The sequence below is a fragment of the Nipponia nippon genome, unplaced genomic scaffold (assembly GCF_047370975.1).
Source record: "Nipponia nippon isolate SJK-2023a ecotype South Korea unplaced genomic scaffold, ASM4737097v1 scaffold_2, whole genome shotgun sequence".
Lineage (NCBI taxonomy): Eukaryota > Metazoa > Chordata > Aves > Pelecaniformes > Threskiornithidae > Nipponia > Nipponia nippon.
Genome location: NW_028262336.1, coordinates 64,037,007 through 64,109,095, shown reverse-complemented (window position 1 = coordinate 64,109,095; position 72,089 = coordinate 64,037,007). Strand labels below are relative to the sequence as shown.

The 72,089-nt window shown below is 40.0% G+C and overlaps 1 protein-coding gene across 1 annotated transcript; it reads right to left on the bottom strand.

Moving 5' to 3' along the window:
* Positions 1 to 38,696: 38,696 nt before the first annotated feature.
* SLC5A7 (solute carrier family 5 member 7) lies at positions 38,697 to 63,107 on the bottom strand. Its single transcript, XM_009472605.2, has 8 exons — positions 62,925 to 63,107; positions 56,154 to 56,267; positions 52,985 to 53,140; positions 48,135 to 48,283; positions 43,921 to 44,064; positions 41,853 to 42,006; positions 40,424 to 40,641; positions 38,697 to 39,664 (listed from the first exon to the last, which is right to left on the bottom strand). Exons 1-8 carry the CDS (start codon positions 63,100 to 63,102, stop codon positions 39,041 to 39,043), a joined length of 1,737 nt encoding a protein of 578 aa, XP_009470880.1. The 5' UTR covers positions 63,103 to 63,107; the 3' UTR covers positions 38,697 to 39,040.
* Between the last annotated feature and the right edge of the window lie 8,982 nt (positions 63,108 to 72,089).

Below are 72,089 nucleotides of genomic sequence, written 5' to 3'. Positions count from 1 at the left end.
GTTTTGGCTGAAAGTTTATAAAATGAGGATTTTCTTTTTTAAGCAGAACAATCCTGCTTACTAAAAGAATGCAACACACATATTCAAGGACTGTCTAGTTTAACTCATTGTTTTGGAGCTGTGGTGAAAATCAGTTACTGCTTTCTAATTTTAGCTTTTCTTACTGGCAGTATAATAAACTGATCCTGTCCAAACTGATCCATCTTTCTCCTTACATCCAGTAAGGATGAGGTTAATATAGACATTTTATTTTTCTGTCATAATTCAAGCAAGTATTTCAGTTTGTAAAGGCTATTGGAACACTGCTTTGGAAAGGAGATGTAGAGGTACTATTGTTATACGCTGCCTTAGCAACCCACCATAGTATTTGCACTGTAATGATCAAGTTTACTTTTCCACAATGAGACATCATTGAAACTGAAGGTATTTCAGACCATCAGGTGTGGTTTAGAGCAGCAGACAACTTTCCTACCAGTGCTGCGAAGATCCACAGAACATTTCTTTTTCATTTACTCTGCCCTACAAGATGACTGTAGTCCAGATGCTCTGAGATTACTTGGCAAGACCACTGGGACTTGTTCACCCTGTAAACCAGAGCCCAGGCCTTCCATCCTCCAGGTTAATGTCATAATCAGTAGGTTACAAAGTAAGGTATTTACATTTCTCTTCTCAGCCTTGAAGACTCTTATCTTCTTGGCTGCTGAGCTGTAGAGGCTTCGTGGATATTTCTCTCACTCAGCGCACTGTATAGACATATGGTGAGGACGTGCTCCTCAGAAACATGTATTTTTGACATGGTTCAGGACCTAAAGCTTCCTCTTCCTCAAAGCACCTCAAGGTACTTTCCACTAGGAGAGGGCACCTCACTCGATATCACAAATGGACCATGTCTAAACTCTAAGGAAGAGGTGGAAATTTTAATTAACTATAATTTCTTGGCTTTCTGTGAAGTGCATGGGATATTTTTTGATTGCCCTTTGGAACTGTGCCTAATTCTCTCCATTAATTATGTAAGGATGCCAGGATGTCTGACCTTGTTCTTCTGAGTTGCACTGCACAAGTTAGAAGTGCTCAAACTTGTACTGTGGATCTAACCTCCAACCTGTAACACAGGGTCCATTAAAAAAGTAGAAAGCTTTTGTTCTGTTTTAAAGCAGACATCAGTGATGCTGTGTTCAAGGAAAGTCCCATGGTGAGCTTTGTGTGCTATGTCCTAACTTTGAGAAATTCTTGTTCAGATTAGCATCACATCGACCACATGCAGAGTAGCTGAAGAGTGTGGGAAATGAAATACCGACATCGGAGAGCGCGAAGTCAAGCCTGGAGACACACTGCAATCCACCTCCAAAGAAGAGGCACTCCTGGAAACTTCTCACTGCATGGTGCTACTGGGACAAGATCTTTGCTGCTTCTCAGACTTCTGTAACATCAATCCCTGCTGAGAGGAGCTTGGCACATTGAACTTCCCTGAGACCCCTTATCTGTGCTGGGAGACACCAGTGGGCCGTAGGAGCAGAAAGCTGCTGATGTGACACCATGGCTTGCTGGAGTTGGACATAGGAGGGGCCTGGATGAGAAAGGCTTTGTATCTGAGCTGAAAGTGTTGCTCCAGGATAATGGCAAGGAAATGCAGTCCACTCAACATTGTTTGCAACAGTCCTGGCCAGTGTTTCTGTCACTGAGCAATGTTTTACTAAGGAGTTCTTGTGCATTAATGGAAAGAATGTGGGTGGCTTAGTCCCATCATTCCTGTCTAAAGAACACTAGAGAGTTTGTATTTACCGATCTATGCATTTGCAGTAGGTACTGCAGATGCTGTTTAATTGCAAATGGAAGATGTAGTGGACGATACACATTGTGTGCTGTGGGAAGACTGAGTAGAAATGAATTGTCATCGGATTTCACTAAGAAGCTGTGGCCCAGACTGTGAAGGAGAACGTATGTCCTGATATTGTAAAGTTCTAGAAATCATCTGCTGAGCTGGATTAACAAATCATTACTTTCTTCCAACGCCTGCATAGAGTGATCCTTGGAATATTTATTCTTAATATATATTTATTCTAATAATTCTTAGAATACTTTTACTCTGTGGAGCATTGTTTCAAAAATTTAAAATAACTGCATAGATGCTGTTTAATGCTTTCAGTGTAGGTCATGACTGTAATAATAAGCACTTACTGTCTTGATTTCTAGAGAAAATTATATATGAATGCATTACATCCATTTCAGTTGACTATATTCAAAGAAAACTATGAACTATAAGAGGTCTGACAGATAAGTAAGAGTGAATAGAAAGTTCCCAGAAAGCAATATCTAAATCATACTTGAAATTCTAGTTAGTCTCAGATTATTCACATCCCCACTTAATACCAGCCTAAAAGTTAGTGCAATTTGCTCCTAATGGATCTGACTGGGGGTAGAGAGGGCTTATGTTCCTCATTTTTATCAGAAGAATGGCAGGGATCCAGCGCCTCTCAAAGTTAAGATTTCTGGTTTTGTCCTGAAGATTTTCCTATTCTTCTGTCTCTGTGCTGAAAATAATAAAGCACGTAAGCTGATGATATGAGCTGCTTAAGACCGCAGCATGAGTTATGCTGCTGTGAGAAGAAGCACAGACTGGCACGCGGTCTCCTCGGACTCTTTCCCCCCACAGGGCACATGAAAAGCTTACCAGTTTAAAGCAGCCAAGGTAAACAACTGCCTTTTTTTAATGGGATGGGGCTGTGTGATCTCCTTGCAAGGGGCAGGAGTGGCACTGGCAGCCTCCGTGCTGGAAAGCTGCATCCTCCTTGGATTTCAGCAGACAGCAAATGCTCTGCGGTTTAAAGCAAAGCTCACTGTTGCACAGACAGCGAGAATTCAGGCACTCTTCAGAGCGTTTCTAAAAATCATCACGGTGGGGTTTTTTTCTATAGCTTTAATATGAACACTGTCATTCACTCTCATTGGCAGCCGTCGTGCACTGATGACAGGAAGCTTGGTGCTTTATGGCCTTAACTAGCCAACAGATGCCAGCTGGTTTTGTCTCAAAATAAAAGAAAAGCAAGTGGTAGCTCTGTTTGGGCCAATTCTGGAGTCTTTATCCCGGTCTTTATCCTGGGCTATTAACTTTAGCTGTGAGATGGAATACTTTTGTACTGTCCAGGTCTGTGACTTTTGTGTGCTGAACTATACTCCAGAGTAACTTCTAATTTTTCTAATTGTATACCTGTGGTGTACAAGGTTCTGTCCAAATCCTTCTGATGGTGGGCAGAGCCAGACTGCTACCACCATGCTTTACTGTCTGAAGAGATATTTATATAAATATTTATATAATGCTGCAAGTTGCTTTCTACTGCTAGACAATTTTAAAGGACTGGAGCTACTGCATTACAAGTACCTCTTTAACGAGTCATTGTGCAATTTAAAGGCATACAGCGCAAATCTGTTGAAGACAAAACAGTAACAGTCTCAATGTATATTATCGTGCCTTTTTTAGCTCCCAGTAGTCACTGGCTGTATTAAGAAAGAGGAATCAAGAAACGTGAGCTTCTTTTGAGGTTTTCTACCTCTCCTATTCCCATCATCAGGGCACTGAATAACTCCAGTTTGCAATCATGTTGTTTAGCTTTCTTGCATTCATGGTTGTCAATGGACATGTAGCAAAAGGTAATTACCTATACATTAAACACAGATAGCTATGAACAGATGCTATCTTCCATCAGAGTCAGAGCATGCCTTTGAACTTGACTAGCACCTAATTCAAGGTTCATCAGTGTTTTATTCTGGGAAGCACCACTTCTCCTGTACAGTTCTCTCTTCATCTTTCTGGACAGTTACAGAACCAGTGGCTGGGTGGTGTGATAAGTAAACTATTTTTAGTGTTATAGTAAGAAAAAACTTGTATAGGAAGAATCCCAAAGTGCCTCCTTGGTTCCTACTTGAATTCCATCAGCATGATAAGGGACACACTCAGAGCTGTGTCTTTCAAATTCTGGGCACTTTTATTATTCTGTTCATCTGCCTAATCTGTTTATAGTATTTTAATTGCCTGTGGCATCAAACCATGCTCTTATTCATTTCTGTGCTTTTTGCAGTCAGGGGCATTATGCTAATACCTTTTAGCATAGACGAGTCCGTATGGAGTCTTTTGAGTTAAAAACATGGGTAAATCCAATCCGTCAATGGCCAGATACTAGATACCACAGATAGAACATCCATCATGCACTTAGACAAAAGTTTTGTACTATATTGTTGTAGAATACATTCTTTTTCTTGGTATCTGTCTGTAAAAAACAGTCATTTGATCACTGCAAATTTTGCTTCATCAAATACATGGGGATCTATAAATTCCTTCTATATCACACAGTATTTGGACATTGCTGCAAACATGATGATGAGCTTTACTAAAGGATCACACAGCATTCAACCAAAGACAATAAAAATTTCCTTTAGACTTAAGGTGACATGTAACAGATGCCTTGATTTATATACCACTCTGCTGGCTTATTTACAAGCTTAATTATTCTTCCTAGGTGCAGCCAATGGCTTTACCCATAATATTTCTGTGTATCTGACTGCAAAAGGCATTAATAAGCATACTTACTAAATCAGGTTCATTTAGGAACCACGCATGTCAGACGTTCTGTGGATTCACTAATTAGAAAGCTGCACGCTCCAGATAGGAACCTCCAGAACCTGTTACAAGCAGCCTGGTGTTCAGGAAGATTAATCACCAGGCTACAAAGCTTAGATGCTGAATGAGAATGTTCAGCGGAGAAATTAAATCCCTCCAGGCAAACCGTAACTTGCATACCCTGTTTCCACAGTCATCACTCACCTATTTGTTTATTTAAGATAGAAAATTACCATTCATGCCTCATCATAACTTGCTTACTGAGAGATGAAAGAGCCCCATCCAGCTCTACCCACAGGCAGAGCAGGGGAGTATGGGCACTGAGCTTGGGTCCTAACAAAATATGTTCACGAGAGAGAGTTTATTTGCTTTTTTTCCACAGTGAAGGGAATAAAAACTGTATGTGACATAAAGCACCTGCTAGGTTTGTGAATATTGTAAGAATCCTATGCTTCCCATGGCAATTTTTCTCTCATTTCTGTGTTGGTTTCCATGTATGTGTGGAGGAAAAAGTTGTGCAGTAGACAGTCATGCATAGTTAGCTAAAATAGCATGACAGCAGCTTTGCAGAGAAGGACCTGGGAATCCTAGAGGGCAGTGAAGTTGACCATGAGCCAGCAATGTGCCCTTGTGGCAAAGAAAGCCAGTGGCATCCTGTGCTGCATTAGAAAGACCATGTCCAGCAGGTCGAGGGAGGTGGTCCTTCCCCTCTACTCGGCACTGGTGAGGCCACACCTGGAGTGCTGGGTCCAGAATGATAGAAATGAATGTACTCTTAGTCCAGCAAAGAGTCACAAAGTTGATTAAAGGATTGGAGCATCATTTCTATGAGGAGAGGCTGGGAGAGCTGGGACTGTTCAGCCTGGAGAAGACAAGGCTCAGGAGGATCTTATTCATGTGCATAAATACCTGATTTGGAAGTGGGAGGAGTGGAGTAAAGAAGATGGAGCCAGGCTCATCCCTGTGCTGCCCATTGACAGGACAAAAGGCAATGGGCACAAACTGAAATACAGGAAATCCCATTTAAACTTAAGAAAATATTTTTTTTTTTACCACGGGAGAGGTCAAACACTGGCACAGGCTGCCCAGAGAGGTTGGTGGAGTCTCTGTCCTTGGAGATATCCAAAGCCCAACTGGACATGGTCCTGGGCAGCCTACTCCAGCTGGCCCTGCTTGAGCTGGGGCTTGGACTAGACACTCTCCAGAGGTGCCTTCCAGCCTCAGCAACTCTATAATCCTAAGCTTCACACAATGCAGCAGCTGGATCCTCCTGGCCAGCATGAAAGTACCTTTAATATACACCTCCTTGCAGATTGTTGTTACATGCTCTTTGGGAGGCAGAAGAGAGGGAAAAGGACCACATTAGAAGAAGCAGGCTTTTCTGGTCTTCTGGTAAAAGTGACAGAGTCAGGGTGTGAGAAAGCATCTCCTGTTGTGACTGTCAGCTTGTGTTATGCAGCAGAAAATAAGTATATTTTATAATTTTGTTGGGCAACTGTATAACTGATCTTTTGCCCTTTCCAGAAAGAAATGCATCAGTGACTAATGGCTTAGGTCACATTATATGGCAAAATTAAACACACAATCATATTAGTAGGAGCCATTTTTCTTCTTTCCTTCTAATGTGTATGACAAATGCTTCTGTGTCTAGCTGTAAATAATTATGACTAATGCACTAAATTAATGGTAGTAATTTAAGATGGATTATAGCAACATCAACAAAGCAGCAGATATGCTTGTAAAAAAAAATACAATGGGTTCATTCCTCCTCTATATTTTAAGGTTTTACGTAGGATCATATGTCTTGCAATCTCCGTAGGATTTCCTTTAACAGCCTCATATCCTTAAGCTTCTATATAAGCAAGAGTTGTGGAAAAAGGCAGAGCATCTGGACTCTGTCTGGCATAATGCAATTTTCTTTTCTTCTAAGGTCAGCCGAGTTCATTGCAGAAAGCCAGCCCAGCTATTAGCCATTGGGAAGATTATTCTGTGACTCCCATTCTTTCAGGAAAGCGTGAAACCAGATGTCAGTTTCTGGAAATGTAATGGGTTAAAATTTAGTAACAGCCTTTTCTTCCTCTCACTTTTTATAAAATAATAGAGCTTATAAGCAAAGAAAACATCTACATTCTCAGAGAGGGCAGCAGCACAGTCATATTTATCATGTCAGTTTTCTCTGAGATGTGCAGCTTCCAATAAATTTCATGTGCTGTCAGCGTGGAGGATAATGTGTCCCTGAAAGAACAGGTATTGTAGAGCTGGAAAGCTTCTCCTCCGAGAAGCATAAAAAACACGCTGAATTCGAGATAATGTAAAGCTGTGTTTTCAAATGTACAAGTTCTCTTGAGGGAATTATTAGGCAGAAAAGGAAAAATGCCTTTAGTATTATTTTTTAAGTTACAAAATCTATTGAAATACAGAATCCCTAGGCATAGAAGGTTAAGCCTGGTGGCTTGGGCAAACTCATCTTTAGAAGTAACTCTGAACAGACATTAAACAGAGAGCTAGCAAAGACGACTGCCTCAGATTTCCCTTTAAGACTTTAGATACATTTTTAACACTGAATAGCATTACCTGGAAGTGGCAGATATGTACTCTCTTTACCCCAAAAAGGAGTATGTAAAAAATGAGAATTTTCATGTTCTTTTTAGAGTAAAAGCAAAACACTTCCCAAACCAACCTGAAGGATCCCTTTTTGCAGGGGTGGGACTAGATTCAACCTGATGAAGTGGGAGCGGGCAAGAAAAGACTCTGTACATTTTATCAGGAACCTCCCCAGCTCATGTTAAAAAGTGGGGAGAACTGACATGACTTAGTCACCTCCTAATTCCTGCCCACCCCAAATTAAGATGTTGACTCATGCTCCTGCCTATAAACATGCCTTACCTTGTAACCATGTCTTACTTCTTTCTTGTAGTCCTGTTGGTATGTGTCAGACCTCTGTGCCTGTGCTTATATCACAAACAATTTGAACCAGTGACTAATTCTTTATTCATACCTTTGAAGGCCATAGGTTAGTGTTTATTAAACTGTGTGAGACATTGTCAGGCAGTGTGCAACACGACTGAAGCAATAACAGTAAAGAGCTCTACACGTTTCCATACATGGAAACTTACATGCGAGTAAGCTAGCAAATGTAGGCAATGTACGAACTTTAAAACTTAAATCTAATTTCCCTTTGGTTGTAAATAAACACTACAGAGACAGCACAGCATAAGCTGGCCTACGCAATTTTCATAAAGATCAGTTATCCTTCTAATTAAAAGAGATTGAGAAGCACTGTGCTAGGTGCTAATTTGGCAATCAGAATGAGTAAATCAGTTCTCTCAATGTAATTTATATTCTCAGTTAGTGTGATTGTCTGTGAACTGCCTATAGTGTGCTTTTAAGACATGTCGTTTGCATAGGCTCTTGCTGTAAAAAGATGCCCAGCCATTAAAGCCGTGAGTGGAAGCTGAAGCAGTGGCAACATGCTGAGTGGCAGGATGAGAAGACTGGAGCTTTGAGACATTTGGGGGTTCTAGCTTCAGAGGAAGATTTGCTGCATTTTGATTATTATGCAAAGTTTATTAAAATGGGAAATAAAGCAGTAGCCTCCTGTACTGCAAGTGAACAGTGCCTACGAAGAGGTCTGAGGAGCTTCTACTTTCAGTGTGCGGTGGTTTGGTCCAGGTATTTTTGTGTTCAGTATGAATGAGCTTGTCCTGAAGCATCATTTCCCAGGCCAACAGGTCATTATAAACCCTGCAAAGTACTTGTGACTCACTGATGGAGAACTGACAAGTTGCTACATTACACTGTTCAGTATACCTTACTAGTAGTCCTTGGACTACCAATTGCCCTCTGACCACAGTTTAGCTACCACTACTCATCACTTTCAGTTGGAGGCTTGAGAAGATTTTAGGTTAAATGGATGTTTTGGATGTTTCCACACACCCAAGGGCTAAAGAAGATGTGATATCAACAGGTATAGATATTTGCTCTGTAATTTGCAAACTTAGAGTGCATGGACTGTGTTTATGGGCTTGTAACTACCTGGTGGTAGTCATGAAACTGGTTGAGTTACTGAGGCGCTCAGTGCATTCAAACAGGGTGGGAACATGCTCTTCCTTTTATATGTTTCTTATTTTAAGAAAACAGATATTTATTTCATTCAGAGTAACCTCAGAAGCTTTTGATTCTTAGCAAAAAGCACAAGAATTAAGAAGGTAATAAAAGTGTTCCTTATAGGAAGCTTAGCAATCAAAAAATAACATTCCAGATACAGAACACTTGTTCACATCATCAGCCACGTAATTCCTTCCCAAAAGTCTGAATTGGAGTGGATATAAATAATGGGTTGCTGCAGATACCTTGATGAACAATCAATAGCAATTTTTTACAGGAAGCAAAATCTTAAGAGCACAAAAAAAAATCACCACATTCAATTCTGCTGTTGTTACCGTCATTATCATCACAAGCCCTGTTTGAGCTGAAGGAGTGGAAAGCAAAATGAAGAATAAACAGAAGACAAGAAAAGAAAGAACACTCCAGAAATCATCCCTAAGGAATGAGAAAGGAGAAATGGACGAAAACAGACAGTTCAGTTATTATTTAGAGTAATGGGTTCTGGGACTTCCACTTTAACTATGAACCAGAACTGGATAAGGACTAGGCACTGCAGTTCTCAGGGATGTAAGAAAAGCAGAAGGAAAATTAAAGCAAGTCTCAAAGTCAGGCATATGTAAGTGTCATATAATTTATGTGTATGTAGACCAAAGATGTCTGTGAAAACTGGCTTCAATGCACATGAAGCCAAATCAGGTAAACAACTGGTCGTATACACAAACCATATAACATGTGTGTACACATACACGTATATGTGTTTACATACTCATGTAAACACAAAGATTTACTTGCTTAGTCTGGACCCACATAACCCCAAATTAGGTATGAAATAATGTATGAGGGAAAGCATGCAGCTCCATCCGAAAATTAGCCCAATGTATGTTTATTAAGGAATACCTGGAAACAGGTATGATGCAAAAAATGTAGAGACCAAAGACGTGAGAAGCATCTTGCTGCTAGTGCAAATGTGACTGTACTGTGAAAATGATCAGCTGGTTTGCAAGCTTTACATGGACGTAGTGTGCAAAACATGCTCCGTAGTATTACAAAAATTAGAGTAATATTAAGATAGGGTAGTAGTATTAGGATAGAAGAAGAAAGTATTATGGATGGCTCAGGTAGGACTTGGGAAGATTGCTTAGCTGTGATCTCTCTGCCTCTGTTAGCATCTGTTAAACAGTAAAATAGTATCTCTTTTGTTTTACTTGCCTATTTAGATTATCCTTAGCTTTTTGTTACTGTGGATTTGTACAACTGGGGCTGCTGTTAGCTGTGCTGGCATCCAGTGCTCCATGCCTGGTGACAGCAGAGAGATCGCCCTGCGGCACTGCCCCGCTCTCCCCTCCCTGGTGCCGGCACCTTGCCCAGCTCTCTGCTGTTCCAGGCAGCAAATCCCCAGCCCACACGGTGGTCTCTAATTAATCCTGAAATTCACCTATCATGCAATTCCTTATCGTGTTACTTCTTAACTTCAGCTTTCATGTACAGCAGACCGCTCCCTGCGCTCAAGTTTTTAAAGTCCAGTGAGAGCCTGAAATGTCAAAAGCAGAAAGCATCCAGCTAAAGGAAAAAGTGTTTCTGCTTTTTGCCGTTCAGCCCTCAGCCCATCGGCTGACAGAAACTTGCTACCTCGTCTCACAGGACAGTGCCTTCACCATCTGGGAGGGATGGATTTTGTTCCTCATGTTCACTGGAGTCACACTGTAATACAAAACTCTGCAATGTGCCTATATTATACAAGCAAGGGACAACAGCTATAATCACAGACACGAATCCAGAATTTAAGTACAGAATAAGGCCACATAGAAGCACAGGGCTTCTGTTCAAGACCATTAACTCTAATGAAAATGCACATTTTTCATTAGGCTCTAATAGCCTGCTGCAAAGTAGGGCAACTGCTGTGCAGTGTTTGTAGAAACAAATTGCTAATCAGTCAATAAGGACCTTTACTGTGCACTCTGCTACAGCCAGCTTTTAAGCATTTTCAGCTACACTGAATTATTTTAACTCATTGAATTGTTACTTAGTGAAAAAGAAAATATGTTTTATTTATAGAGTATTCAACATGGCAATGCAGAGTGAATTTTGCATCTTGAGTCCATTTTCTTAACATTTATACAGGAGATTTATTATCACTTGGATTTGCCTCATGACTTTTTTTTTCTAGGTTTTGGAAAGTTTTTATTTTATACTGAAAGCTGGTAATGAATTGAATCAATCATTCTTTCAGAAATAGATTTTATAATTCCATTACAAGTGCCCTATGCACCCTAAATCTTAATGACAGGAGCTGTTGTTACTGGAGTACAAAAGCCAGCTGATCAGTGTTGAGTGAATTATTCACACAGAAGAAAACTGCAGGACTTGGATCATACGTATATATGTGTGTGCATACATATATGTGTGTGCATACATACATAGCTATGCATGAAAGCACAAAATGGATCTTTTTTAATTGGTAAAAAATAAACTTTAATCATTTACTTTGTACATCTGGTCAGATTCAATCATGTTAATGGTACTAGACACGGAAAACAGAACTGAATTGTACTTTTCCAATCTAGAATATGAAATAGTTGCCACATTTCTTTTAGCAAGAAAACAGAACAACTATAGAAGGCCTTGCTGGGTATGAATCGATGAAGCCCCACTGTTTTATGACAAGTGAGAATATGATACAATATAAAACTGTGATTTGTTTATGAACAGAATATGAAGAAATCCCTTATTCTATAACTAGTGATAATATTAGCATCAACAGTGCCATTTTGGATTGAAATGCAGAGAGTAATATTTTAAAGGAAATGAAGTTTCTAGTTGAGGACAAGAAGTACTGAATTTGAGGGAAAGCCAGAGAGTTAAATATTGGTAGCTTGGAAAATAATGCTGGGACCTGGAGAATTATGGTAATTGTCTACAAATATTTGAATGTTATCAGGATGAAGGATTAGATTTATTTTTAATGTTTGACCTTCAGATAAACTTATGTGAGAGACAAATTGCTAGTAGGAAATGGGGTAAATCACTAAATATGAAAAATACCCCTGTAAGATGAATGCAAGAAATCGTAGACATCTTTATTTTCAAGGAACACTCCCAGCTGGATCCCTCAGATATGTTTGATACTCAGGAAAAAGAATAGCTTCATGAATATTTGGGAGACACGTATTTGTTTACGAAATAATTTCACCATTACAACTGCATAGCAACCTGAATTTTACCATAAGCTTGAGATATATTTGATTCTCCACATTATGATGGTATTGTATGTTGATGTTGTGTGTTGGATTAGACTATTTATTACAAAGGTACATTGTACCTAGTTCTCTATAAAAAAGGGTATAAACCTTTGTATAAAACAAATGGAAACCAGACTGCAAAAGCTAAGGGTAAAATGCTTTTGTGCATTTTTTCCCTGTGAGTTGTGACTGTGTATTCTGAAGTAATTCGGGAGCTTTGTATTACAGCATGATAAATGGCATTATTATATTGGCTGGATGGATACTATCAAATCAGTGTATCTAATATCTTCTGCTCAATCTGGCAGAGCTACAGGATGCACGTAAACCCATTTCAGTAAAGGTGGCTCATATGAGAGGCTTTTGGAAAAGCATTTGACTTTTGAACGCTGACAATGAAGTTAATCCTAGTATTCTGAGAAGCACACATGCTAAGAGGAATTGTGAAATATCTCCTTGTTTTGAAGTGAATGGTACAAGCAGTCTACTTAATGCTTCAGGGGTTTAAGTCTAGGGGGTAACAAGATAAGATGAAGTGAAAGCCTGGTAGTTGGCACCTCATTATATTAAGGAGTCTGGAAAAAAATTGCTAACACATGGCCTTTATAAACTAACCCCTTTTCCTTTCCTTTCCTTCATCCTCTCATACATATTCAAGAGTGGACCCAGCAAAAGGAAATCAGTCCAAGGAGCAACAAATCAAAGATTACTTTGACTCTCACTGTGACCTATTTAATGCATTTAAGAACAGTATCTGCTTGAAGGACTCATTGGACCCTCTCACATCTGTATTCCTTTCACTCAGCCATGTGTGTCCATGACAATGGTGCTGCCCATTAGGTCTGTAAATGCATTTAGTGTGATGAACTACAGATACCACATGTGAGGGTGTAGTAGCCATAGTCCATTAAACTAAGTGCACTTGTTCCAGTATAAATATTCCCGCTGACTGACTGGTCACAGTTGACTCTTTCTATGTTCTTAAATATGTTTAGTATACCTTGAACAGTTTTATCGTAATGTTCTCTTTGTAAGGACTGATTTTTCATTTTAATGATTCCATCCTCCAGGGGTTTTACTCTGAGCTGATGATCCTGAGGAGGTTGCACTACGTCTATGTAATGAGTAATGTATTGAGTCCAACAGATTGAATCAGAGACAGAATAACATTTGGAGTTCCAGCCTTCGGGAGATGAGCTTTTGTGAGTCCAGGGTAACCCTCACCTTATTGGAACAGCCTCTCCCTCAACTGGATTTGTAAGAGACTCAAGGGACTAGATATAAGGAAGAAATTTTTTACAATGAGGGTGGTGAAACACTGGAAGAGGTTGCCCAGAGAGGTGGTAGGTGCCCCATCCCTGGAAACATTCAAGGTCAGGTTAGACGGGGCTCTAAGTAACCTGATCAATTTGAAGATGTTCCTGCTCATTGCTGGAGGGTTGGACTAGACAACCTTTAAAGGTCCCTTCCAACCCAAACCATTCTGTGATCTGACTGGTATGTCTACATCTTACGTCTCAATATTGCAGACAGACACTTGGAGCTCTCATGAGATTTTTTTTTTTTTTGCCTGCTGGACATGTGCAAGGTCTACTGTTCCACTCAACCATCTGGGCTGCTCCATCTCATTATTTCTCCTGTGGGTCCTTGTCCCCTGCCTAACCACAGTCTTGATTCTTAGGTAACAGCCCTTGCTTTAGCTCTGGGAATAACAGAGGGAGATTTAATTTAGACGTAGCATGACTGCTGAAAGCAACCTTACCCCATCAACAGGTTTCATTAGCTTGGGCAGTGGACTGTGGAGGTACATCTGGATTGCTTCTGTTACCACCCCCATTTGTTTAGGCTATCTGAAGTATCTCTACATATCATCACATTGTTCAAAATAGGCTTATTCAAAGCAACAGGTTTTAGTGAAGCTTTGTTAGAGCTCTGAATGCATGAAGATGATCTCATGTTCCCAAAAATACAGTACAAATGAAGAGCTGTTGCCAGACCTATGCCTAGACTTCCCCTGGGGAGTGATGCCAACAGTATGGAAGGTAGATGAATGGAAAAATTTTGCCCAAGAATATAATTCTGTTTGTTTATTTGAGACAGACATGAAAAAGTTTTAAGGCTCTCTTAGCTTGTGACTACCTGACAAACATAAATCCAGCCATAGAAATGCAAGTAAAGGAGAGAGAAACACTTCAGTACTTCATTTTTCTCAGGTATCTCACCTAATGGAGTTGCACCGAGAGGTGCCTGTTTTCCTCAGAGCTAATTGTGTTACTCCTTGGGAACTGAGGCAAAACATGTGCCTGTTGTAATGACACTGCTGTTCTTTGGAAACCTGTTGTGGTCAGTGTGGCATCCATCACTTTTTCTGGTTGTCTAGGGTGAATTATTGGGATGCTCCTCTCTGCTGGCACTGCTTCTGCTTCCACATGATCTCACACTCACCCTAAGACTCCCAGGGCAGCATTTAGATCATAACAGTACAGAAGTTATGCTGGTTTCTCTCAATGATAAAGCCTCTGGCTTGCCTCTTTAACTGTTTCCCCTTCACAATGGAAAATAACAGCTTTTCTAAGCTGCTCTCTTCATGCATACAGAGCCTCTCTGGAGCTCTGTACCACAGAGACCCAGATCTCCGACCACTCTCTTCCCCTCAGGTGTCTTCTGCAGGACAGGCAATGTGGACAACAGACTCGTGTCCTTTGAAGAGACCTGTATACTTCTAAAACAGCTTTGGGCCTATTTAATAGCAAAAATTATACATGACAGCTCATAGAGAAACTGTCAGCTTCTGCTGACAGGTCCTGTACTATGGTAAAATACTGTCCCTGTTGGGTTTGACATGCCTAACAGAAACCAGAGCCCCTCAGCATCACTAGGCCCAAATCACACCTGCAGATTTCCAGGAAAATACTTTCAAGTGGGCAGGGTTCCAGATATCTAGAAGGCTATTTGCCCCAGCAGATATGTGAGGTTTTATATACTTCTGTGTGAAATTCACAGATAAACTGTTAAACCAATTAGTGACACAGAACAGAATGTATTAGGCTCTTTTTTTTTTGGGTAGAAAACAGATTTTGTATTGGTAACTTTGGATTCCAGCTGCCGGGCAGCTGTATCCCGCTATTTTGGACAGCAATATGCCAGTGCTTTGCTGCTCGCGACACCGCCTGACTAGTTGGAAAGCTATGGGGTAGTTCTGGTATGGATTGAAACTCATGACTATGATGGTCAAGGAACCATGGCTGGCAGGTGGACAAGCCAAACAACTACAATGCTCATTTGTCCTTTAGTTTGCTGAGAGGGGTTTTGCTAAGACCTAAGAGACTGAGTTACTGGAGATACCTGGCACTTTCAGTTCAGTAAGAAGAAATGATTCAAAGAAGATGGAAGGCCTGGCACATCATGAGCTGGCTCCCCAAAAGCTTTGGGCAGCTGTAAAATGGCTACAGGTTCTTACAGAAACCAAATTCCCTACCCTTTAAAGGACATACTGTTTCAGAACATTCTGTTTGGGTTAAAGCCAACGAGCACATCCTGTTTCTCACCATGACTGAGTGGTGGCTATGCCCTGAAGTACATCCCAAGGTACAGGGTCTTCAGCTGTCTGGAATGGGACTCGGACAAGAGTATGCCATGGCACCTGCCTATACTGAGCAATTTGCTGTTCCCTCTGTAGAAACCAGGCATGGTGGAGGGGAAGAAGGCTGTGTGCCTGAGTCTTGCTCTTATAGATACACAGGAGTCGATAAGGGCACAGGCAGCAGAACGCAGATGCTTGGAAGCATGCCCAAGCCCATTGGGTGAGACACAGCCAACAGGACCAGAAGCTTAAATAATAAGAATAATATGATTTAATGGCTTATTAAACTATTAGTTATACATAATAAAACACAAACCAAAAGGACAAATGAAAGATACAACCTTTTATAGTGAATACTATTTACAGGGGGAGAAAAATGAGTAAGAGGAATGAACACAGTGGAATAATGCTATCCAGACGCTGTCTCCCTAGGTACAGCAGTGAGCTCAGTGCTGGATTTTTATTGAAAATACACATGCATACTTTCATCCCAAGGGAACCTCTAAACCAATGAAAATACAGGTTATTGCTCCTCTCCTCTCCCAATTTCTAGTGCTTTGAGCAATAAAGGTTGATAATAAAGCCAGTGCTGTTCCTTGGCTCTTTCAGTCTGACCTTGGCACCGAGAGCCAGTAAAATTTTAGGTGCTAGCTTTTGCATTTTTATTCCAAGTAAGCAAGTCATCAAAACTATGGTCTCCCATGCAATTTACTGCTGAAATAATGTTTTTGCTGTCAGGGAAAAAAAAAAACTTCCAGGCCATGCAGCATAGGATCAGAACTCCTTTATTTAACTCAGTCACACAAGGAAGAACTCAAGTGATTCACTGCCACAAAACACTGTAACTGTATCAGGAAGTGATCTCCTGTCTCCACACATCAAAGAGGTATATAAAGTCTTGCAGATCCAGTTTATCTCTGCTTTCCCTCTTTCATGCCCTTGTATTAGTCAAAGGTCAAAGCAGACTCTGCCTCACTCCTTTTACTCAGACACAATCACCAATTAGGACAAAGTCTTACTGCTTGCTTGATCTTCCAGCACTTGGGGATGTGAAAGGTCTCTATACTGTTAGTGACCCATTGGATTCCTTGGTCAAAGCCAGCTCTAGCAAACTCTATCACTTATGTATTAGAAGAAGTACTGCTGGGACCTCCTCTTTCTGTTGTCTTGCTCAATGGCTGCTCAGCATTCTTCTGGGATATGAAGATACCCCAAGATCCTGGCCTCTGGGCCTAAAATGGCAGGTCTCCAAAAGGAGAGCATGATGGAAGAGGGTGAATCCGTAGTTTTATTGCTGTTTCCACAGTGAACAGTAATAGTAGTTGAGGTATCACATGCTCCCTCTGGTGAGATTTCACTCTTCCTAGTTACTCCATTAGTAGAGGACAAACAAGTACATCTTAGGCCACCCAGAGTAGACCCTTCACATCAAGGATTAATTCTTACTTTAGTATAAAGTCTCGTAAAATTCAGACCTCAAGATTGGGGGACATCTCAAAAACACATAGTCTGAAATAGATAATTTGTGGAGCATTTGGTATAGAAGGAGCTTAGAAGGAAAGGATAAAGTGGACTCAGCTTTGCAAAGGTTATTTTTCTTCGAATAAACACAGTCTTTGAAGTGCAAAGCCCATATGCAAAAGCACTGTTGAAATGATCACATATGGCAAAATCAAGGAAGGCATGGACAAAGTGAGAGGGGAGACCAGCTGAAGAATGCAACAGAGTGACAAAATGGGAGGCCGAGATATTTACGACTGACCAATCATTGAGAACTGGCCATGTCCTTTCTCTGGGAGCTTGGTTTACAAATTCAGAAAAGAGAAGAAAAAACTCTGGATGATGTTACTCTGTATGGAGAGAAGATACTATGATTTATTAAAGTTTTAGGAAAAATAAACATTTGACCAAACGCTGAGACAAGACAAGCAAGAAGACAGAGGCACCAGGCTTTGTAATGAAACCTTGCCTGAAGTGAAAGTTTACTGTGTGCGACTTCCACACCACACTTTATTGCTCAGGGAGCAACAAAAACTGATAGGCAGAAAGAGAAGGGCTCATATGTGTCTGTCTTCTTATTGGTTTACAGCTACCATGGCAGGATCTCACTCACTCCCCCAGGTGATCTGAAAATTGTGGGGTTACAAGATGAAAAAATGGTCAACAATATATATTTCAATTTAATTAAAACTGAAAGATGGCATATTTGGAAAAGTTAACTTACCCTGTCGCCCAAAGAAAAGAAGCAGAAAACACAAGGAAATTATGCAGAGCAAGAGACTGGGTCCCATTTGAGTTTTGGGAGTTTGATTTATGAGGGGAGATAATCATTGCCATTTTTAACCTCCTCCAGTATAGGTGTGGGAACTGCTCTCCCAGCTGATCTGTCCTCTCTAAAAGGAAGGAGAATTTCATCTTCAGGACTCATTCCAAGCCCTCTGGAGCTTCTTGCATTGTGGACCTTTTTTTCCAACAGTGTTTCTTAACCTAAGTCAGACCCATTAGGTTCTTTTCCTCCAGATTAAAATATATGCAGATACATATATGTACATGTGTACACGTATGCACATACACACACACATGCAGAGTACTTAAAGGCAGATCTGTTTCTGACAGTGGTGAGCAGCAGACTGATGTATGTTGATATGAAAGAGGCATTGAGATCCTTCACCTGCCGTAGCCTGTCTACACCACAATTAGTGGTGTAGGGACTTTCTGAAATGGAGGCTACATTCAGATTTCTTTTTTTTTATTTTCCCCTCATGCCCTCCCTAGGAATAGTGAATTTCTACCTTACCATCAGCCTGAGCAGGGATTTTTTGAGCTGTACACACTGATGACTTAGTACGGTAAGCAACACTGTCATTCATCTGCTTCAGTATTTGCCCCAGGTCCATTTTAGAAACTAATTTGAGATATGCTGACTTGAACAGTTAATTAAATTCAGGAGGCCTTGCAATTTGCCCAGCAATATTTTAGGAAGATCTGTTAGCACTGGTTGTTGAGGGAGCAGGCATCTTTATAGAACATAAAGCAGAGATGAAGTCAAAAGCAATCCAAGGTCCCTGGTGTATTACAGCACGGTATATTGGATCAGCAAACAGATATCAATAACTCATTCTGCAAAAGATAGCTGGGATTGCAAAGGTAATGGTCACATTTTTCTGAAAATTGGGAGAGGGATGTGTACCTTTGCCTAGGAAACAGAACAGTTATCCCTGTATCAGAAATGCAAAACAGGAGGGGAGGACAACCCTAAGGTTCATTTCATAGACCCACTTTGAGAAGCTGGGATTTCTCTCCCACTATAATCCTGAGAATTTCTTTATTTCAGTCATCATTGTAATATCCTTCCACAGAAAGGCAGAAGAAGAGACAGGGAAACTAATGCTTTCTTCTCAGAGAGTTATCTGCTGCTTATGCTTCTTGCACAACTTCCTACTGAAATTACCTGACACCTGCAGAATGATAGAGACGGTCAGTAGTAGCAGAGGTCTCTTTGCACTGAGAGGACATGCTTTTGTGACAGCTGTGATGCCCTCTGTCTCTGCAACCAGGACTTCTGTCTTTAAAGAGGCACTTTTGCAAAAGCTGAGGAAGATCTTTAGGTGCACCCTTGTTGTCCAGAACTTTCAAAACTGGTGAAAGAGTTGGTTTCTGTTCTAGTGTATAGACAGTCTTCCTTATAACAATGAGCTGATGCATGAGATAATACCTTCAAATCAAGCACCTTTAGTAAAAGAAATCTAAGCTAATACTGCATTTTCCTAATACTTTTGAGGCATGAATTTCATTTGTACATGGCATACTTTAAGTCTGCACTAACACTCTTCCACTGTGATGTTAGAAGTATGATTCAAAAAAAAACCAACTTTAATAAATACTATAAAAATTGCCAGAAGTACTTTAAATCAGCTGTTCACTGTTAGCCAAATTAACTAAATCAAAATAAGTACAAAAATAAAACTAAAACTCTCTGTTTTGGTAAAAATAAAAAAAAAAAAAAACAAACCATATTTTTGCACACCTGAACAGGGAAAGTGTTTTATTGGATGGAGACAAAAGAAAATACATCACCGGTTTGCAGGATGCAGAAAGCTGAACCATCCTAGCTGAATCATTTGAGAGAATCTCACATGTTCAGCAAAATGGCTCAGCAAGATATGTTGCTAGTCCTGTCTTGAAAGTGATAGGTATATGAAGCCAAGAGTTGCTTAATCGCCTTTCCCAGAAGTCCATCACAATACATGGTTCCAAGAAGACTCCCTCTACTGCATGCTAAATCAGTCTTTATTCTGCTTATACTATTCTGCTTAATTTTTCCATTACTGGAAGGTCTTCCATGCTATGCTTCAGCCAGCATAGGTATGCTTGGCATCTGCATGGTGGGATTTTTGGCTCTGGGTACAGACAAGAGAGGACAGGGAGAACACGAGCTACCCTCTAGCTTTCTCAGACCTAACTTGTCAGAATATGAAAACATATGAAAGCACATTTTCAAATCAAATATCCAGGTTTGACACTTGGATGTTCCTGTGTCACAGCCCTGATAACATGGCAGGAATATTAATGTTTCTTTAGGCTCTGAATATATGTGCCTGATTTTAGAGACCTGGACTTGGATGCTTTCATTAAGGAAGCTATCTGTGTATTTGCACTATATGTGCTGTGAAATATGTTATTTAAGCAGTTTATATACAAAGTGCTATTATTGAGGAATGTAGTCAGGATATCCTTGTCTTTCATTGGGTTCATAACACTCAACAAAACAGACGACATGTACATACCTTTGTTAGTCCCGTTCCATCACCAGAAAAGCAAAGCAGGCATTCATATTTAGGAAAATCTTGCCCTGAATATTCACTTGAATGTCCAAGTATGAACACTGATAGCTCTATATCCATAGTACTCTTCTGTATTTCCCTTTTATCTTTATTGATATTGGGGTTAAATGGGTGGTTTGGGGATATCGAAACTGCAGAACTGATTCATTACAGTAACTTCCTACCTCAGGCAGCAGCAGCCTGAATTTAAAGCCAATCTCCCCTCCTCCAAAGCAGAATGAATACATGAAGACAGATCAATGTCCACCTCTCCCATTTGCAATAATTCATTTAGTTACGTTAATAAGAGCTATCTGTTTGATTTGTCAAATTGCATTACAGAGCCTGCTGGAGCTGACAGGAATTATCTTGTCTCCTGCCCTAGTGCCCAGCTGGCAAATCAGGGGTGTGGAGGTTAAGATCAGTTTTCCCATGGCTCATTTACTCCTGCTGTGCTGGTTTATTCCATTTAGCTCTAAGTAGGAGGAAGGGAGACAAGCTGCAGCCAATCTGCCCTGTACTAGAGTACAGACTTCGGCCCTGTAATGACTGAAGAGCTATAGGTACAAGTAGCAGAGCCACAGTGAGCTGCTCCAGGTTGTGAACTCTGGCAGAACGACTGCTTCTAAGTCGCATGCTGGACTTTTGCCTAGTTTATGTGAAATCAGCTCCCGCAGTTGTTAGTCATTGATAGCTCAGGCCTCCAGCTGGAGCATATAATTGAAATGGTCATAAAAGGAGTTTGAAAGCTAAGAGAGTAGGAAAGACTGGTGTAAAAAAATAAAAATGTGTCCACATGCAATATTGCTGGAAATCCAAGAAGTCACAATGAAATCAGCTGGAGAAACAGAGACAACAGCACTACTGTAAAACAACACTTTTGTTCTCTTGGTATTTTTTTCTCTCTGAAACGCATGTTTGTGCCTACAGTGTTCACGTGCCCATGTGGTAGATTGCCCCCTCCCATGTATTTTTTTCTTTTTTTTTTTTTTTATAATCTGACTTGGTTCTCTTTGTAGACAGAGACTAGTTTGAAATTATACCATACAACCTACAGCAATATTGTGAAAACCACAGTCTGTTTTAGCTCTCTGCAGGACACTTGACCATGCTGACTATAGCCTAGCCATCTCTACGGTGCTCCTGCATCACCTAGCATGAAGCTGGGGAGCCAGTGACCGTCTGCTTGCTCCTAGGTGCCGAAGTGCCTGTGGGATGCTGACTGTATGGTGATTTAGCAAGGAGATGAGACGCCTACTTTTTTGGCTGATATCAGCCCCCAGGTAGGGTAGGTATCACCCAGTGAGGCTTAGCAGTAGTGAGGTGCCTAACTGGGGCTTTACTATGGTAAGAGGCAAGTAGACAGCAGGAGAATGTGTATCATGAAAATAAATGGAAAAGGATTCTGGTTTCTGAATCCTGAGCTGTGGGTCTGTCCTGGCTTTACTGTGTTATCCACAGATAAGTGATACTGAAGAAGAAAAAGAGCCAGGTATACAGTTAGGCTGCAATTTTACCATGCTGCTGGCCAGAAGAGATGTCGTCAAAGATTGTGCAGTCACATTTCTTTCCTTAATGCATAACAGCTTGGGCAAGGGCGAGGCCCCTTTCTTGCCCTGGCCTAAAGGCTACACACAGCTGGGATTTTGCATTGAAGCCCCAAGGCCAACCCCTGTTTTCTTCAGGAGACAGTCTTCCCTTTCCCAAGTCCAGTTACTAGGAAAAAAAATTCCTTCCTCCACATCTCAATTCAACAATTATCCAGGCTTAATGCACCATCCTGAACATCTCATGGAGCAAGTGACTCACTGAGTCCCTGGATTGCTGAGCAGAAATTAAAAAGAAAAGAAAACAAAACCAACTCACATCATACAGGCTAAGCTGGCCCTTGGAGGAACTTCTTTCCAGGTCCTTGAAAGATGTTTAGCAGGATGCTCACAGAACAAACTTTAAAACATATCCCATTTGTGAGGATAACAGGATTTGTAAGGAGAATGTGAGGACACAGATTAAAACAGTTTTTGTCACAGACATTTAGTGAGTTGTTTAACAGAGAGACACACATGCAGACTTTTACTTTTATATGTTTAAGGGCTTATAAGTAATTCCCAGAAGCCAATAAGAAAAACATAAATCTGTGTTTGATATGTTTTCTTCCACAGGAAGACTCAGGCTCCAAAATTATAATATTGTGCATTTATAGGGTTTGAGAGGTGATAAAAGTCAGTGGTTTAGTGGATGTTGTATTTCTGTCCAGGCATGATTAAATTTTACAAACCAAACACTACCCACTTGCTTCGGTCCTGCAGAAGCACCCAAGATTTCTAAAAGCCATATTTGCAGTTAAAGACAAAATAGGGCAAACAACTGCAAAAAAAGCAGAAAATTTGTTTGTACTTTGTTTGAAGAATTTGCATTCTCCTCCTTTACAGGAATGACTAGAAAACAAAATGTTACTTTGGGTTAATATATCCTCTGTCTTGCTCAGTCTTGCTTTGGTGCACGTTGCATTGTGTGACAGCAAACATCAGATGAGCTTAGCTGGATGCTAAGCTTGAAGAGAAACGTTACTGCATGATTCCTCTACCATTCACATTGTCTGTCCCCAGGCAGGTATTCAGGTTTTATAAGTGATGAGCTCATTAAGATTTCTGCTTCTTAAAAACCCCTCAGGGAGACATTTGTCTGTTTGCCATTCTGTATTTAAAGTCTGTAACTGCAAAAATTGTTGCCATGTCCTCATGCAACTATCAGCATAGTATCAATAGCTTGGATTTATAACACACACATCTTCCCATGGATGGTTAATGTTGGTTAATGAACCAGCTTTGGAAATCAAACAAATAATTACAGACCTTTAAACAATATAAACACTTTTGGTTGCATGACAGTTTATTTGCTTTAACAAAATTGCTCTTTTAGCTGTCCATTTGTGAAATTTTCTTGCAAGCCAAGGGCATGCTGAGTCCAATGTTTGCACGTGCAGATCACCCATGAATAGTAGTTGTAAGGAGGGATGGAGAGTGGCTTAGAAAATTGGACCCATGAAAATAAAATAACCAAAATCAGAAACCATTTTGGAAAATGTCTGCAACACAAATCTTAAGCAAGAAACTTTTTAGGAGAAAACCAAAATAGCTTTTGGCTGCGATAGAAGTTCTGGACACAATTGTGCCATCATTTTAAACTGGTGGACAAGACATATAAATGCCAAATATATCTGTCTCATGGTATTGCATTTAGATAATTCAACTGCCTGATTAGTGCAGTCTCCTGTATCAGGTGGTATTTTCAGCTGGAGAATTTATGTTTTCCTAAGAAACTAAAGCTAACTTAAACTTAACTTAACTTAAAAAAAAAAAAAGCCAACTTTATACAAGAAGCATTCCATTTTTCTATTATTAATAGCACAGTATGTGTCCAGGACTTTTTTATGTTAAGGGATTTGAAAGCACAAAAAACGGATTTGAAAGAATCCCACTACAGACTTGGAAAAGAGCAGCTGTTTAAAGTGAGCAATATATCCAGGCTTGTAGAGCGCCAGAGGATACAGATACATGGACCTGTAATAAAGAACGTTGTGAAAGTAACTTTCCCCTGGATGTGAATGAAGCACTTTTAGCTAGTATTTAGTAGTCATCTCAAAGTTTTAGGCAGCTTGCCTTTGCTCCCTACAGGACTGGCCCGTAGGAAGGTACCTCTAGTGACATCCATTGATAGGGAAATGTAAGCTGCAGGATTTACCTGTGCAGAAAGCAAAGGCCTCAAGTACGTGCCACAAATAACAACTTTTTTATGCAACATGACAACCCACATCTTAGAACTGAATTCCCAATACCATGCATTCTCAATACCATGTTTTGCAGTTCTGTAGACGTGCTTCAGAGCTTCTCCTTCATCAAGCTTTCTAACAGCTCACTTTTTGCAGCTCTGCCTATGGTGAGCTGATGAAGTCATTCCGTCCCATTTTGCATGATGAGTAGGTCATTTGAAACAGAGCTCTACTGTTCATATTGCTCTCTGTCTAATTTTAGTGGCTCTTTCAGAAGCCTGTTTTCAGATCTGTGATGAATCTCTGTGCGAGCTATCTAAATGGCAGAATATGTAAAGTAGGATGGACCTATAAATTGCTTTATTTCTCCTGTGTACTGATATCTGGGCATTGCCTCAGCAACTCTCAGGGTCTTGCTAGTGCCTTAAAAAAATCAGATATTAAATATCCTTCCAACTTGAGCTAACAATCCATTTGAGGTGTCTGCTGAGAAGCTGTCATAGCTTAGTGTATCATCTTGGATCAACCAGCCTGGCAAATGGCAAAATTTTAGCAGCACTGAATGATTTTCTTTTGATAAAACAAGAAAAAGAACTCTAAAATATACTGGAAGCTGTAGGCTGGGAAAAGCTCAAGTGGCTATGGCAACTGTGCTTTTTTCTCTCATGATTTATTACTATTTTGTTATATGAATGTGATATGATCTTATATCTATTTTGTTGTCCTACATAAATACTGACATTACAGTACTTTTATAATCTAGAACCTATAAGGGTACAGGGTGGTATGATACCTGTGTCATGCCAGGCCTTAACCCTGAAAGCCTCCATCGTCTTTACCCATTCACTGCAGGGCAGCTCCAGAGCAGTAACATAGCTTCACCTTTCCTCAATGTTTTATTCAAATAGACATTCCCATCTTCGTTAAACATAAGATTACTGAATTGTTTTGATTTCCTTCTGATCTATTTCAAGTGCCACTGATTTGCTCAGAATTATTTTGGAATTGTATTGCAGAAACAAGCTTAACTTAGACCTGCCTGAGATGCTAGGGTTTGGCAGAGCTGGTTAATATTAGTATGGTCAGACAAAAGCACTGCAGAAACTAAACTAACCCTCTTCAAAACCCTTCATAGACTGTGGCAGCAATGTAATATGCCAATCATTTCAAGTAATAGTGGAAAGGGACCAATATGCATCTGGGAATTTTATTTATTAGAAGCAAGACCTTCAGCACCTAAAGTTTTTCATTTTCCCCTGCATCGACCTTGCATTGGAAATTTTGAACACAACAAGATCAGAATTGATGGTGGTGATTTATACTTCACTCTCCCTCTTGATTTCACTTTGATGTCCATACAAAATGATTGACTTGCAAAGTATTTCTTCTTCAGTTGGGTCTTGGAGAGTGAAGACAAATAATCACTCTCTGGGAGCTTTTGCTCTAAGCTTTTTCTCTAAAAGCTTTTGCTCTAAGAATATCTGTGTATCATCCTTATCATTTTGGAGGAAGAAGATATTGCAACAATTAAATAAAATGTTTTAATTGTGGATATATTTGCATACAGTATATTTACTACGGAATTCCTGGTAGTTGTTGTGAAGGCCACTCTGACATTTCACTTACACTTATTGCTCTTCAGATAATTTTAAAAATCTACAAGACACAGAACTACGGCGTGAGAAGGCTATGAATGAAATATTTTTGTTCTATTATTATAAGTCAATATATTTCACAGATTGCATGTTTCAAGTCTTTTAAAAATGACTTAAAATATATGTAAGTTCTAAGTGTTCTCATTAAGTCCTTTCTCTGTATATGTACTTACAAGCTTACATGTATGTATACAATTAGTTTACCACTCTCTCTGTGCTGTTCTTGGAATTGCTTCAGTGTTCTAGACATTATATTGCCATCCATCTGCAAAACTCAAGCCAAGGTCTACAAAGAGAAGACATTAAATCTTAGCCAGTTGCGTAACTAATCTGGGACCCATGTGAAAAATGCTGTTTTATTTAGGGTTTTTTTTGTAAAAATACTTGGCTAAGAACAGGAGACAAGTATAAACATAACTCCTGGTTTAAAGAGCTTACAGTTCAAAGCCCTTCAGAAAATTACTTATATACATATGAAAAATCCAATTAACGTTAAAGTTATGCACTATGAAATCCAAGGAATGGTTGCGTTCTAACACGGGATTACTATTAACATATGATATTGGCAGCATATGTTTGACAGGCTGTCTAGGACATGTGCTGTTACTCCAGGGTTTCTTTAATAATTGGCTTCAAAGAGGCATTTCAGTATTTGAAAGAGAGAACAGTTCTTTATTCTCAAAGTGCCAGCAGTGGAACTCAAATATCTGTCAGATCAGGTGTACACAGTAAAACCCCAAGTCTTAGATAATGATACCACAGATAAATTATAAAAGCAATAATGCAGACCTTAAAAACAGGCTGGAGAAATGAACAACTACAAAGTTCATTACCTGCTAATCCTGCAGGATTCACATTTCATTAAAGAGGGGATTATTTCAGGCATTGAAACAGGGCACTGAATGATGAAAAGCCTCTAAGATGTTTCTAATTTCCCTGTCATCAAATACAGGAATGTTGGAAAAAGGTAGGCAGCTCATGTGAAAGGAAATGCCTCTTTAAACAAAAATATTATCATAACCAATTAGCAATTGCTAATTTAGTGGTAAATACCATGCCAAATACAGTGTTTGACTGGAAGGGGGTGTCTTTGTCCAGCGACATGACAGTTTTATAAATTCTCTACTACAGGAAATTCTTCTGCACATTGAATTGTTAACACAGCAGTGCACTCACAAGGTTATATAAAACCTGCCAGACATTACTCAGAACAAACGAGAGCCAAAGAACAGCCAGCTTTCGAATTAATATTGCTAATAGTGTTGTACTGGGGAAATGACTGTTGAAGCAAAAGGTTAGGGATGTATTTATTATCTCTATTATTATTTATATTACAACAGTATGTAGATATTCTAGACAAATTTAGGCCTTCTTAGGCACATTGCAGACACATAAGAAGAGATGTTGTCTTAGAGAGCTTAAATCAAACCAAGACAGACAAGATGAGGAAAAGAAAAAGCAAAGGAAGATGTGGTGACTTACCTGTGGCCAGACAACAAGTAAGTGATAGGAGGACAGGTCAGGTCCATTCCCCTTGCATTCCTCCACCTTCACCTGCTCCTGCTCTGGCTGCTTGCCCAACTGGCCTGAACTAGAACAGTAGCATCAAACACCCATTTTGTAAAAGTGCCCAAGATGGTCTAAGATACCCAAGAAGACAATTTTGGATGGATCTGCCACCTGTCCTGTTCCCTGGTACTGCAGACAATGACATTCCTTTCCCACTGCTCCTGTTAGGTCTATAGGACAGGATACTTAAGAGGCACGTAGCCTAAGCTGACATTTATTATTTTATTTTTAAAAGCAAAAATATAAGCTGAACCTCAGAAGTTGTCTGCTTAGCTAGTTTGTATGAATATTTGCCCTTGTCCTGCCATTTTATCCCTTTTAGCTTTACATATATTCTCATCTTTGGGTGTATGTGAATAATTTTCCAGAACAGGGACTATGTTCCCCTACATATGTGTGTTGTTCTTCAGCACAGTGAAACCGCAGCCATTTGGCCTTTGCAATAATTGTAAAAATCAACCTAAAAGCATAAGGAGAAATTATATAAACGATAGAAATGAGACAAAAACACTAGAACAATAGTCTGGTGCAACTCTTCGTTATGGTAGAAAAAATAAATATATGTGATCTAAACCCTTTCATTGTCTCCTGTCCTTAGTGACAGCTTGGGTGGACAAAGATGGGATAGAGGCTGTGTGAAGATTTGAAAGAAGTCGTATGCTTCCAAGACCTGCTGCAGCCCACTATAATGCATCTTCTAGTGCAATCCAAATGACACCAGCTATGTGAGTCCTATTCTTCTCTTTCTTGTCAGAGACCCTCAGTTCCAGCTACATATATACGACCTGGTGGACCTGCACTTAGAAAAGCAATTTCCTGATGCTTTAATGACTGTCAATTACAAGGACTCTGCTACCTATCTAGAAGTTGAGTACCTATCCACACAAAATATTTATATACAGGTCACTACTGGCTACTGCATAGGTGAGATGGAGTGCAGGACAAGCATATCTAATGTATCTGTTCCCATCTTCATATGTTAGAAGTGTCTTGATTTAGAAATCAAAGTTAGCTTGTTATTAGTGGCTATCATTACTCCCTCCTTGCTCAAGGTCTCCAGATATACGTTGTTTAGTCAGGCAAGATATTTTTTGTTTGCTTTTGGTACAGGCATTTGTTACCCTACAATATTCTGCGTGACTGAAAACCATCCCAGACCATGCATTTCAAATGTGTTGGCAAATCAGATGTTCTGCACTGATAACACCCGTCACATTGGCTCATTGTGTGATTAACAAGAATCTATTACTAATGTGACTTTTATTTTTGAATATTCAATTACAGTTTGTACCTCTTTAATTGCATCCCCACTATTTGTTTTCAGGACTACTCTGGCATACAGTGACAGCAGAGACAGGACCATTAGCCTTCATTACTAAACTGAGTAATGGAAACACTGAGCATTGTCCTGATATTGCCATTCAGTGTCATATTGCCAAATGCCTATTTTCTCTGACATTTCTGCTCGTAACTGCAGATATTGTAATTGCTTTCAGACCTCTGCATTTTTTGTGTGCTTATTTTTAAATGACAACGTTGTGAAATAAATCTGTTTATTGGTCGTTTCTCTAGTTTCATTAAAAACCTTTTCAGTGTTCCTTAGGTTGTTGGAAAGCAACATAAATCTACAGGAGGTGACATGTTGAGAGGGAAATGGGTGAGCGGTGCAACTGTAAATGCTTTACTAGGTTCGGTAAAAGGGAATGACATAAGAAATCCCTCAGACAAAGCCTTTTTTCTGAACATACGGGCTACAAGACTTATCTCATTTTTGTTTTTGCCTTGCCAATGGTGCATATATTTTTCTCATAGTGTATCTGAATAGAAACTGCTTATGAATGAAAATTAGTTATAAAAAGGCAGTGCCAAGTATCCCAAGTTTTGATGCAAGCATTCATGCAAGATGAGTTAAGCATACATTGTAGTCAGTTCACTGTGCATAGGACTGAACTGTTTGTACAACAGAGATTTTCTTAAGTTTGTATTTCTGCTTTGAAGTAGCTTAAGCGGATTCAGTATTTAAGGAGCTAATGTTCAACTCCTTTTAAAAATGGGGTCCCCTTAAAATGTTAGCATTGAAATCCTGTGAGAGGTCCTGTTCAGGAATGAAGGCTCCATCTTTCCTTTTTAGAAGGGAAATAAGCTCCTTATGAAAATATATATCTTATTTATTTTCTGATTCAAATACTATATTATGCTGCTAAAAAGACATTTCCATTATGTTATGAGCAATTTTGATCAAGTGAAATCCTTGAGGACACTTTATCAGAAGTAGAAAAATAGATTTTAGACTGATGAAAAATATAAAGTTGTTTTTCAAACCTAAAACTGGGTAACTGTGCTTGCTCCTCAACATGGACTCATTACATGGATAGCTGCTGTAGTGAGCGCATAAACAAATATCAGACACTGTGCAAATATCATACTAAATTATGCAGTAGAGGAATATCAATCAGCCTTTGGCAATAACCACTACAACATCTCTGGATGACTAGAGTTTTAACTCCTTGGGTCGAAATCTTTCTTTCCTTTTCTCCTGAGATAAGTGTTTCTACAACTTCTGCCTCCGCATGTGCAGCTGATCCTGCTCGACAGCATGTTTCACGTGTGTGATACCACGAAGGATGTTCATGGTCTCATGGCTACAATCCAGAGGCTATATAAGATGACCTTCCAGACATTTGCATTTTTATTGGCAGTTGTCTTGATAATATTTGGAGTAAAAAAAATCTCCCATCTGAACTAGGATTCATAGTTATTTTTCTTTCCTGTTACCATAAGCCAGAACCTGGTGTTTTGTGTAGCTTTATACAGATGGAATAATTCATTTTAATCGCTTACCTTAAAACTTAAGGAATAGAAGTTGTCCTGTTTAGGCTGGCTGTCTTACATCTAGTTATTGAAGTTTATCACTAATCTGCAATTAGGATATGGTTTTGAGAGTATAATTAAAGTGTACATTTAACAATATCCTGCAGAACAGATAACTGATATAAAAGAACATCATCTCTTCAAATATTACTTTCCTGATGGGCAGGAAACAAGAATGGAGCAGAAGAACTTACTAGTTCATTGCTTTGCTGGAACATAATAATTTTTCACAGTCACATAGAATAATAAAGTTTACATAGCTCTCTGGTATACTAGCCCTGAAGAATTATTTTACCTCTGATATTCAGTTTACTTCTCTGTCATATTTCTGGAACCTCATCTTTATGTGTAAGAAACAAACCGTAGAGGCTAGAAATCTTTTTTATTGCTAACTACTTATATTCTTCTTACATGCTGCGCAACTAGGCTTGGACTTCCTGCGATGACAACAGTAGCTGTTGGTCATTACTGGAGTGGGAAAACCTCACGGTGGAGGAAGACAAATTAAGATACTCTGCATTTCAAAGGTGCTGGTATATAGGACAGAAAAAAACCCAAACTTTAAAATTTGTTAAAAGGATAGCTTGTGGAACTGCTCAGTATAGTATGCAATTAAACCCAGCAGAACTTCACTGCTTTTTTATGATTCTGTGGGATGATATGATCTTTTGAAGACAGCACTCTCCCATTCTTGACTGACTGTTGATATGTAGGCTATATGCAAGTTCATACCCAGACAACCCACTGCGGTGCTGAGGACAGACTTAATCACTATGCTTGACCATAGGCCAGAGCAATGCAAGCACCAAAGGAGGGAGAGACAGAGGCAAGACCCAGAGGCTGGTGGGCAGCAGGCACCATTTCATTCCTCTCACCATGGCCATGCTCCTGCCCAACCTCAAAGGAGGACAAGCCTTTTGCAGTCATGCCTCTGCAGTGGTTAATGGCATAGCTAATGTAAAGTGGACATCTCTGTCATCAAAATATCATCAGTCAAAGATAATCTGTCTTACCTAATCATGCTGAAATCACAAGAAGCCAAATAACTGGACCTGCCCCATTCCTTGAATGGCATGCCCCCAGTGACCCATCACTTCTGGGACCATCTTTCCTTTTAAGTCCTTTTGAAAATTGTGTCCAATGCTTTGATGGATGTGAACTGCTAAGTAACACAAAGTGCAGTGCAGCACGCTAATCTCTATTATTAATACGCAGATAATAATTATATTCCATTAGTGAACTGGCAGGATATATTCAATTCCTTTTGCTTGCAGTGAAATTCATTGGTAGCTTGGCAAAAAAAATGGCCTTGACCATTTCCAAATAAGTAAATGAATTTTAGTACTTCAGTCATAACCACAGAAAACTCTTACTTGGAAGAATTAACAAGTGGCTAAGAATTGATTTACTACTGCCATTTTGCATTGCAGGATGCCACTTAAACTTACTTCAAGTGTGCTTAGACTCCTAGGATGATGTATATTAGGATCAGGAGCAACATGGGATGCAGGACTACAACACACCCAGGACCTGACCATCATTGCTGTTTCATTCACAGGATCTAGTTTAGCACTACTTCTGCTTTTTGTCTACAATATTCCAACTTTTTCAGAAATTCAATCGTGATGAGGAATTTGTCTCTGATTCCCATTCCAAATCTATTCTATGGTATTGTATACCCATTTGTCTTTGAATTAATATATTTCCAGCTTAAATATCTCCTCTTACTCCTCTTTGTATATGAAGATAATCTAATCACTCTCAGCTTTCAATGCAAGGTTATTTTCTATCACCAGATACTTTATAATGCTGTATTTATGCACTAGGCTCAAAGTTGAAATAACACCCCTTCTTGTCTGTGCGTTGACTGTTTGAGTAATCTATTACCCACAGGACTAAAAGTACTTATTTTCTGCCAATATAACAGCGTTTTTTTTCCCAGTCTCTACCAAATTTCAAATGTTTGCATGATCATGCAGTTTGAAGTAGTATTTCTTTCACTAATAATATTAAAAGTGTGTCTGTCCACATTCAAATTAAATTCTTTAGTCCTGTATAATCCAGTATATAACCTCACCAAATGCTCTTTTCAAATCCTTTTCCATCTTGAGAGCTATTCTATCATCTTTCCCCTACTCTGTACAAGAGGTTTTCACATCTTGCTTCGGTAGTTCTAGTTCTTCTACCTTATTACTCAGGTTTCCTGCATTAGTCCACAAACAACTTCATTGTTTCCTTTTGACCTCACAATGTTTCCTAAATCAATTAAATACAGCCAACCTGATCAATTCTTTCATCCACAGGAGTCTTTTCTTTTTTTCCCCTGCTGTCCACTACCTTATTCTCTAGCATAGCCTTATTCCTGACTACAGCCTCATTTACACTGTTTTTCACCTATTATTTATTAACACAAATTGTGGAGGTAGCTTGTGTCTCTCCCAGTCACAACACATCCCTTGCAACCTAGGCTGATGTTTTCCTTTATCTGTTTTTGTAGTCTGAGTTGCAGAAGGTCAGTGCTCCAGTCAGTCAGGTGCAAAGCCTCCCCTGAGAACTATGCTTTTTCTGTGAACACTTCCTAAGGGTTAAATGCCCCAAAGTCCCCCTCCTAGGACTAATTCCTCAGCTATCTGTTTGGTGTGATCACATTCATGGCTTCAACCTCCTTTTCAAAGAGCAAGAGAGAGAAGTGGGCCACATCTCGCCAATGTTTAAACATCTGTATGGGCATTTCTATGGTGTGACCCACCTCATGGTAATGTGTGCATTAAGATGAGATTAGTCATGTTTGGTGTTAGCTTCTCTCCTTTGACCCCAAAGGAAGCCAAGAATGCCAGGTCAGGAGTGGAGAACTGCTTTGTTATTCTCTGTGGATGTATCCTCACCACTAAATTGAAGGTGCTCAGGCATGTTTTTGGGCACTGAACCCATCCAGCGCAAGGCTACATGTGCAATCTCTGCCAGCCTTGTGAAGGGGAGGCTGCTTGTAAAGCTCCTGTTGGGAAAGGCCCTCTGCAGCCCTTGGAGCAGTTCAGCCCTCAAGCTGTGCTTGGCTGCATGTTTGGAAGATTGACACTTGTCTTGAGCCAAAAGCAGGCTGGAGACCACCTTAATGGCCTGAGAACAATTGTGTGCATTGTTTCATGTATTAACATTGCCTTCCTTAAATCTCTTTGAAGTGTCTCCCAAGCCTGGTGCAATGGTTCTCCAGCCTTTCTGGGGGAACTCTGATACTGCCCCAGCTGGGAAGATTTCATGGCATTTGGGTCTACCCAGGTTCACTCTTTTCAAGTGGAAAACTACTCTGTATTTGTGGTCTTTTCAGTTGTTTTTGTGGATTTGAAACTGTGCTTGGCAACTAAAAGTAATTTAAAGAGAGGGAGACTTCATACGTTTCATGTAATTGCTTGGTATTCACCTGCCATCAGTCCTTGTGTGGCTGTGGTGGAGAGTGATTGGTTCAATATTCAGTATTCAATATTGAATAAAAATACTTGCATCAAAGACCTTAACTTCTTTCTCTACCCATTTACTTCTCCACTGTTTGTTTTTATGCCCACTGTCCCTTTTGTGAATTTGACAGAACCATATAGAAAAAAATTTCCCCAAATTATTCTTTACAAAAAATAAGCTATTATTGTTAAAAAAAAAAAAAGTTTCAAGTGATTCCTAAATAGAGTCTTCTAAGTAGAGTTTTGCTGTGGTTTTGGCCACAGCTGGCCTGCATGAGGCGTTTTACCTATGATGTCATGTGGCAAAAGAGTTCATTAATGCTTCCAAAGCAATCATCTGCGCACCCTTTGTGCTTTTTCTTGCCTTCTTGAATCTGCAGAGTTATGGACTTGTTTTCATTCTGAGATACAAGTTACAAGATATCAGGGCTCTTGTCTTAAAACATGCTTCAGTTTTTCAAAGGTGTGAGTGGGGATCAAACCCCTGAGTTGCAAGGAGACCAGTGTGTTATGGCCTCAAGGAAATGTCTATGCTATGTGGCATTGTTTGAAAATCCTAGCCTGTGCTTTGCTCCATGAGTGAGCACCTCAGTGCTCTGGAAAACAAGCCAATGTGCTTTATTTTCCCAAGCCATGAGTGAACAGTATTGCCCACATATTTTTGCAAAGCAGCTGGGGGATAAATACACTGTATATTTGGCATATGTCATTATAGTAGCATTTGGATAGCCACCCATTTGTGTTTTTCCTTTTGACTTCAATGGACATTAGATCAAACTCATTAGGAGGATAAAAGCACAGATTTAGTTTTCAGTCAGCTAAAATTTTGCTTTCTAAATAATTGTATTTCTAACACATGCAATGCCCAGGATGACTTTATGTACCACTGCAAAGGGAAAAACTATCAAACCCTTGCTCCAATCTGCTCACACAAAAGGTGGAACCCAGCTTCAATCTCTAGGCACGTGCATTCCTGCTCCCGTAGCACACTTTGTGCTCCTTGCCAACTCTGCAGCCCAAACCACAGCCCCTGGCCCAGTACAACACCCCGAAGAGAAAGGTCCCTGGCAAGGGGTCTGCAGGAGGGAGTCACACTGGGTGTAGATTCCCCTGGAGCTCAGGGGCCTCTGCTCTTCTTTGTGGCTGTGAGGACAAGGAGGAGATGACTGAAATGAGAGCTCTGTTTCCAACATGGGAGCCAGGTTTTGGGTCAGGGCTGTAGCCATGGTGGCCATGCTGATCCCCCAGGTGAGGGCTAACTCCTGTTCTGCCAGGGCCACCTCACCCCTGCGGGACTGTGCCTGTGACAAAAAACTTCAGGAAATGCTGAGTGATAATAAAATAAACGTCTTTATTTTTAACAGATGGACAAAACAGACCCCAAACCAGACAATATTCTCCTGAATTGCATGGGCACTATTGTATACAATACAAATGAAGTTAAAACATATGTACCTATATTATGGTTCCTATCATCTGCTTCGTTAGGTATAGTCTTAATATAACATTTCTGACACAGACAAAAATATACTTTTTTTTTTTTTAACAACAGCCACAAATACTGTCCTGATTAATAGCAGACTTACAATAACTTACTGTCTAACTGCACACGGTACTTGATCAAATACGCTTGAAGGGCAGAAGGAAAAATGAATATCAGGTTTTTTCCTATGATATTTATATTTGAAATCCTAAATTGTTGTACTATATGAAAATAAAAGACTAAATCTTTTACTTTATTTGATCCACTTAATGTTTACATTCAGTTCAGGTTCACAAAAGTATGTTTTATTTATAATACATATACCATCCCTTATGGACAAATATAGATGAAATCGTAACTTTTTTTGACATCTCAGCTATGTTATTAACCTTGATTTTATGAACACATCTCATGCAAAGGAGGTAAAAAACCCTGTCAAATAAGTGTTATTCACAAATGTTAAGAATATGAAAGTAAAATGAATGATTGTGATATGAATATTTTATCTAGAAATTGTAGGCTCAGAAACAATAACCTCAGTGTCTGAAAATGAGCTGTTTGCTTCACTGATTGTAGAGCCAATTTAGTGCACAGTACTACTGTCTACAAATTGCAGAAGTGGAGAAGGAGCAGCTGCTGATTCCCATGAAAATAAAGTCTACTTGAAGAATCATGTCCTGTTGGCATTTTGCTTGTGGAAGTAACTTGTTTGCATTTTGTTCTTTTTTTTTTTTTTCTTTTTTTTTTCCCCCTCAGCTATCAATCCTAGATATGGCCTTTGGTTTTATGAACAGCTTTGTACAAATTTAATGGTAGGGTAGCTGAACTAAGGCAAGAAAACTTGTAGGCAGACTTGGCAAGGGGTTGTTTAGTTTGGCTTTTGGAGTTGTCCTGTCCACTACGCAGCCCATCACTGCAACCACTGCAGCCGTTGTTGGACTCATGGAAAGACTCGCACAGAGACTTGGTACGTGGAAAGCAGAGTTACGATCACACGATGAACAGTTGTCAGTGCTACTGTTCTCCTTTGCATGATAAAGCTTCCATGGTGTGCTAGTTGTAAAAGTGCAATAACCTTTCAGTCTCTGCAGGGAGGGCTGGAAAACGTTGTTGGAACCATTTTCTGCCAGCGAATGCATAGTTCCATCTAAACAGGAATACTGTGCGAAATCACAGTGATTTCACAAAAATATTCAATAGGATAAACCGCAAAAAATACTCTGATAACGTTGAAAGCATCTGACTTGAAATTTTTGGACTAATGCATTTCAATTTTTCACTTAACTTTTTAATTTTGAGCATTTTAAAAACCTTTGTGTTTTTATGGCAACAAGGGAATACAAGGGAAAAGGAAAGATTTTTATTTTTCATTCAAAATTTCTTAAATGATTCCAGCTGAATTCCTTACTCCTTTCCCTCTCCCCCCACTATTGGGAATTTTGAAGTAAATAATACAGAAATGCTGCTGTATTCAAAGCATCTGGCCACTATGCAGCTTCTCATAGTGAAATTCTAGCAATTCCTAGACAAAACTGAAGTAAGAGAAAATTTTCAGGAAGACCTACAGGTGGCTGTAAAATGAAATCCCCTAACTTAATTTGGAACTGCAGCATGAGGCATTGGCTATGTAAGCAGGCAAAAATGTGGCTTGATATTTTCTCATAAAAAGGGATTCAGGCTAGTGGATTTGGGCCAGAAATAATAATTCAGCAGTGGCTCTGCTCTTCCCTCTCTTTCTTCCATACGATCTCTTTCCTCTTTTCCATGGTTCATGGCGGAATGAATACCACTGGGCTCACATCCGGTTTGTGAGATCCTCAGCACCCTGGCTTGTTCACTCACCCTGCAGGAATTTTTCATTTCTTTGCTGTATTGGCTCTTCTGGGTTTTTAGTGCAGGTCCTGATTTTGATTCCTTCCACCCAGAGCACACTCAATATTTGTTAGCACAGTAGTACCGCAGTTCACAATGCATATTCAGAACTGAGATGCAGTGTTATTTTTAAATGCAGTGCATGGAGGAAAAAATCAACATCTCTAAAACTAATTTTCTCTACATATAAAATATATATATGCTGTTAAAACTCCACAAAAGGAGCAAAAACATATCTAAGGATTCAACCTTGTGAAAGTTTATGTCAACATTGAATGCACAAGTTGATGGCTTCTTCCTTTAGCAGCAAAACCTATTCTTACCTCTCCCATCCTCCAGTATAGCTCCTCATGCTGTGAACGTTAAAGAAGAAATTTCACCAGTGACCAGCAACAGGAGGATATCTGGATTTCAGTTGAAAATTTTGTGTCATGCGTAGATATTAAAAAGAATTATTGGAGCACAACTCTTAATTGTACAGAAATCTAGCTATTAGATCTCCCACTGTGAAAGGCACGTACCAATGGGGACAGACACAATCATCTCGGCCATGGGCAAATGGAAATGACATTGCGTGTTCCCTGCTGGCCAGGGCAAAGTCAGAAGAGGCCTCATCTTCCTTCTTTGCTGCTTCTGGTCAGCATTGCCATTCATGAGTGAAGTCTCATTTGCGTCTGGCCGCTGCTGGCGCTCTGCAGAGTCACTGTGATGGCCCAGGAGGACAGCTGTTAATGAAGGTGTCCAGCATTTAGTGGAAGACACCGCTGTGCCTTCACTACGCTTGTGGGTTCGGCTTTCCTTTCAGTTCTCCTCCAAGCTGCTGCTGCTTTCGAGGCAGACACTTGCAGACGTGGAAAGCTGTCCAGCAAGCCTGTTTTTCACATGGGAAATCAATTTTTTGAGAAAATGTGATTTTCCATGGAAAATCTACACTTTCCAGAGTAATCCCACTAAGTCCAACCCAGAAGACTTTTTGATGTCTCTGAGAATACTTTTTTTATTAAGTGAAAAATGGGAATTTTCCCCATGGAAAACCCTCTCATCTGTTTTTTTCAAGCCTTCTTGACGCTCTTTACTTTTTAATATTTGTTCCATTGCTGCAGTTGCTTGGTGCCAGACTGCTTTGCTCAGTGTTCATTTTGATGATAAGTCAAGATAAAACTTATTTTCTCAACATTGAAAAGTTCTGTTTAGTTTATAAGAGTTCTGTCATTTTTCACAAGCTGAGTTTCAACTCCAATTATTGCTTTAAAAAATTTGTTATCCTCCATTGGCGACAGCCACTAACCACAGGAAAAAAAGAACACCTATAGTAACATACTTTGCTTAAGGTTGTCTTGTATTAGGTATAACATCATTTTAAACTGGTGACTTCATTTTAACTTTTTAAATTAATATATGATGTTTAGCACTCCTATAAGGAATTTATTACTATTGGTGCATTTTTCTGTCTTATACAAATAATAAAATACTAGAACTGTATTATTTGATTTTCTTTATGAGGAAAAAAAACGACCAGACCAAAAACCCAGGGAAGTTATCTGTCTTTTCTCAAGCAAGTAGCTCTTTAGTAATATATCACTTATAGCTGCAACAATGTATTTTCACTTAATGCCAATAAAATGTTGACTGATAGTATTTCAGAGTGACTCTATTATAATCTCTTAATACGATGTCCTAGCTAAATAACTGTTGTACTTTTTCTGCTACATATATTTTCAATCGTAAATATTTTTTTAATTGCACAGTATATAGTTCTGGGTGGAAAGAATGGCATCTGAGCATATCTTTTGGTAAACACTCTATGATCTAATCCAACATGTTAGATAATAACAGAAAAGAGTTCCTCCCATGGGATAATCCTGCTCCTTGAAGCAACTTAAAGAATTGTGCAGCGGCATTTTATTTCCAATTCTTGCTTTTCTTCTGATAAAATGCCTCTTACTAATCTTTGTAGAATATCCTGTTTTGCATTGCTTTGCCTGTGGCTACCAGATTTTTAATTATCTTCAGTGTTGGACAGCTCTGGACTCGAATCAACATAATTGAAGGCTTCCTTGTTTGTGAAAGTTGAGCTCAAAGTTAGACTGTGTCGTGGATTCACAGGTGCGAGTTCGTTTAAAACAATATTGTCACTTTTTACAAGAGTTGCTTTGTCCATGTGTTCTCTACTGTACCTGGCAACAACAGCATCAAGGAAGTCCAGCTTTGGTGGCAAAGTCCCACTCTCAAATAAGTATTTGGCTAAATAGGACACTATAATGTTAGTAAAGAAGGAGGTAAGCATAGCAAGTGTTTTAAATGGAAATCGCTGGATATAGATATTATTTTCATCTGGATAGCAGCCAGGATAGTAGATCAAGGGCTGAAGGTAGAGGTACGGTTCTCCTCCGGTTATTCTGAGAACAAGGCCAAATAAGTATCCTGCAATGGCACCGTAGGTGTTGGTTCCTTTAATAAATAACACACACAGGAGCTGGGGGAATATGATGATATAAACAAGGTCAGAGCTGAGGTACCACAGGCCATACACTGATGAAGCTAGCAGAGCCATTGCTGTTGCTGACGCTCCAAACAGAAAAACAGTGATTCTCATGACCCACACGATTTCCCTGTCTGAAGCCTGCAAAAAAAGGGCAGTGTTAGTTGTTTTTTTCATGGCAATATATGTATGCCTACATTTATGCACATAGTTGATATAAAATACTGCATTGTAAAAGGAAATTTTGCATGACATATTCAATAATATTTACAAACTAATATCTCTATCTCCGTCTCTATCTCCATCGCAAGCACGGAGAAAAAAAAAACCAAGGGTTATGGTTGGCATTCCCAAAGTTGTTAATCTTTAAGCATAAGGAAAAGTTTGATAAAGTGTCAAAGAAAAAAACAACTGCAGAGTGTTAGAGAGAACTTTTAAACATAAGCACAATATGGCTCAACCAGAAAAAAACTGTCCGCATCAGAATTTCTTCTCCATTTCCCAAGAAAAAGTCCAACTCACTAGCCCATTCTGTTGTCAAATGATTTCCTGATAAATCAATAATTCAGAAAGATGTCTCATTTTGTTAAGGATTTAAGTAAAACTTATGGTTGCAGCAATAACTGGGAGCTGTTTGGATAAACTTCAGTGCCATGAGAACTCTTGAAAGCTGCCTCCCCTGAGCTAGCTTTTTCACCTCTGTCGTCAGTCACAACCATAAACATTTTTATGACTTTCAGTTTATTCAATATACCGTTAGGAACGAAATGCTATACTTTTTCTAGTCATAGGTAGGAATGTGGAAGAGGTGTTTCATTATGAAATTACAGTCTATGCATCACCTAGTTAAGGTCTCACCTAAAATTTTCTCTAAAAGTAAAAATGAAAATGTAATCTCACATTTTGCCGAAAGGAAAGCTGGTAAATGTTCCGAGCAAACATAGAACTTGCTGATAAAATTGAAGAGTCAGCTGATGACATCACGGCAGCAGATACAGCGCCGAGGCCAAAGAATGAGATATAGACTGGGCAAAGGTACTGGAGCACGATCGGTAAAATCATATCTGCTTCTTTTTTAGTCATGGGATCAGGGACACCATACTCAGTCTCGTTCCAGGCTGTAATATGGACACCAGTATGTTATTAGTAACATTAGTAGTCACCAGCTACAGCATCTTTTGAATTCACATGTATTGAGCTGTTGATATTGCCACATTTTCATCCACATTCAATGACCAAACTGTTACTAGGGCCAGACCGATGGCATTTCAGAGAGGCAGTGTCCCACTGATTTCTATTAGGCAGATTTAATTCTGATCAGCATTTTTCCTTATCTCTAAGCTAAGTCTGACCACAGGCTGTGGTTATCCAGTAGAAAGTTTAATATTAAAACTTTGCATTGCTCATAAATGTTGTTTTCCTCAATAAAACAAGTCTGGGATCCATGTTTAACTGTTGTCTTGGATTACAGATTCATAGCTCAAAGCCATGAGTTAAACATTTCTAACAGAACGTTCCTAACAGTTTAGCTACGTGCTCACTGTGATGGGGATCACTCTCACTATGACAAAGACCTTGACAAGGATGTTTTGGTCAAGATAAGAAATTCCTGATGAATCATAGAATCATTTAGACTCCTTTAGTCTGGAAAAGACCTTTAAGATCATTGAGTCCAACCATTAACCTAACACTGGCAAATCCAACACTAAACCATGTCCCTAAGTGCCACGTCTGCCTGTCTTTTAAATACCTCCAGGGATGGAGACTCAATCACTTCCCTGGGCAGCCTGGTCCAATGCTTGACCACCCTTTTGGTGAAAAAAATTTTCCTAATATCCAATCTAAACCTCCCCTGGTGCAACTTGAGGCCATTTCCTCTCATCCTATCGCTTGTTACTTGGGAGAAGAGATTGACCCCCACCTCATTACAACCTCCTTTCAGGTAGTTGTAGAAACCTATAAGGTCTCCCCGAGCCTCCTTTTCTCCAGACTAAATAACCTCAGTTCCCTCAGCTGCTCCTCATTATTACTATTAGGACCAAATAAAAGTACTGGAATCTAATTCAAGCATTAAACAGAAATATTATGTCTGTAGATACCTAGAACGTGCAGAATGAGTTAAGCTCAGCCACTTGGGTAGGAACAATTTCCCCTGGGAGAAATATTCTATAATACTATTTTTCAGTGTAGTCTGCTGTTGAAGAAGTCATGAGTTGATTAATGATGTCACCTGGCTAGCTTATATCTACCACAAGCTTTGTAGGGTTTTCACACATTTATTGTACTATTCAGTTTACATTTATTGTACTATTCATTTTTAACTATTTACCTGTAGATGCTCCAATTGCACCAATGAGTACTGCAGGAAGAGCCATCACAAGACAGCCAAAAGCAGCCAGAAATGACAGAACTTGAGCATATGTGGCAGAAGATGAAGAAAGGACTCGCTGGAAATACGCTTGCCATGGGATTCCTCCTAATGTCTGCAAACACAATGGGCAGCATCCCGTCACTGAAGGCTAACTCTGGATATTGTTGCTATTGCCATATAGAGAGCATGTAGAAGCATCACTTGAATGTTGAATGCCGTGTTGCTCCTCTTTCATTTACTTATTGAATATTGGTCAGTCAGTAATAGCTGTAATGTTCATTCTCACAAGTAATGTCAAACCTTTGTAAGTCCACTTAAATTCCATTCTTTTAGACAAATTATTACTTTGTACAATTAGCAACAACACTTTGCACTTACATAGTCTCTGTAATCCCCAAGTATTGTAGCTGTATAAATACTTGATAAAGCCCTATGAAAGGTTATAAAATACTATTGTCATATTTCATATTTGAAGAATTTGGCCTCCAGTACCCTCCCCCCACCAAAATTAGATTAGACTCTGACAGGATTTGAAAGCAAGATTTTATCTTCCTTTATGAATGCATGTGGCCATTAAAACAAGGCAACACGTTCTGCATACATTGAACTCAAGAATCTGAAAAATTATTCTCCCATTGTCTTAAGCAAATATGATACCAATAGAAATTAAAGACAAAGCAGTAAAAGAAAGTTTTCTTTTATGGTGTCAACCCTTCACTGTTTTGGGGGTATATAACAGTGAAGATACTGATTAGACTTAAAAGTAGGTCTGCAAAATACGACACAAAAGAGTATTATCAAAGGCTAAAAAAACAAGTGCTAACAATTCTGTCTTGAGAGCAGGACTTGAATAGGCTCCACTAAGTAAATAAGTGCCTATGACTAAACAGCATGGAAAGAAAATGAAGCAAATTGCTCACTAAAAGTGCATAGCCCAGTTCTACACACTAAATGAGGCAGGAGGCATTTGGACCAAATAGTGCATATACAGGTGTTTCATATGTGTTTCATACACACACAGGGACCACATGAATATTTCACAGGCAACTCTGATTCTGACTTGCTATTTATGACTGTTTTCCTTTGCAGCCTTAATAATGTTCCTTTAACAAAGCTTTCCAAGCACGTGTAAATTTCTTGAGCTATAATGAAACAAACAAGGTGAAAGGAAAATGTGTCACAATTTGGCAACATGAGAGCTTTCCTTTGGTCATCAGCTGAGATGAAACCTTCAGGCTCCCCACACAGAATACAGCCACTTGAGCTAATGTCATACTTTGGCTCTCTCAAAATCTCTAAAAATTTAAGCTGGATAAAACAATATATTTTAATAGCTCAATTATCAGAAAACTCTGAAGATTTTTGGTTGAGATTATTTACAAAAAAAAAAAAACCAACAAAAAAAAAACCAGAGAAAGGAATCCCAAAGTACAACACGATAATAAAAACAGTGTAGAGTTGCCCAGGGACACTGAGAATGGAAAATGTTAGCATGTGTTGCTAGACCTTCTAATGGAAAGTACTTAATAACCACCAATCCCATATGTAATACATGGGTATTAAATAACAAAAGTCCTCAGTTCATTCTGGCATGTGTGCACATATGAATTCATCCATCCATCCATCTCTGCAAAGCTTTTTCTACATCACCTATACCTAAGGCATATTTAATCATTTGTATAACATATTTATTGCCTTCTGCAATATATAAATTCATCTGCCAAGAATGACATCATTTAAGTATTAGCTGCATACTTTTAATTAATTTTAGCATAAGTCAACTCTTTCAGCCTGATAATATTTAAATTGCATTCCTGGCAATGCTGACTTTGACAGCTGTGCTACAATATTGTACTGATATTTCACTGAAATCATTCAAATGTGCAGAAATATTGAGCAGGAGTCAAGAGGGTAAAAGTTTTCAGTTTGCTGGAAACTCTTAACTAGACTCTATTATTTTCAGCTGTCACAGTAACACAGTGTGTGTACTTAAATGCTTCGTTCCTTCATACAAGCCATCACTTACCAGTAAAAGGAAATTGTCCAGCCATGTGTAAATGTCAAGCGAGTTGATAGATCCAAGCCAAGGTGGTTGGTGCACCTGGTGCACAGCTGTGAGCCCAATGTCTGTCACTGCAGGATGGGACATCGCAAAGGGTACACTGATCCACTGTAACCAAAGAGTAACACTTTGTTCAGGTCTAAAGAAGGCATTCTGAACCTGGGAAATTTTAATATTAACATTGATCTGTTTTTCTTCTTCTTGCATGCTACAGATCAAAAGGCAAGTTGCTGAGCTGACTTGCAAGAAAAGTCAGGTTATGTGCCGGTGGATCATCCCTGAAATCCAGAGAGACTGGTAGTGGATTGCTTACCTCTGTTCTGGAGAGTGTGAATATAAACAGAGAATTAACCAGTGTAAATTGCAAAATCAGCAGGAAAGATACATTTATACATCTTGATTTTGTTTTCGCTAAACTCCACATATATTCTTTACACCCTTTCCTGGACCACACTATAGAGAAACATCTACATATAAACTTGTGTGCAATGGTATCAGGATTTGCCAGTATACAGGCATGAGACATCACAAACATACCTGAAAGCTTGGGAATTTGTTTTTAATTCAACACAAAACTATATCATGACAAGGGAGGGGTGCTGTTGGTGAACCCCCATCTCTCTTGCTCCAGAACACCCAGTAGCCCAATGTTACAGCACTTTTCTACATTGAAGGCAATTTCACTCTAGGATCTTGACAATTTTCAGTCTCTCTGCTTTTGATCTAGGTCACAAAATCCATTGAGAAACCCTTCCCAGAGACAGAAGGGGACAGTTTTGGCCACAAGGTTTCTTTCCTTCACCAACCGACTTTTTGTGCATTTACTTGCCAGCTCATTTTGCAATGATGTAACTCACTAACTCTCTATGAGGAGAACCTCAGTAGCTCCTACTGAGATGAAAACAAGGCTTTGCGCTATGTGGAACAGACCATTGCAAGCATGGCATCCTTAAGGCTCCAATGATATCCAAAACACGCAGATTACCACAATCCAACTGATCAGATTTAAGTGTATGGGGTAACAGGAGCAAGGAAGGGAGAAATCAAACATCTTCCTCGACTTTGTTGTACAATTACTGCAATAATGTGTGAAGAATATATGAATTATTGCCATGTTCTGCTGCACTGCCTATTATTCAGGCTGCTTATCATGTACCATAGTATTCTGTTCTCAGTTACATATTAAACTTTGCCAATTTAAGCACTTAGGCAGAAAGATTCCCTTCTCACTGTCTGCTTGGGCTTTTCTGGGAAAGATCGCCAAAATGTTTCAACTGTCTCCAAGATATTTTGAGGAAAAAATAAACATATTGTCAAAATTAATGAATGTTAATACTCTTCTTGTTGAGAACTTCATGGGGAACAAGGATGTCAAATGGGTTTTTTTATTCTTGTTTGCGAATGTCAAATCTCAAACATGTCCAAGTGATGAGCTTCTGAAGAGCTGTAGTTTCCCCATACCCAGATGAGATTTTCAGTAGGGTAAATTTCTAAAGGTCCACCTGCAGCCTGCATGCCACAGCCCAGGATTAAATAGGGACTGTATTGCAAATGCGTGGTGAGCTTTTGTAATCCATTCCAGTTCCTGACAGTAAACTAGCTCTTTGTGGTCTCAAGGATTACCTCTATATCAGTAAATAAAACAAATCAAGACACTTTCTCTGGCCCTGCAGTTCACTGACATGTCATGGTTTACATCCATACTTCTAGACTCCTTTCCCTGCCAAAAAGGACAGCCCCCAAGTGTTCCTGGGAACTATCTGGGAAAGTATTAGTTGGCATGGACCAAAACAGTGCCAGGACTGTGTTAACAATTAAGCACTACACATGATCCTGTGTTTTCACCTTGACACTGTTTAACTTGCTTAGTATAGACATAGACTCAATTTCCTCATTGAGTCCTTTCTAACTGGAGTAGAAAATTTGCTGTTTTGAATGGAGGGCAAATAAAGCCAAGGCTTGCAGAAGTGAAGCAGAAACTGGGATTTTATGTTGGGACTTGAAGCTTGGGGGTGGTAGTAGCCGGTAGCTAGAAGGACCTGGGCATCATGGGATTGGAAACCAGGAAAAAAAGGACTTCTACATGGTGGCAAAGTGTTTAGAATGGGGAATTAATAATATAGTTGAGATGCAGAGTCAGTAAATAGTGGGGATACAGTGCAGGATCAGGGAAAGACTCACCAGGCAAGATAAAGACAAAGAGCTGAGAATTGCAGATGTGGGTACAGGAGAGTGAGGAGGGAAGGCGAGAGACTACATGGGATTGTAAGGAGAAAACCAGGGAAGTATGTGGGGTGGCTGGGGTAGAGGTTGTGGAAGCCTCAGGAAGAAGCTGTGGCTGAATTGAGGAGCCAGGGTAGGGAACAGAAGCGATTATAACAAGCATCTCCTCTTGGGTAAGGAGCTGGAGAGGAACAGACGTTAGAGGAATGAGCACTAAAGCTCTGTGCCAGTGAGAATACAAACTGCTCCAGAGCCTGGAGGGGAAGCTGGGATACCTAAGCCTGTGACATCTTCTGCTGTGACACCTACTGTGAAAGTGTCCCATCTCATCTAAAACGGCCTCACCTAAAGCATGACCATTTTGATGCTTCCATCTGAGGAAGCATGACCATCTGAGGCTTCCAGCTCCACTGATGACTCTCGAGGTTATGAATATGGTTCCTTCTACATAACATTATTGTTATTTATTTTGAATGGGAAATTACATAAAGAGCCCAACCTGAATTAAAAGAACACTATTAAAGCTACGGATCCAACCATTTAGAAGACTGCTATACAACCTTCATTTGCTTTCCCCTCCTTGTCAGGTTCATGCTGCCTTTAATACCGGATCACGTGTCGTTATTCCCACGGGATCAGGGTCTTTAGCAGTGCGTGAGTTGTTCTCATTGGAAAAGCATTTCTGTACCTTGATTTATCTACGGTTTTGGGAATTTCTGTAATGCACACCATCTGTAGAAACTGAATGGTTCACAAATATTAACATGCATGCTAGGGAACGAGACAGTGTTTCCCACACTGTGCAGATGAAGAACAAAGGTATGAGAAAAGATCTGCAATAACTTCTCATGTGAGGTGGCCAACTGGAACTTGGTTTTGCTTTTTCAGAATATTTAGCACCATTCCCATGAAGTCAGTTACAACAGGGAATGCTTAGCACTTCTGCAAATTAGGCCATAGGCCTCACAGTAGGATGCCACAGAGTGAGGACACACACAGGGTTGGTTAGTGACCACCTGTGTGAGCTCTGGCTGAAGCAATTTCCCTAGAGCTGCACAAGGACGCTCGTGAAAGCAGAGAAACAACTCTGGGTCCCCAAGGTGCCATTCAGTTCCTTCACCTTGAGCCACACCATTTATTTCAGCCTGTCTCAGATCTTTGCACACCTGTGACCATCTATTACTGCCACTGGCAAACAAAGACAGCAGCTTCTTTGATTGCACCCCTGTGATCTGAGCCCTGTTGCATTCATGTTTTTCAGAGTAGGGTTTAAGGAACAGCAGTAAATAAAACAAAAGGCTACCCACTAGCATATCATAGGTAGCTGCTGAGGAGATATTCATACCACCATATCCAAACAGCAAGGTCATCTGGTGAGACTTCCTATACTATGGTCTCCAAGGACAATGGAGGGAAATGAAGGAAAAACCAAGAAGGTGACTTAAAGCAGGAGGTTAACTAAGCTGCGTGAGTAGGTGACAGCTACAGGAAAGAGAAGCAGGAGAGTATCAGCTCTGCAGGTGCAATGCCAGTGTTTCTGGACTGCTCTACTGACTGGTTTCTATGTCTGATGCCTCCTTCCAGTGCCTGTGCCACAGTCCTATGGACAGATAGGGAAGGAGTCAGCTCCAGTCCTATCCTGAGTTAGATATATACTCAGCAGGAAAACTACAAGCGTGTTTGCACTGTCAGACTGGTTGGAAAAAAGCCAAGGAATTTGGCCTCTCAGTCAGCATTATTGTCAAAGCATGGGCTTTGATTGATGTAAATTGATGTAAATGTAGATTGATGTAAATGCAGACTCTTTAAAGTCAGGGCTCTGTGAGTGGAGATATTCCTCCTCTGTGCTTTCAGTGGAGACATAGTTCCAAAACTGAAGGTGGGCAGTAGGTCTCAGTAATCAGCATAATGCTGAGGGCAAAATCCTCAACAAAGGAAAAAAAAGCCAAACTTACCAGTCCCAGGAAGATGCAGAAGAGCTGAACTACATCGGTGTAGGCCACAGAATAAAGCCCACCCACAAGCGTGTACATGGTTGCAATCAGGGCAGAAATAATGACTGAAATATTGACATTAATGTCAATGATCACACTTATAGTGGCACCTATGGGGAAAAACAAAGCACTGTGTGTCAGTGTATGTCACGATATGTCTGATGAGAAGGCTCACCTTCATTAAGTTGCCTATACAGGTGCTGGTCTGACATTTAGCAAGAGTATGAAGGTATTCCCCCCTCTATATTCTGCATACCCCTTCTGCACCTTTGAAGGGAGTGGAAAAAGGAAGGCTCCTGTTGGTCTAAGTTTAGCATCTGTAATTTCACAGGTTCTTAGGAAATGGAGGAGGGAAGGGTCCCAACAGCCTTTCCTTACATTGCTCAAGCTCTGGAAGGACTACACTCTCTTGTTCTGCCTGGGGAAAAGCATCCACTCACAGAGAGCTGAAGCCTCCCTGGGTGAGTTGCAGTGGCATGGGAACAAGTGTATCATTGCAGTAAAGGCTGTGCCTAGGGGAGGTTTACTGCAACATATCACACCCTTTTCTCTTTCACTTATGCTCTGAACTAGCCCTTTTTGACCAAGGAAGAAATGGTAGAGGCGGCATCAGCTATAGAGACAATTGCACACTGACCCATCTAAAGTCCCCTTGAATTGTTTACATGGGACAAAGGTGGGGTTTTTTGCAAACTGGAGAATCCATCCGCCGTTGTTGACCTAGAAACCAAGAACTTTTCCAAGCACCATCAATCAGGTTTCATTTGTAGAAAACAAATCACAATGTTGAGCTGACTAGTCAGTCTCTACAAAACGACTCATAGAATCAAAGAGTTGCTGAGACTGAAAGGCACCTCCAGAGATTGTCTAGTCCAAGTCCCCACTCAAGCAGTGTCAGCTAGAACAGGTTGCTCAGGATCATGTTCAGTTGGGTCTTGAATATCTGCAAGGGTGGAGACTTCACAACTTCTCTGGACAACCTGTGCCAGCATTTGATCTCTCCCACTGTAAAAAAAAGTTTTTTCTTAAGTTTAAATAGAAATTCCTGTAGTTCTGCTTGTGCCCATTGCCTCTTGTCCTGTCACTGGGCAGCACAGAGATGAGCCTGGCTCCAGCTTCTTTATTCTACTCCTCCCACTGCCAAATCAGGTATTTATGCACATGGATAAGAACACCCTGAGCCTTGTCTTCTCCAGGCTGAACAGTCCCAGCTCTCTGAGCCTCTCCTTATATGCCAGATACCCCAGTCCCTTAATCATCTTTGTGGCTCTTCGCTGAACTCTCTTCAGTATGTCCATGTCTCTTGTATTGGGGAGCACTGGATCCAGCACTCCAAATATATCCCATCAGTGCTGAGTAGAGGGGAAGGATCCCCTCCCTCAACCTGCTGGCAATGGTCCTTCTAATGAAGTCCAGGATGCCATTGGCTTTCTTTGCTACAAGGGCACATTGCTGGCTCATGATCAACTTGACTGCCTTCTAAGACTCCCAGGTCTTTTTCTGCAAAGCTGCTTTCCAGCTGGTCAGCCCCCAGCCTGTACTGGGACATCAGTTGTACCTCCCCAGGTGCAGGGCTTAGCATTTGCCTTTGTTGAACTTCATGAAGTTTCTGTTGGCCCAGTTCTGCAGCTTGTTGAGGTCCTTCTGAATGGCAATACAACCATTTGGTCTGTCAGCAACTCCTCACAGTTTTTATTTTTTGCAAACTAGCTGAAGGTGTGCTTGGTCCCATCAGCCAGGTCATTAATGAAGATGGTACACAACACAGGACTCAGTATTGATTCCTGGGGTATACAGCTGGTGACTGGCCACCCAGTGGCTTCCATGCTGCTGGTCACAGCCCTCTAAGCCCAGCAGTTCAGTCAGTTTTCAATCCTCCTCACTGTCCCTTTATCTAGTCTATACTTCATCTGTTCGTCTATAAGCATATTACGGGAGATGGTGTAAAAAGCCCTTTCTGAAATCCACAACATGCCCTGCTCTCCCTTCGTGAACCAAGCCCGTCAGCTCATCATGGAAGATGTCAGGTTGGTCAGGAATTATGTCCTCTTCATAAATCCATGCTGACTCCTCCCAATCCCCATCTTGACCTTCATTTGTTTGAAAGTAGTTTCCAGGATCATTTGCTCTATCGCCTTCCCAGGGACTGAGGTGAGGCTGATCAGGCTTTATTTCCTGGTATCCTCCTTCGTGCCCTTCTTGAAGATGGGAGTAACATTTGTTTTCTTCCGGTCTTCAGGAACACCCCTAATCACCACAGTCTTCAGAAGCTTACTGAAAGTGTCCTTGCAATGCTATCAGCCAGCTTCCAGAGCATTCGTGGGATACATCCCATGAGGTTCCATGAAATTGTGTCTGTCCAGTCTATTTAAATGTTTCCTAACCTGATGCTCCTCTAGCAAGCCTTCCTTGCCCTGGCCTTTCCTAGGGTTCTCAGGGTCCTGAGATTCCTGAAGGCTGATCTTACCAGCAAAGAATGAAGCAGAGAACGCACTAATACCTCAGCCTTTTCCATACCCTTTGCCACCGGGTCCCCTGTCCCACTTACCAGCAGTCCACATTTTCCCTAGTTTATGTACTCATAGAAGACTTTCTTGCTGCCCTTCATTGCCAGATTCAAATCTAGCTGGACTTTGGCTTTTCTAAAGCCATCTCTGCATGCTTGGACAGTGTCTCTGTATTCCTTCCAAGACACTTGTCCCTGCTTCCACCTCTTGAATGCTTCCTTTTTATGTCTGAGTCCTTTTTCAGTCAGGAGCTCCTTTTTCATCCATGCAAGTCTCCTGCTGGCTTTGCTTGTTTTCCTGGTTGTCAGGGTGGACTGTTCTTGAGTTTGGAGGAGGTGATCCCTGAATATCAATCAGCTCTCCTGGGCTGCTCTCCAGGGCTGTCTCCCATGGGATTGCTCCAAGCAGATCCCTGGAGAGGCCAAACTCTACTCTCCTGAAGTCCATTGTTGCGGTCCTGATTTTTGCTTTGTTGCCTCCTCTCTGGACCGTGAACTCCACCATCTCATGAACACTGCAGCCAAGTCCGCCTCCGATCTTTACATCCCTCCCTAGTTCTTCCTTGTCTGTACGTAACAGGTTCAACAGAACACCTCCCTTCATCAGCTCCCTGGTCATTTGTTTCAGGAAGTTGTTGTCAGTGCACTCAAGAAACGTCCTGAATTGCTTGTGCCCTCCTGCACTGCCCTACAGGCAGCTACCAGGATGGTTATACATTTCCCTCAGATGTGTTAGCTATTTCAAGTGATTGCAGTGTTTTAAAACCATGTTTAAAAAAAAAAAAATTCCTCTCCTTCTAATTAGGATAATTTAAATGAAACATGTTGAAATAACTTTTAGTCCTTGCAGGTATTGTAGATGGATATTCTTGACCACATAGGTGGAAATGTTCTGGCAGTAGAACACAACATGATGTGTGGTATATAAGAGCTGCTGGGAGCTGTCAGGTGGCTTTTTGTCGTACAGTGAGCCTTCAAAGTTCATGTGCTTAAGGATTACAAGCTTAGACCACTTTCACAAGCTGGAAACCCTGTCTTTCCCTTCTATAACCCTGCCAAGCAAGAAATCATGAGGAAGATTAAGAAGTGAAGAGTACTGGGAATAAATATTCATCAGTAAGAATAGGTGTGCGAATTAGGAGGTATAATATAACCAGATTATTCACAGAATAATTAAAATCAAAACCCTCAATGACTTTTACAGTCATTGACAGCCTTTAACTGTCAACAGTTAATATAAACCTACTAGAAAGGTAGTCACACCACTGGCTTTGAAATATCACAGATTAGCTTGTCCTCAATCAAAAAGAAAATATATTCCAAATACTCAGAGTGTTCTTCAAGTTATTCAACTCCTATCACCTCAGCATGTAGTTTGTTCTTAGTCCTTTAAGGATTTTGTGATGAAATTGTGGTAAACAAGCTCCCCATTGCTTTGCAGTTCATCAGAGCACAGTTGGAGAGTACCTTCAAAGTTTATTTTCTGTTTAAAATAGCTTGTGCTAGAAAGCATTACCACATGCATGTGCACTATGCGTGTCATTAGCTGGGAAAAGTCAACTACTATTGCTTCAACTCAAGGGCTTTGTCAGTTCTTGAAGGGATTGCTAAATTCAGGCCTAAAATATAATTAAAAGCCCTAGGAACGGATTTTTTTCAGGACTGGATGAGTAGCTGGGTGATTTTCTATTGAGTCATAGTTCCACTACTTCTCTGAATCCCTTCTTGAATCCTAAGTATTATTTTCTTCATTTTGTTGAGGAGAAAGCCATTTAGAATTGAATAATACTTCAATTTATTGATCAGCATCTGTTTCACTTCTATTATTTGTGCTATTGAAAGTTCTGTATATGTACGTCTCCTATATGCAAAGGATTATTTTGTTTAGATGCATTGGCAATAATCATTCATATCTTTAAGGGAAATTTTGACTCACTTCTGTGATGTCAGTGGTGTGAAAGAGAAGCTGCGTCAGCCTTGACATAAAAGGGACATTTGCAATCACTCATGTCACCCTCAAAATTAAAGGAAATTTGTTGCTAAATCTTTTCATGCTCTTTGAAAAGGGACAACTTAAAGGCACCTGAAAATGAATAGATACCTTGCGTGTCTTTCCATTACCAAAATAATTAACAGGGTACCATTACTGGGTTTAATTATTAGTTACCACGGGTCTGAGAACTGTCACACTCTGAATCATTTGGCTACGATAGTTAGCATTTGAAGCCAGAATTTTAATGCATTTCTGATTTTCTTAGTCCTTTCAACCTGTAATAAATTAATATTTATACTGCTTATTCCTTACCTAAGGCAGAGAAGATGGCAGCAGCCCAAAACATTTCTCCCATTAAAGCTGGAATAAACAGTAGCCCTCCCATCCTTTTTCCATAAAGCTGCTGAAAAGGATCTAGCATTGTCACATAGCCTTTGGATCGCATGGGTTTTGCAAAAAAAAGGCCACCTACAAAGAAAAGTAGCATAAGACACCAGCTGCAGTGGAGAATGCATTGCCATTAAGGGGTAAAACATTGATTGTCAGTTAGGAGTACAAAAATATCAGTATTACTGTTTTTTTTTTTTAAAGAAATAAGTACAGTTAAAATATCCTCTAAGAACTCTTACCTTACATCTGTCCACAGAGTTACATAAGCATATCCACACCATTAATATCTATGGTCTGATAATGCAAAATAAGTTTGCCTTATTTTGTCTGGTTCAGTTTACTTAATCTGCCATTATGGAGGCTATCAGAGTTTTGTCTAATTTTGGATCAGCCTAAGGGAATGGCTTTTCCACCTAATCCTGTTCATTCTTAGAGCAGAATCCAGCATGAATTTTCACATGGTCCCACTCTAAAAATAAAACTGGGATCCCTGGATCAGAAATACAAGTTCACACATGGTTTAGTGCACACACAGCAAATCTGATTCTTTCAGGACAATTCAGATTTATTATGTATGCTTAAATCAACCTTACTACACCTGTGGGGTAGGTAGGTCAGATGCCTTCTCGGTTCTGCAGGTGTCAGGCTCCCCAAACATTTGTCATATACACTTATTTCACTTATGCATGTTCAGGAATTTTGATGTATCACAATTCTGCTCTGCCTGGCTGGCTTATGGGCTGGATGTGTACATAAACGTGCAAATGCCTCACCTTTCTAATGTACAGTCCTCAAATTCTGTCTGGCTAGGGAAAAAAAAGGACATATCTCAGGAAAGCTGAAAGAGACCTTCTATGGAAACCTGTGTAGTTGCGACCTACACGTGACTATAAATAAGTAGACTTCTACCACAGTAAAACTGCTGAAATGCAATGTGTAGAGTACAATAAAAAAACCTGGAAAACCATTCAATTCCCAATAAAATCTACTGTACAGTATTTGGCGCCCCTTATTTAGGTTCTTCATCACAAGATATGGAATGTATTCATCGTATTGTACTAAAGATTTTCCATATTTGTATGTATTGCCTTATATCACTCATATTTCTTCATTTCATTAAGTTCCCTGAACAGAAGGTACTGGCTTACCAATCACAATTTATGTTTACTGCTTATATTAATGCTGTGTTTAGGCAGGTTGTTTGGATGCAGAAACCCTCCAGCGTTTTTTTACTATTCTTGGATTGGTCATGGATCCTGTTCCTATTCTACTTGTTATGTCATTGTTACAGAAGACAACTAAAAGAAGAAAGAAAGAGTCACTGGTATTATAATCTATCAGGATTTTCAAACACCTGTCAAATGAGATAGGGGATATTCTAACCTTTAAAACTAAAATGCTTGAAAAATTGGGAAAAGTGGTATGCAGCACAACATTGAACTAACAGGGAGATTATAGCAATCTTAAATCCTTCCAGTCTGAAGTAATAATATTTCTTCTAGACATGTATTTATAGTTTTGATTTTTTTTTAAAAAGAAGGATAAACAATTCCTCCCCCCAAACATGCATGTACAGATCACGCCTACAGAAATGCTTTCCTCTCTGTGCTCTGCAGAGAGATACATGGTCACATGATACATATTTCTTTTCTCTGCAGTGACCATTATAATTTCCAGGAAAAAAAGTCTGGATATATAAAACCAGCTGGCAATGAGGGGAGAGGCTAACTGAACACCTTCTGGGCTATCATTAATTTGTGTCAATTCTACAGAGGCTAAGAGTCAAGAAGATGCTTGTGACTACAATCCTAATGACTGCTTAATGACATCGATGGATCATGACCTTCATGACCTCATAATGACATCAGCTGATCTCCAGGCAGACATCTACTGTGTTATTGTTTTCCTTACAGGAAATAGAGCTGCTCTCATGGTTGGGAACTACTACTGGAACTGGAGCTGGCCCGCACGTTCCAGAGAAGAGCATCTACGGTGGGGAAGGTTTCTGCCTGGGAAGAGAGGAGAATGAGGACAGGCCATAAGAAAGCGTTTCCAAGGGGAAAAAAAAGTCAGGAGGGAAACCGAGTTGTAAAGGAATAAATGAAAGGGGCAAGAAGACCTGGATAAGCAACGAAAGAAAACAAAGGGACAGGTGGGAGGACCATGAGAAAAGGCTCAAAATAGACTGAGAGGTCAAGTATTATTAGAAAGGCTAATACACCAGTGACATTAATTAAAGATGAAAAACGCAGCATCTTTTTTGTTGCCGCAGGGACATGATCTGTTCACAAACTGAGAGGATGTAGTTGACATTTGTGGTGTATTCATCAGGGCTCACAAGGCAATACTGTCATTGCGAGCTGCTCCATGTGGTTGAGACATGGTGAGAAATTTGTTATTGCTATTATTTTTAAGAAAAGTAAGGAAGTTCTGAGACTACATTTCAGGAATTAGTGGCCACAGCATTAAAAATTATAATACTGTCTGTATTTTACACTCTGACCATGCATGTGGCAGGATTGCATATTTGCATTTTGACATGTGATTTGGAGTTTTGTATTGCATTTAAGAGGATGCTTGGTCCAATTTTTAAGGAAACAGATTGGTTCTACTACAGATTTCCTACACAAAAGTAGACAAGTTACTTAGACTCTTGGTGAAGATCTGTAAGGTATAAGCACTTCCCTAACCTGAAAGTTTTTTTGCCATTCTTGAATTCCAAGATTTATAGGTGCCCTGATACTATCATGTTCCAGATCATACAGGCACTTAAAGAAAACCTGAATATATAAAACTTAGTATATATAATTAAACAGAAATCCTAAAACAAAACCTTTCTTATTGCAACCTCCACAGACCACTATGGTTGAAAAAATCAAATAGGTTTTGCCAAAGCATTCAGGAGACTTAAGGTACCAAACTATTTATAGTGATTTTCTGTTTTTCTTTTTAATAGCCAAACCTATCAGCAGAAGGGATCCAGTTTACCTCAGCATCCTTTTATCAGACCCTAGTCATTTAATTTCAAACGATGGACTTGTCATCAGAACTGTTTAAAATGAGAGACTACTAGCTTTAGTTCTTTGCTTACCTAAAACCAGACTAAGGGAATATCCGATAGGTGCCTGAGCCCAAGCTAAACCGTAGCCTGGGACATACACAGCTTCTGCTGTCCCGTTGATGTAACCTCCTCCAACCCACGTGGCTGAAAAAGAAGAATTGGAAAAGTCTTTAATGTGCACAAAGAAAGAAACCTCCTGCATTGTGGAATGAAATTGTCATCACCTATAATATTGCTATTTTTTATTATATGTAATGTACAAGTGCCAGACATGGCATCCTTCTATAAAAGATAGTCCTAAGTTGAAAATCTTACAACCTAAGCATATGAAAAAAGGTCAGACGGACTGAGACAATCATCAAGGTGTCTAAGCATCTGTATAGTCAGTGAAGATGTGAGAGCTGAGTCCCCCACTACTTGTTTACAATGAATGAACCATATCAACTCATTAACCATTACCATTTCCTTTGTGTTAGTCCAAATGAAGGAGAGGTATAAGGGGGGATCTGAAGAATGATAAACATATAATTATAAAGTCATCCCATCCAGGAAAGCTCAAAGCATTAAAATTAGACAAGAGTTTCATGAATGCATCATTTACTAGGGCCTTCATGAAAAAAAATTGCCCTTAAAACCTTGCTAAATTTTAAATTGTGGCTACACAAAGCACATTAGGTAAACTGACTTCCGTATTTCCATATAGGACTGTAGTGGTTTTGTGTTGCTATTTAAGTTCTAAACTTTGACTCATTTATTTTTGTGCTTCCTGAAGACATATTCCAGAAGTGAATTGTGCTATCTGTCTATAATATTTCTGATTTTATCTCTCTAAAAGCCAGCAGTATTTTTAATATACAAGCCTCAGACCCTTAACGAATTGATTCTCTGCCTTGAAGGGAAGTTTCTACATTGGAGAACTTGGGACCTACAGTATGTATGAAAAAAAATCTCCAACACAGAAATGTATTGTGGTTACATCTGCAAAAACAATTCATAACAAATTATGTAATAAAGTATATCTCTTGCTGTTTGCAGATTCCATGCAAAAAGTTCTTGATTTTCTCTAATGTATAATGAGTGAGTTTTATGAATCTGGGTCTGTAGTTTGAACAAGGGCAGGCAGATCATTACAAGTACTAGATTTTTGTAATGCTGTTTTGATTTGCCTCAGAAGCCTTTGCCTTCTTATATAAGAGTAGTTCAGGCTTTCTATGTAAAAATTCACAATTGTAAGAAATTTATTTTTCTTAAGCATTCTTCAGAATTTTCCCAGCATCCACCATCATACAAACAAACTTTGGAGATAAACACAAATGAAGAAAAAACCCCACAAAAAATTTAGATAAACACAAATGAAGAAAATTTAATTAAAATTCCTAAAGAAATTTAATTGAAAATCTAAATGACCACTCTTTTCCGCTTAACTGTGATATCTCTCAAATACTACCAGAGGTTTTTTTTTTTTATCTCAATGCTAAATTACACCTTGGATTGAGAATCAAAGATCTCCGGCAATCAGAGCATTACAATTGTCCCCTTTCAGCATTTTGAAGCACAGGAATAGACCACTCTCTTGTTGGAAATAGTATAATGGGCTTGTATGAGGGACATGCATGCAGAGAAAGTCTGCAACAAAAGAATTGACCCAAGGAACCCTGTTATTGGCAGACTTTTGGGTGAGTGATGCCCATGTGGGACCACATGGCGAAGATGGGTGAACACTGATTCTTGATGGGAGGAGCAGGCATAGAGAATCTACATAAAAAGTTGTCAGACGTTTGGGATTTTGTGCCTCTTGAATGTGTGAATTAATGTAGGTAGCAATATGATACTTTGGTTACCAGAGTCCTAGAATCATAGAATCATAGAATCATAGAATGGTTTGGGTTGGAAGGGACCTTAAAGATCATCTAGTTCCAACCCCCCTGCCATAGGCAGGGACACCTTCCACTAGATCAGGTTGCTCAAAGCCCCATCCAACCTGGCCTTGAACACTTCCAGGGATGGGGCACCCACAGCTTCTCTGGGCAACTTGTTCCAGTGTCTCACCACTCTCACAGTAAAGAATTTCTTCCTAATATCTAATCTAAATCTACCCTCTTTCAGTTTAAAACCGTTACCCCTTGTCCTTTCACTGCACTCCCTGATAGAGTCCCTCCCCATTTTTCCTGTAGGCCCCCTTCAAGTACTGGAAGGCTGCTGCAGGGTTTCCCCAGAGCCTTCTCTTCTCCAGCCTAAACAACCCCAGCTCTCTCAGCCTGTCGTCATATGGGAGGTGCTCCAGCCCCCTGATCACCTTTGTGGCCCTCCTCTGGACCTGCTCCAGCAGGTCCATGTGTTTCTTATGCTGGGGGCCCCAGAGCTGAACACAGTACTCCAGGTGGGGCCTCACCAGAGTAGAGTAGAGGGGGTGAATCACCTCCCTTGACCTGCTGGCCACATTTCGTTTGATGCAGCCTAGGATGCAATTGGCTTTCTGGGCTGCTAGCGCACATTGCCGGATCACGTTCAGTTTTTCATCCACCAATATCCTTAAGTCCTTCTCTGCAGGGCTGCTCTCAATCCATGCATTGCTCAGCCTGTATCTATGTTTGGGATTGCCATGACCCATGTGTAGGACCTTGCACTTGGCCTTGTTCAGCTTCATGAGGGTCACACAGGCCCACCTCTCTATCCTGTCAAGGTCCCTCTGGACGGCATCTCTTCCCTCTAGAGTATCAACTGCACCACTCAGCTTGGCGTCATCTGCAAACTTGCTGACGGTGCACTCAAATCCACTGTCCATGTCCCTGACAAAGATGGTAAATAGCATCCCGATGTGGACCCCTGAGGGACACTTTGTCACTGATCTCCACTTGGACGTCGAGCTGTTGACCATTGAGTCCATGACTACCTGGGATGTATGTTGCCTATTGTGTCTCAAGAAGCACAGACTTATGGAATAGGTTGTAAGCACCTGTATACAATAACAGAAGTAAATATTTAGAAAGCGAATTGTATTTGTCTCCTTCCATGGAAAAAGCATGAGCATGAATTCTGCATAAACCCACTGATACCCACTTCCAGACGGGGAATAATATCCCATAGTCAAAGACAGATCTCCAGCACTGCTGCAGCTGTGATGCAAGGAGGCTTCAACGTCCAGCATCGATTTGCCTGGGGTTGCTACTCAGGTGGCGGGTGTTCTTCAAGGGGCACTTGGACACTATGCCTAGCTCCCTTATTTTCTTCTGGAAGGGGGCAGGTCACTTCCCTTCCGTGTGATGTTGCAGGGGCCATTGCCCTCCCTTGGCTGGGGACAGGAACAATGCCCTATGGACAGGTATTACTGGGTAGGGTGGCATGGAGGATTTAGCACTTATTTTCAATTTTATTCTTAATTACTGGTTTGGGGATTGAAAAATAGCTACTGATCAATTTTTCTGTGCACATGACTGTTCTGGGACATCTGCCAAGGACCCCAAAGTTCTAGGAAGGTGTTATATGGCTTTTTCTGAGGGGGTGAATGGGTAGTCAGCACGTACATTGACATCAGTAACTACATTTCTTAATAATGGGATATGATAGGATGGGATTTCAACCTCAGATATTAATTTTCTGATCCTCAGTTTGCTAAGCCACAATTTAAAGTTAGTTTAATACCTTTTTTGGTGAAATTCTTTTTTCTTTCCTAAATCAGACAAAAGGAATACAAAATGTAATAATCTGTGGAAACACTCATGTGGTAATCTGTTTTAATCCTCTCTTTGCCTGCCCTCTGAAGGACCAAAAAATGCAGCAAATACCAATATCCATTTAAAACACGCATCCTAAAAAATGATCAGAAAAATACTGAGGATATGGAGAGCAATTCCACTCCTAGTTTATATGAGGAACACATGAGAAATTAATCTCAAGAGTTCTTTATATATATTGATATATATTAGAAAATGAGATTTATTGGCAGTTCTTTGTGAATGATCCCTTGTCTGACCACTCAAATTATTGAATCAGCTCATCAAGTTCTGTAAAATTAAAATCCTGACCAACTGAAATGAAAAATGAGATCAATAGATTATTACTTTTTTGGTCATGTTTGTAAGCATTTGATTATGTTGTCTCAAATATTTCCTTTGGGGTTTAAACTCAATCACCGAAATCAGAATAGACTCAAGTTTGTTGCAGATACCACTTCTTAAGAATTTCACCCACGAATTAATTAACACCAATATTTAATGCAACATTTTAACTATAACTATGTAAAAATGATACACAAACTAAAGGCGTGTCTACTATGGTACTAGTTAGTTCATTTTAACATGAGCTGCTGTCATCCATCCCCAGTGCAAGCTTCTCACTCTTTCTGTTTTGATAATTGCAGACACACTCAGCCTTCAACAGGCTTTGTGTTTAGGCGGATCAGTAGCTAGTTGATACAGCTGCTTCTTCAGGATCACAGCGTACATCCAAATATGTCCACAGCCATTATTCACAGATAATGAATTTGCTTTAAGGCTTTTAAATGCCGTTTAGAAAATCAACTATAATTACTCAGGAATATTGAGTCCCTCCCTATGAAGTCACAATGCTTATGCTCTGAATTTGATTTTAAATTTTTAGGATTTAAATTATAAATTTCTGTCATCCTCCCCATCAAGTAGCCCTAGAAACTGGTACCGTTTTTTTTAGCCAATATCCATGGAAGATGGTAGTGTTTGTCTCGGGCAAGAAAGACAGAATTAGGCCTTATCCCAAAATCCAAAGTACTTCATGTCAATACTAACAATATCCTTTCTGGAGATCCTTAAAAATTTGTTGTTTTCCTTTTATGGCATGGACTTTCCTTTTTAACTCATATTTAGACAACTAAAGCTGTAAAATATAAAGACTATGTTGGAATAGCCATATATCTCGGGAGGCAAGGTTATGAGGTGCAAAATCTGCATCTATCATTTTTAAAGAAGCAAATATGTCCTTGAATAATGTGACCATTTAGTAAATTATTGTAGATTTTGATCATCTTACTTTCACAATTATTTTGTTATGGCTTTACAAACTAAGTTTCTCAATCAACCTCACCGAGAAAAAACGTGGACTAACCCCTGATTCAGTAGACTTGTGCCCACACCTAACTTTGTTTGCCAGGCATGGTTCCTCGAAATTGAAAGTGTCATTTACTTGCCATCTCAAGCTTTAATTGCCATATTTACGGAAGGCAGAGGGGAGAAAGTACGTGAACCCTGATAGTATAAAATCCATGAGTGGTTTAGCTGCGCAAAGGCTAGGATCAGCTTGATGTTCTACCGCAGAGGTGATATACTACGCCACCTCTAGAGCTTGCATGAAACGGGATGAGCATCTGTGGGTGTGAATTGTGGTGGTTATAGAAATTGCCTGCAATATAGGAAGCCCTAGTTCAAGTCTCATCTCTGCTTCAGCTGTCATGAAAAATATTCCTGTAAAATAGGATTAAGGAGACCAGAATTTGTGTCTTCTTCCGCAGGCAAAGCTGTTCATCATAACCACTTGCACGGGGAATGTCTTGTTTTGTCTCCACTCCCCCAATCTAATGATTACAGTTTTGTGGCAAGCAATATCTCTGCAAAATATTCTGGTTTCAGTGCTCTTGAAAACATTTAATTCAGCAGAAAGCAGTCAAACTAGCTCTTGCTATGAGCAGAATCTTGTCATATCTGATGCTTCAGTAGCCAATGGATATGTGATACAGTAAGTTGTAGCAAAGTGTGAAAAGTAGAACATCTGCCTGTATTCAAACTTTATTGACTTTTACAAATATTGTTTACTCAATACCCAAATATTCAGTCTTTGAATGAGCAAAATGCCACTGCAAGGGGATGGGAATTTCTCTTGATTAAAGAACACAGAATTTTGGCCCAAGTTTTTATGTGTCTCTTCCTTATTAGATAATTGTAAAACCAGAACAGAGCAAAACAGCAGAACATAAATATAACCTGATAAATCCAATTTGGCAATTGAAAGGACTTTGCCTGAATAGGATTTAGAATAAATTAAAAAAAAATAAAAATGAAGCATGCTTAAAAATCAAATTGCTTAAATAAAAATAGTGGGCCAATTCACTCTTCCTATAATGCACTTTTATTCCGATTCTATATGTTAGCTGTAAGACTTGAGATTTTGGACTACATTGTGAATATCTTGTTTACCCAGGTAAGACACCTGGTTCGACTGGCTCTGGGAGTCAGACAGCACTGCTATGAAAATTAATTAAGAACTCTTCCTTAACCCAGGCTTTTCCTACTGATATTACTATTCACAGTAATGTAGTATTTTGTCAAACTGCTGCAAAAGAAGCTAAAAGAATCCACAAAGTAAGTTTGCTGAAATCAGTGGATTTACAAGTTTGGATTTATGCCAATTTTATTTTAGAAACTTACTCTTAATTTATCCTGCTCCCCCCCAATCTTTCAGATTAAACAAAAATAACTCACCAATTTGGATGGCTTTAACAGCAATAACAGTTATTTTAAAACTGGATTTCTTATTAATCTATATAAATTCTATACTTCTGTCCCAAACATCTCTGATCTATAGATGAATATGAAAGCAATGAATAAGAAATATAAGATATTCTTCCTGTATGATTTTAAAATATTTGTTGTTTTTATACAGATGCCACATTTGGCTGTTCAATAAACAACGTTAGCAGCAATTGGGAAAAAAGTATATATATTTTGTCCATTTTGCATTATTCAACATGCAGGTTACACTTCTTCATTCAGATGGAAAACTGACAAGTTATACGCTGGTTAAGAAAAATATAAAAGGTGATTTTTTACATACCAGTCATTGTAAATCCACCGACTAGCAAGCCAATGTCTCTTCCACCGACTATAATAGCTTCGCTGCGATCTCCGTCGCTGCCGGTGTTCTTGGTTTTCCAAGCAGCCCATATCCCAACTGCCAGGATAGCCAGGTAGAAGACAACTATGGCCACCAGCCCCTCCGCATGGAAAGCCATGTTGAAGTCCCAACTGTTTCTTTGATCGCTATTTCCTTAAAACCTCTGGAGAGAATGCAATAATACATCTGCTTTTAACAAACCTGGTAAGATGCTTTTTCGACTCAGTGTACAAAGAAAACTCAGATGGTTATTAAAGAGACTATTCTGGTGAATTTATGAAATGAGTATTTCAGATGTAACTGAAATTAAGTTTACATGCCAATTAAAATGCCTGTGGAGCAACAACCAACAATTGCAACCTGCGATTACGGTGGGAAACAAATGATGTGGCTGAAAGCTACGCAGTTCTTAGAAATCAGCTGAGTGCCGAGTTATTTTAGTGTCACCAAGTCCCCAGTGTCTGGAAACTCTTCAGTCAAGAAATAGTTTGGTGCATGGAATAGGACAGAAGATCTTCGCCATGTGGGCTATTAGAAAAGTCTCTGCGTAGTTAGAAAACAAGCCACAAAACTGTTTTAAGTTATATAAGAACTATGAATAAGTAATAGCTACAACGGCAAAACCCGTCTTTTGCGTCTTTGTGTTGGAATGCTGAGTCTTTTCCCCCTTCTGTCTCCTCCTGTATTTAAAAACCTGCGCTTTCTTTTTTGTAACATTTAATTGCCCAGCATTAAAAGTATCAATCTATTCTCGTTCGCAATTTGCGAAGCAAACGGAAAGCTTAAAAGCTGTCGAACGGCAGAAACGTCAAGGTATACCACAAGCAGCGGCCGCCCCGTACCCAGCCCTTCCCGGAGCCCCCTCCCAGCGCTCGCCCCGCCGCTCCGCGACCGCTGTCACGCCGCCGCGCCGGCAAGACCCGTCCGCGCTCCCGACGGCTCCGCGGCCGCCCTGCGCGGAGCCCCGCGCGGAGCCAGCCCTACCTACCGCGCTCCGCCCGGCGGGGGCGGGGGGGGGGGGGGGCTCCGCGCTCCGCGGAGGCGCCGCGCCGCCCCTGCGCGGCCGCGTCCCCCCCGCCGCGCGGCCGCGTCCCCCCCGCCCCGCGCCCGCGGCGGGGCTCCCCGCCCGCCGCCCCACCTGCGCTCCTCCGCCGCGCTGCCCCGCAGCCCGCGGGTCACGGCCGCCCATCCCGCGGGGCGGCGTCGGGGCTGAGCGGCGGGGGGCTTTGCCCCCGCCCGGGGTTTTCCCGCTTGGGGGGAGCGAAGGCTCCAAAAAGGCAGGCTGGTCTCTTGCCCCCGCGGTGGCGGCGGTGCAGCGAGCGCTGAGGCTGCGACGGGGGGCTCGTGGATTAAAAAGAGGAAAATCCCCTTATAAAGGAGGAGGGTCGAGCGGGGTGAGAGGACCGCGTCCGTCAGAGCTGGGGGGGAGGAAGGGGGAAAGACGTCAGAGTGCTAGGGGACGTTGGGGGGAAGTAAGGATGACTCAAGGGAGAGTGATTGTCGTGTCATGGCAGGGAAACAGGGTAAGGAAGTAAGACTGGGGTGAGAAAACAAAAGGGAAGGAGGGGGAGAAAGGAAGGAACGGGATCGTGCCAAACCAACGGGAAAGAGAAAGGAAGGAAAGAAAGAGCTGATCAAAAGAGACAGGCTGAAAGGAGGGCTGGAGGAAGGGGAGAGAGCTGGGGTAGGGAGAAGGAAGGTGAGCTCTGTGCCCTCGTTGCCCTCCCTGCCACCCTTCCTGCACCGCCCTTGGGCCTAACACTGGGCAAGCACCAAGCCAAGGCCTGGCTGTGTGGGGCTGGCCAGGACCATCTTTCCCCACAGCTCCCTTCCAAACCTGGTTGAACATGCAGCCGCGTTTCCCAGCTGCAGGGCAGCTAGTTCTTGGGGGTCTCCCTTTTTGCCATGCCTCTTATAAACCTCACCTCCGGAGCTATGGCAGTGTCAGCTTTCCCGTGAAAGGACTCTTACTCTCTGTCTCCAACTGATGCTCAACAACGAGCCTCTAAGCGCTGAGAATAAGGGTATGCGTGCAAAGAGGACCCACACGTGCCCTTGCCCCAGTTTTTACAAAGGGAAGATCAAGCTGAACTGTAGCAGTCACTGCCAGCTCTTGAGAGGCAGGAAGCATGGGCCATTGGCTCATGAAGGGTAGAAAAGTAGAACTAAAAAGCCCACAGGAGTACGGAACTGAGATTGGTAAAAGAACTAATTTAAAGCAGAAAATATAAAATCATCCTAGACTCAAGAGGAAGACGCAATGTGGAAAGATGTAAAAACAGAGAGGAGGAAGGTGGCAAATCAGCAAAGTTCAGCCCACTGCAAGGAACGACCCAAGGGCTGGCACTTTCCTGCCTGTTTGCCAACTGCCTGGCCAGCAGAGCGGCTTCGGCTGCCTGCTCATGGACTGCTGAGCATCTCACGCCAAGTAGCATGTTAGCCCCAGCCATTTATTATGTACATTATGCACGCTCATAAATTGTGTGCATAATACTGCTTTCAAGTCCCTGGGCTCGGTTGAAGAAGCCCAAATAAAGGTGGCCAAAGAATGAAAGGTTAGAAATGTTACTATATTTGTCAGCCAATCTCATGGGTTGTTGAGTGACGCTGGTGATGCAACGTTTGCTTTGGGCATCTGCAGTAAAAACCTCATCCCAGTAAAAGGCAACAGAGACACATTTTAGACACAGAGGAGCATCAAGGCGCCTTCTAAGCAGAAATCCCATCATAAGTAAACACAATATAAATAATAAGTAGAAGTCAGAGACCTTGGAAACAATATTGAGGGTGTCTCAATTAGGAATAAATAAACAAGTTCCAGCAATTAAAACGTGATAGAAAATGCTTGGATGCTAAAATGGATGTTAAATTAAATTCACAGAAAGCTGTAATTACATTTTAGTCTGTTTTTCTCCAGCTTAATACAGAGGAAGAAGTCAGGACAACACAAAGTATGGAAAATTCTGGGAAAAAGTGTTAGCCAAAGTCTGTGTTAGGCAAATACATAAAATACTAACCAATGAAAAAAAAAATCATTTCTTAGATTAAATCCCAACTTCGGTCTTCACTGAAGACTATAACAAATTCCTGTTGTCCTTAGTGGGCCTAATTAACACCTGTTTATGGCACTGGAGTGGGGAAACTATTTTTTTCATTTCTAGAAATTAATTAATTCTAAATTAATGATATTTTAATGAAATTAACTAAAATGAATCCTGAACATTTATTATTTTTTATTTCCGTAGCCTCTTTTGACAAGTTTTGTCTCTTTGATACTCAGGAATGGTTTGCAGCCTTCCACCCAATGAATCAAGGCCAAGTTTTACCTTACACATGTATCCACTCCTGCAGTTACTTAACCACAAATAAGTTAAATCATACATTCTCTCATGAGATGTTCATTTAAGCTATAGGTTCCTTGAGCTGATATGGCTTTGGGTTTTGAAGCTGCCTTCACCTGAATGTATCTGGGAAAGACCAAGACAATAATTTTAGTGAGGTGTGAACATTAGTTGATCTAATAATTTACTATCCCTCCTTTGCTCATCCACTATTACTATTTCAGGTAGTTTTCTGGTGCTTTCTCTTGGGAAAGGACCCTGCTACGCTGGGTCCCCGTGTGCATTCTGCCAGCTGCACCCCAAAAGCATCCATCAACCACAGCCGTACACAAAGCTCATTTCTCGTGATAGCTGAGGGTGTGCACAAATGAGTACCAGTAAATTTTATGGCTGTTGGAAAAGATGCACTATGGTGCCAGAGATACTAACTGCAACTGCAAGGCAGATTCCATACTAGACCTGACCACATTTCCAAAGAAAATTACTTCTGCCATCGAAACGCTTAGAACTGAGGTAATCTTTTCCAGGAAAGAGGCAGTCCATTGGCAGTTTGTGACTTCTAAACAATTATTCTTCATTCGAGCATAATTTTTTTTTTTTTTAAGAACATAGATTGAAAACATGCTGTTCAAAAAAGAAATCTTAAAACGTAGTTTTCCTATTTAAGAAAGATGGCACAGAAGCCTGCATTTACTCACCTTGAATCATGTTCAAGTTTTTCAATCCTTGGTGGTGGTTTGTGGCTGCCCATCACCATGGGCTGCCTCTGCCCCTTGTAAAAGGCTTGCTCTGAACAGTGACAGCAGTAGACTTGATAACCCCACAGTGGGGCAGTCCAAAGTTACAGGTAGGGTGGGTTGACAGAAAAGCCCTTAATGCTCTTTCATTTTAGGTTAAGTTCGCTGAATCAGTATGAAGCACTAAAGCGTAATCTGATGAATACTGGTACCTTGGTAAATAAAGTTTTGCAACTAACCCTGCATCCGCACTCCTACCTGCTGCAAGCTTCCCAGGGCTCATCCTGCACTGGGCTATCCAGCTCTCAATTTTACCTTATAGGGTTTATGAAACACCGATGAAGACCCAGGTTTTACTTTAATTAGCCACAGTGCAAACCTGGAACAAGTCAAACTAAGTTACTGAGTGCACTTGAGATTTACTCCAGTAACAGAAACTGGCTTCGAGTCCCCTTTTTTTTTTTTGTTTTTTTGTGGCAAATTTTCAAATACTAAAATGAATGTTTATTTCAGTGACAGTCAAATCCTTTGAATATTTTTGTGGGGAGTTTGTGAAGAGGCAGGATACCTATCAAGGAGCAGAAGGCTAAAGGTACAGGTCCCTACTCAGGTTGTTTCAGAACACAGTTTTTCATCCCAAATTAGATGGCTTAACTTGAGCTTTTACTTTTTAAGTCAGTCCTTGCTACCCAGCTGTATTTGGTACTCTTTCCTCCTTCACTTCTTTACACAGCTATTGAGGAATGTTTTGTGGCAGCAATGGAAGTTAGCTGTCATGTACAATAGCTGTCATTTTTAAGCAAAGATGTTACAATATTTCCAAAGATTTCTTGAGCCTGCATATAGTTATTCGAACTCCCTCTTGGTAACAGTAAAGATTTTTGCATTTTAAACCTATGTCTGTCACTGAGACTTTGCTTAGAAAAAGGTCACCCTGAATACAACTCATGGAGCTGATCAAAATAAAACAATTTGTTTAGGGCCAGTCAGGCTAAACTGCCACCCAGTTTCTTTTTCTTAATGCTTCCTGCTAGTTGGTCTTTCAGAGGAGTCTGAACAGTAGGAAATGTGAGGGACAGAGACTGAAGTCTAACCCCAGTGAACATCTGTGTTAAGGCCTGTAATGCACAGTATTCGAGAAGCCGGTTTAAGTCATGATGTAAAACCTCTAGGGAATAAATATCTATATCTGGCTAAATACACTTTTGAGGTAAAATTCTATTTTCTGATATTTCTATGTTTAAAATTTGGATGGTGTAATTATGTATTTTATAAGATCGGATTGATTACAGAGTTACTTAAAAAAATACTAGCTTCCTTGAAGAAAACCCCAGGGTTTTGATGAGCATTCCCTTAGTAAGAAAGCTTTTACTACAGGTTAGTTTAAGGCCTGTAATAAAAGCTTTCCTGAGACAGATGCTACAGAAAGGTTTATGGTAGAATTATTCTAAAAGAGGGCCTCTTGATCAGTTTGTGGTTTTTGGGATAGTATCCATCTTAGATTCTCTCTGCAGTTTCTTTATTAACCATAGAGTCCCCGAAGAATTATCCATCCATTTGCTCAACAGCTCAGAAAAACCACCTGGATGAGAAGTCTTTTGGAAGATATATTTGAAAGGTATTAACAGTCCCCAGTTACCTTGCGGGAAGATACAGATACAGCTACGGTTTTGAGCTCTCAGTATTCCAGACAGTGTAGATCACTGATGTGATTCTTTTGATAGTAAACTGGATAAAATGTCAGAGAAACAGCTCTTTTTTTCCTACTGTAGCAAATACTACATGTGATATATTGTTTAATACTATGTGGCATAGTTTCTGTCAGTCTATAGTATTAAAAAAAAAACAGTAAAGAATAATAAGACTGTAAAGTTTAGTACTTAAAAATATAAGAAAAGCAGATTTAAAACTGTGAAATCTTAGTACAGTCCTCTTGTCCACGTACCTTTTATGATAGTCTTTAACTGCATGATCACATACTATTTTTTCGTTGAGATGCCTGTCGCTTTCAATAAGAGTAAATCTTCACTATTTCTGTTTATCTTCCTCATTAATCATGTGGCCTTACATGTTACATTTCATTCAAAGTTTGTAATGAAAACAAAACTGGTGATTTTCTCTGGGTGTTTCTGCAGTGTAGAGTATTAGTGCTTCACAAATATGGATAATCTTATCTGTAGAATATACTAAGAGAATGAGTAGCATTTTTGTACAGATTTACGTATTTAAAACATAGCTCCAGTCATTTTCTGTTGCTGCTTTATTCAATGTTTACGCAAATCTCAGAAGAAACAAATATTGTTTTTGCTGAAATGCTGAAGAAAAGAAAATCAATATTCAGTCTAAGTCAGACATCTGGCATGAAAAATTTCAGCTGGTAGCTTGATGCCTGGCAAAGTTGTATGCAATTAAAAGTAGGGCTTTTATTGTGAGAAATTTCAGGCAACCTGAACCGAACTAGCTTTTCAACACCTGTTGTAAGAAAGCTGTCATAAAAAATATGAAATTAAGGGATTGAAAGAGAAAATAGAATGCGTTCAATTTTTTCATTCTCTTACACCATCTCTATTGCATTATTCCTGTTTTACTTGGGTGTAAATAAGAGTGAATCAGATCAAAGATATACACTGCCTTACGGTGAACTGTTATATCTGAACTCTACTGATCATATGATTAAAATGAAACAAGTAAGGAAGTTGTGTGTTATTATCATTATTTAATATTGATATTGCCAGTCGTTCCCAGAAGCCAGTCACATCAAAGCTCCATTGCAATAAGTGCTATATAAATGTATTGTAAAGTGAAGACCCTGATGCAGAAACTATGTATTTTCCTTTAGGCTTTTCTGCATTGTGGATCAGCATCACTGAACAACATGAGGACTAAGCAAAATAAAGTAACTGTAACAAAATAAAACTATAATGCAAATTAGTGATTCTCAATATAGGACATAATACAAAACAGCTATTTGGCAAGCTACTTGGAAGTAATGCTTGTAATTTTCCTTTTGATTTTTTAAAAAGATGGCAAGCTAGGACCAGCAAAGGGGATAGATAGACAAACCAAAGATCCACCTTTCTTTGTTGTGCCTTGAACTAAACAAGATCAACCAGACTGAAATGCTTATGGGATTTCTGGGGAAACCCATGCTGAAGATGGCTTGTAGTCCTGAATTTGGCTTTGAACTGAACGGGATGCAAGAAAAAAAATTATTATTTCAGATGCAAAGACTAGCAGATGAGTTTAAGCCACCTTCAGTTGTTTAAACTCTGCTACTTTGTCCTGCAGTGCCAGTCATGAGGGTTTTACATTAATCTGTCTGAATTCAAATTGTCTGTTATTTACTAGCCAATTTTCTATTGCTGCCTTGGAAGAAAAAGTCGGAACTGAGAAAGGATTACAAGAACGTTAAGTTTTCAAATTTCAGTTTAGGAAGGATTTTTTTTTTTTTGGTGATAGCATGGAGGAGATATTTACAAACACAGTTTTAGGAGAATTTAGACAAAAGTGCTTCTGTACCTTCACTGAAAAAAAACCAACAACCCAGCTTCATGCAGTTTCAATCTTTGCTCTGATAAGACTTCAATCTTTAGAGAACATCTGTGAAAAGTTTAGGTAAAGCCTCTGATGACTGGTTCTTTCTCATTATGAACTTCACATGAGCAATATACCTTTTATAGCTCCATGGATACCACCTTTTACTAAGAAATCAGAAAGGAAACTGAATTAAAAGCAAAAAAATATAATAAAAATGTTAAGCACTAAATGAAACCACACAGAAATTATATTTCGTTCACTATGATCTGAAGATACTGTACAAACTTTACTTTAAATGCTAGTATTATTATTAGGCATGGTGCTCATGTTCTTACCATAGACATGTTTAAATAAACCCTCTGATCATTTTCAGTGCATAATTTTGACCAAATAGGAAGTGGCAAAAAATTTGAAGAAAAAGCCATTGAGATTTAACCATGGGAATTGCCTTGGAAACATCTAGTGAGGGCAATGTGAAAAACTGGCCTTCCAGGCATCACTACCAGTAACTGATCCTAAACAGTATAAAATAAGTTTCGTTATGGAATTAGGTAGACCGATATATCAAAAACTGGTGCTGTTTGGACTCAGTTTCTCTTCACTCATGTCCATACATTTTGGCTAAAGAATCTAAAGAATTAATGCTTTCTTGAGGGAAGCCATGAAAATATTGATTGGATTCTGTGAGGATTTTAGGATTAGATAAATCAAAGCTTTTTTTTTTTTTTTTTTTTTTTTTTTTTTTTTTTAACAGCATTAGCTTTTTAGTATTATAGCTGAAATATCCACACAGCATAAGTCAGATGACCCTATCAGGGCAATGATTTCATCTGTTGCTATGTGCATGGTCTGTAATAATGAAAAAGTTGAAACCAGTGTCAGCCAATTTCAAAATATTGAGAGAGAAAAAACATGTATCAGCTTTAAATTAGTTTTTAATGGAACCCTTGCCAGAACAATTTACAGCTCTCCTGTATAATAGTTACAGAAATTTAATTAAAGTCTATACCTGCTTAGCTTGTTGTGAAAGTCACATAAAATGTGATTTAAACTGGCATGTTTTGTTTCACAACGGAAGTGAGGCAATGGAAGTGAGGCATATATAGATGGTCAGTCATTGGCAGGCAGTAACCCGTTAAACCATGATATCTCCATGCTTGTTCACACTTGCAAAACTTTCAGAGAAAACTTGAGACCTGTATTCTGCAGAGGTTTGAAATTTATTCTGTCATCTTTAATGTTACCCAGTATCTCTTTAAACATCCACTGGTTCACTTGCTCCACCACTCCATTCCTTCAGGAAAATTAAAGTATGATGCACTTACTTACTGATGTCTTAAAAAGCACACACAAGACAAAGTGCATGGGCAAACAGAGGAGAACCATAATAGAAATCCTTACTGTAAAAGCCACTTATACAAAAAAAGAAAAATGTGTCAGCTTCTCAGCAGCCAATGAGCTGCATACAGCCATCAGGGCACAATTCAGAG

Coding starts and splice junctions, on each gene's coding strand:
- SLC5A7 (XM_009472605.2), bottom strand. CDS start 63,102: ATGGCTTTCCATGCGGAGGGGCTGGTGGCCATAGTTGTCTTCTACCTG. Junction 53,141..56,153: donor TTCCCTTAGTCTGGTTTTAG/GTAAGCAAAGAA, acceptor TTTTCTTTGTAG/GTGGCCTTTTTTTTGCAAAA. Junction 48,284..52,984: donor TGCCATCTTCTCTGCCTTAG/GTAAGGAATAAG, acceptor TTTTCCCCATAG/GTGCCACTATAAGTGTGATC.